Source organism: Tamandua tetradactyla, chromosome 14 (genome assembly GCF_023851605.1).
Source record: "Tamandua tetradactyla isolate mTamTet1 chromosome 14, mTamTet1.pri, whole genome shotgun sequence".
Taxonomy (NCBI): domain Eukaryota; kingdom Metazoa; phylum Chordata; class Mammalia; order Pilosa; family Myrmecophagidae; genus Tamandua; species Tamandua tetradactyla.
This window is the reverse complement of record NC_135340.1, coordinates 70,134,676-70,206,764: the sequence shown is the minus strand read 5'-3', so window position 1 is coordinate 70,206,764 and position 72,089 is coordinate 70,134,676. Positions and strand designations below refer to the sequence as shown.

The 72,089-nt window shown below is 39.6% G+C and overlaps 1 pseudogene; it reads right to left on the bottom strand.

Moving 5' to 3' along the window:
• Nucleotides 1-29,380: 29,380 nt before the first annotated feature.
• Nucleotides 29,381-59,569, bottom strand: LOC143655463 (ubiquitin carboxyl-terminal hydrolase 14 pseudogene; annotated as a pseudogene).
• Nucleotides 59,570-72,089: the final 12,520 nt, after the last annotated feature.

Below are 72,089 nucleotides of genomic sequence, written 5' to 3'. Positions count from 1 at the left end.
TCTCTCAATTTTCAATCTCTCTCTCTCCCTCTCTCCCTTCTTCCCAACCTCTCTCTTTCCATCCTTCAGTCTCTCAATTTCTCTCTCTCCCTCGCAACCTCCCCGACTCTCTCTCTCTCTTGCAATCTCCCCCCCTCTCAACCTCCCTCTCTCTCTTCCTCTCTCTCTCTCAAAATTTCTCTCTCTCTCTCTCAACCTCCCCCCCCCTCAATCCCTCGACCTCCCCCCCCTCAATCCCTCGACCTCCCCCCCTCAATCCCTCGACCTCCCCCCCCTCAATCCCTCGACCTCCCCCCCCTCAATCCCTCGACCTCCCCCCCTCAATCCCTCGACCTCCCCCCCTCAATCCCTCGACCTCCCCCCCCTCAATCCCTCGACCTCCCCCCCTCAATCCCTCGACCTCCCCCCCCTCAATCCCTCGACCTCCCCCCCTCAATCCCTCGACCTCCCCCCCTCAATCCCTCGACCTCCCCCCCCTCAATCCCTCGACCTCCCCCCCCTCAATCCCTCGACCCCCCCCCTCAATCCCTCGACCTCCCCCTCAATCCCTCGACCCCCCCTCAATCAATCCCTCGACCTCCCCCCCTCAATCGCTCGACCTCCCCCCTCAATCTCTCAACCTCCCCCCCTCTCAATCGCTCAACCTCCCCCCAATCTCTCAACCTCCCCCCTCTCAATCTCTCAACCTCCCCCCTCTCAATCTCTCAACCTCCCCCCCCCCAATCTCTCAACCTCCCCCCCCTCAATCTCTCAACCTCCCCCCCCTCAATCTCTCAACCTCCCCCCTCAATCTCTCAACCTCACCCTCTCTCAATCTCTCAACCTCCCCCCCTCAATCTCTCAACCTTCCCCTCTCTCAATCTCTCTCCTCCCCTATTCCCTCTCTCCTATCCTCTCCACCTCCATTCATCTCTCATTCTTTTTCTCTCTCAATCTCTTTTCCCTTCCTACCTATCTCTCTCAGTCTCTCTTTCTCTCTCAATCTCTATCTCTTCCCTTCCCTTCTTCCCTCCCTCTATCGTTCCATCTCTCCATTTCTCCCCATCCTTCTCTCTCTCTCTCAAAAAAAAATAATAAAAACACATTATGGGGGACAAAGAAGAGTACCATATATTGATAAAGGGCTCAGTTCAACAAGATAAAACAAAATATAAATATATATGCATCTAACAGCAGAGCCCCAAAATACATGAAACAAGAACTGAACGATTTGAAGAAATATTGACATATGGGAGAAATAGTTTTACATTAATGGTTGGTGGCTCTAATTGTCTGCTTTCAATAACTGACAGAACATCTATCAATAAGGAATCAATAAGGAAATAGAAAACTTGATCAAGTCCATAAACCAAATAGGCCACACACATATGGAAAACTTCACTCAATAGTGGCAGAACACATTCTTCTCTAGTGCACATGGATCATTCTATAGGATAGACCATGTAATAGTTCACAAAATAAGTATCAAATTTTAAAATATGAAAATCATATAAAGTATTTTTCTGACCAAATGGAATGAAGCAAGAAATCAATAACGGAAGAAAACAAGGAAATTCACAAATGCATGGAAATTAAACAATACTCTATTAAGCAACCAATGGGTCCAAAGAAGAAATCACATGGGAAATTACGAAATATCTTGAGATGAATGAAAATGAAAGTACAACATAGCAAAACTTATGGGATGTAGCAAAGGTAGTGCTGAGAAAGACATACAGCTCTAAATTCTAATGTCAAAAAATAAAAATCTCAAATCAGTGAGTCAAACTGGAACAAACAGAAAAAGAGGAAACTATACCCAAAGTGAAGGAAGGAAATAAAGATTAGAGTAGAGATAAATAAAATACAGAATAAAAGAAATAGAATCTATGAAAACAAAAGTTCTTTGAAAAGATCAATAGTATTGACAAACTCTTAGCTAGACTGACAAAAACTGAGACAGAATGTAAACTGCTAAAATCTAATGGCAAAGAAGGGGCATTACTACAGATCTTACAGAAATTAAAAAAACTATAAGAGAATATTATCAATAGTTGTAAACAAACCAATGAGAAAATCTAGAGGAAATGGACAAATTCCTAGAAACACACTAACTATGTACACTGACTCAGGAAGAAATAGAAAATATCAACAGATTTATAAGAAGAGATTGAATCAGTAAAAAAAAAAAAATCCCAACAACAAAAAGCCCAGGACCATATCCTTCACTAGTGAATTCTACCTCATCTTAAAAGAAAAATCAACACCAATCTTTCTCAAAGTCTTCTAAAAAAGTGGAGAGGAAGAAACTCTTCCTAATCCATTCTGTGATGCTAGCATTAATCTGTTATTAAAACCAGATAAAGACAACACAGAAAACTATAGACCAATATCCCTTATGAATATAGATGTAAAACTTGGAAACAAAGGAATAGTATATTCTCTTTGAATACCATGCATGTCCAAGGAGATTTATCTTCGCAAATTCAAGGGTGGTTCCACATAAGAAATGATTGTAATATGCCATGTTGTTATGGTTGGGTTCATTGTCAACTCAGCCAGGTGATAGAGCTCATTTCTATGGTCAACAAGCACTGGCCTAACCGTTTACTACTAGGACATTGGTGGCTGATTAATAAACCCGAATGTTGGTGTACTAAATCATCAGTAGTTTGATTGCTTCTATAACTGATTATATCTGCATTCAGCCAAGGGGAATGCCTTCCGCAATTAGTGATGTTTGATCTAGTCCACTGAAAGTTTTAAAGGAGAAGTCAGAAGATAAAATCGCTCTCCACTCAAGCCAGCCAGCCTTTCCTGTAGGGTTTATCGACGACTTTCATCTGAGCTGTCAGCTAGCAGCCTGTTCTATGGATTTGGACTTTTGCATCCCTGGCAATGCATGGGACGCTTTTATTAAATCTCATATTTACAGATATCTCCTGTTGGTTCTGTTTCCTAGAGAATCCTATTACTGTCAGTTTGCAAGCTGCCAGAGTACAATATGACAAGAAATAGAATGGCTTTTTAAAAGGGAATTTAATAAGTTACAAGTTTATACTTCTAAGGAAGTGAAAGTGTCCAAATTAAGACACCAATAAAAGGTTACCTTCACTCAAGAAAGGCCAATGGGTCAGGAACACCTCTGTCAGCTATGAGGTCATGAGGCTGGCATCTGCTGGTCCCTTTCTCCTAAGCTCCATTGCATTCAGCCTCTGTTCCTGTGGGGATTCTTTCCTTTGTTTCTTTGGGGCTGACCTTCATCTCTTGGCTTCCCTTGGCTCTCTCTAGGTTCTGGCTTGCTTAACATCTTGTGGTGATGTCTTCTGGGCTCCAAGAATCTTCAAGCATCTGTGTCTCTGTTCTCTGAAACAACTGTTTTCCAAGCATGTATATCTGCTCCCTCTGTTGGCTCTGAGGCCTCTCTCATTTTTTGGCTCTCTTCAAAATATTTCCTCTTTTAAAGGAGTCAAACTAATCAAGACCGAACTGGAATAGGTGGGGTCACATCTCCATTTAATCAAAAGGTCACACCCACAATTGGGTGTGTCATATCTCTGTGGAGATAGCCTGATCAAAATTCCAACCTACAGTATTGAATCAGGATTAAAAGAAGTAGCTGCTCCCACAAGATTATATCAGGATGAGAACATGGCTTTTCTGGGGTATGTAATACTTTCAAACTGGCGTTAACTGCACATTTTATCAGAATGAAGAAAAAAATCACTAGGTCATTTAAATTGCTACACAAAATGCATTTGAAAAGCTCCAACACCCTTTCATTATTAAAAAACACTCAGAAAACTTGGAAGATAATTTGCACCATGTGATAAACACATGAAAAACTCGCAACTCACATTATACTCAATGGTAAAAGACTGAAAGTCTTCTTGTGGGCAGGAATAAGACACAGATGCCTGCTTTTACCACTGCCATGCAATCTTGTACTGGAAGTACTAGCCAGAGATGTCTGGCAGGAAAAAAATAAAATGTGTCCAAATTAGAAAGGCAGAAATAAAATTCTTTATTCACATGACATGATAGTTTATATGGAAAATTACAAAGAATGCACAAGAAAATCAGTAGAGTTAATAGATGAATTCATCAAAGTTGCTGGCTACAAGATTAACCTAAAAAAAATCATTTGTATTTCTATATACCAGCAAAGATCATTATAAAAAGACAATGAAAAATAATTCCATTCATAGTAGTATTTAAAAGAATAATATATGGTGTGTTAGTTAGATTCAGTTGTCAACTTGGCCAGGGGAGCATACCTAGTCTTGTTGCTGTGAACATAAGCCAATGGTACATGAACCTCATCTATTGCTAATTACATCTGCAGTAGGCTAGGAGGCATATCTGCTGCAATGAGTGACGTTTGACTTAATTGGCTGGTGCTTAAATGAGAGAGTACAACGTAGCACAGCCTAGCAGCTCGGCATTCCTCATCTCAGCACTTGCAGCTCAGCCCAGGCCTTTGGAGATGCAGAAAGAAGTCACCCTGGGGAAAGTTGTTGGAACCCAGGGGCCTGGAGAGAAGACCAGCAGAGACCATCTTGTGCCTTCCACGTAAGAAAGAACCTCAGTGGAAAGTTAGCTGCTTTTCCTCTGAAGAACTAACAAAATAAATCCCCTTTTATTAAAAGCCAATCCGTCTCTGGTGTGTTGCATTCTGGCAGCTGGCAAACTAGAACATTTGGGAATAAATTTAATCAAGGAGGTGAATGAATTCTACACTGAAAACTACAAAACACCACTGAAAGATATTATGGTAAATCTAAATAAATGGCAAGATATCCTGTATTTGTGGATAGGAAGACAATGTTGTCAAGATGTTGACACTATCCAAAGTAATCTACTGATCTTATACATTTCCTACCAAAAATCTCAGCAGCCTATTTTTTCAGAAATGTAAAATCCAATCCTCAAATCCATAGGAAATTTCAAGGGGTCCCAAAGTCAATCAATATCATAAGAACAGAGGTCCTATACTTTCTGATCTCAAAACTTATTACAAATTCACAACAATCAAAACAGCATGGTACTGGCATAAAGGTTAACATATCAACAAGCAGAATAGATTTGAGAGTTCAGATATAAATCCACACATCTTTGGCCAACTGATTCTTGACAAGGGTGCCAAGTACATTAATTGGGGAAAGAATGGTCTCTTCAACAAGTAGTGCTGGGAAAACTAGATATCTACATGCAAAAAAATTGTAGTTGGATTCCTGTCTTATGCTATATACAAAAATTTACTCAAAAGGGATCTAAACATAACACCTAAAATCATAAAACCCTTAGAAAAAGACACAGGGGAAAACTTCATAACCTTTGACTTGGTCATAATTTCTTAGATATGACATCCAAAGCATGAGCAACAAAAGAAGAGAAAAAATAGGTAAAATGGACCTCATCAAAATGAAGTCTCATATGCCAAAAGACATAAGTAAGGAAAAAGACAATCTGCACAATGGGAGAAAATAATTGCTAACCATATATCTGATAAGGATTTAATTCCTAGAACATATAAAAGCTGCTCAGCAACTTAACAAAACAAATAGCCCAATTAAGAATAGGCAAAGGAGTTGAATAGACATTTTTTCCCAAGGAAGATATACAAATGGCCAATAAACATGTGAAAAGATGTTCAACATCACTGTTTTTCAGGAAAAGGCAAATCAAAACCACAAGGAGATACCACTTCACACTTACCAGACTGGTTATTATTATTATTTTTAAAATAACAGAAGATAAAGTGCTGGTGAGGATGTGGAGAAATTTCAACCCTTATACATTGTTGGTGGCATTGTAAAATGATGCAACTACTGTGGGATCAGTCTGGCAGTTCCTGAGAATGTTGAGCATAGAATTACCATATGACATAGTATGCTGGTTTGCAGCTCTATGTACCCCATGAAAACATGTTCTTAAACTTAATCCATTTCTGTGGGTATGAACACACATTCAATTAAGGTATGGTCTACCTCAATCAGGATGGGTCTTCATCCTATTAACAGGGTCCTTATTGGCAGAATGAAATTCATACAGACAGAGAGAAAGTCATGGAACCAAGAAGTTGAAGGTCAATGGAACATGGAAGAGAAGGGAGAGGGCAGCAGATGCCACTATGTGAATTGCTGTGCGAGAGAGGAGCTGAGAACCAGGGATCACTGGCAACCAAACCCAGAATGCCAGGCTTCAGTAAGAAAGAATCACCTTGACTTGGACTTTCCTTATCCTCAAAACAATGGGCTAATAAATTTCCATTGTTTAAGTCATCCTTTTCATAGTATTTACTCTTCAGCAGCCTATGAAACTACAACACCTGGCAATCCTACTTCTTGGTTATACACCCAAGAGAATTGAGAGCATGGACTCGAATGAATGCTTGTACACAAAAGTTCATAGTAGCATTATTCAAAATGCTACTATGGAGGCAACCCAAATGTCCATTTACAGATAGATGATCAAAATATGGTATATATACACAGTGGAATGTAATTCAACCATAAAAAGAATGAAGTTCTGATACACGTTATAACGTTGCTGAACTTAGAAGACAATATGCCAGTTTGAAAGGATGTATGTACCCTAGAAAAGCCATGTTTTAATCCAAATCCCGTTTTGTAAAGGCAGCCATTTCTTCTAATCCCTATTCAGTACTGTATGTTTGAAACTGTAATGAGATCATCTCCCTGGAGATGTGATTCAATCAAGAATGGTTGTTAAACTGGTTTAGGTGGAGACATGTCTCCACCCATTTGGGTGGGTCTTGATTTTATACTGAACTTGAAGTTCAGTATAAAATGTTTCCTATTTTATTAGTTTCTATAAAAGAGGAAACATTTTGGAGAATGAGGAGATTCAGAGAGAGCACAGAAGCTGCAGCACCATGAAGCAGAGAATCTACCAGGCAGCGACCTTTGGAGATGAAGAAGGGAAATGCTTTCCGGAGAGCTGCGTGAAACAGGAAGCCAGGAGAGAAAGCTAGCAGATGACTCCATGTTCTCCCTGTGCCCTTCCAGTTGAGAGAGAAACCCTGACTGTGTTCACCATGTGCCTTCTCACTTGAGAGAGAAACCCTCAACTTCATCAGCCTTCTTGAACCAAGATATCCTTCTCTGGATGCCTTAGATTGGACATTTCTATAGACTTGTTTTAACTGGGACATTTTCTCAGCCTTAAAACTGTTAACTAACAATTTATTAAATTGCCCTTTTAAAAAGCCATTCCATTTCCGGTATATCACATTCCAGCGGCTAGCAAACTAGAACAGACATCATGTAGAGTGAAATAAGCCAGACACTAAAAGATAAATATTGTATGATCTCACTTAAATGAAATACCTAGAGTCAGCAAATTCATAGAGACATGTAAATTACTGGTTAAGAGGGGATGGAAAGGTGAAGGAAAGGGGGAGTTATTGATTAATGGGATAGGGCTTCTGTTTAAAGTGATGTGGAAGTCTGGGTTATGGATGATGGTGATAGTAGTACAATATTGTGAATGTAATTAATACATTCATAGAATTGTACACTGGAAAGTGGCTAAAATGGCCAATTATGGGTTGTATATATGTTACTGCAATTCAACTTTTAAAGAGTGAGGGTATACATTTTCCCATCTGATGCCGAGGGACTTGTTTTGATAAACTATTTGTCTTAGAATCCAGTATATTGGAGTTTTCCCTACAAGAACACAAAGTGGTGACCTTTCCAGAATGCTATCATAACTTCTAATCTCTGAAGGTGTTATGGGTCATCAGGGTTCGCAAACACAAAACTGCATGCTCACCGATGACAGAACAATGGCACTGAAAGGACTGGCTAACTGCCAAGAGAATGCTCCTGTCACACTGATTTTGAGAGTAAAACAGACAAATGGAGTTGGTGACCTAAGGGCTAATTAGTGGCTACAACCAAAGTCACTTTGAACTTTTCATTAAAGACCATAAGGATTCCAGTGGGAAGATCAGGTATTTCTCAAGTCTGACCTACAGGACAGGAATTGTGTTTGAATGTGGGAGCTAATATTTGATTCACTGCTGGGGAAGAGCAAAAGACATACTTTAGCTTCTATGTGCTGGACAGGATATAAGGGTCTGTGACTCCAGACCCAGGCTGAGGAATGGTGGGCAGAGAAGGGCATGAAATAGGTCTCCTGCTGAATGTGCAGTGCAGTTGCTGTGCATCTCTCTGGCTGACCTTACAATGACAATTTGGATGGATGTGAAAGACAATACGAGCAGGTGGATGAGCCTGCTGAGGCTACTGATAAAGATGTGACCAAGCTGCCAGGTGGGTGATCTGTTCCAAGGCAGTGACAAAAATTGGAACAGGAAATATTTTCACCAATAAGAAAAGCTAAGAAGTTTAGGACAGATTCTGGGTAAGGACCCGAACAGAAATACCAAAATGGTATTACTCTTCTTCCCTCTTTCCTTGCATTTCTACTCTTCGCCAAGCAGAAGGCAATGGTTTTATACACATAGGTTGAATTACCCAGTACTCAGCTCTTGCTTTGAGGACAACAACTGTGTGTAAGAACAACAGTGAAATGAACTTTGCGGTAAGGATGCTTGGGATATTTTCCATTAAGAAGCTATTTCATATTATACATCTAGGAATGGGATGGAGGGCAAGTACAATCTAAGAAATCTTTGGAACCAAACACCAACACCCCAAATACCATGAGTTGTCACGCCATAGTGTTTGTGATCTAATATGTATACAGATTCTAAACTTTTCAAAGCATTTTCACACTTCTCTCATTTGAGATGCATAATAACCCTGCAAGGTTTGTAGGGAAAATATTGTTATCCCATGACAGATGAAGAAACATATTTACAGAGGCCAAGTATATTTGCTCAAGTTCACGTATGCAGTTTAAGGTTGAACTGGATTTAGAACCAGGTCTTTACACTCCTAGCTATGTCTATATGCCATCACACAATGTTACCTCTGTTAGCATAAGCATGAGATGATATCTGCTTTGATCTGGACAAGTTTTTAGATGATCCAGTCTTTCAGAGGAAAGTGCTGGAGCTTCCTTGCTGGATTATTTCTGGCATTTATGGATATTATGGCATTCAGAGGATCAGCCAGAAGGTAACAGTGATAAGATGCTTGACAAGATGTTCTTTCAAGAGGAAGAACAAGATAGTCTTGCAAGGTGAACATTTCCCCCTCCAAAAACTTGTTTTGAAATGATAGATAGGGACCATTTGGTAGCAGCCTCGTGCAGAGGTAATTAGAATGGCTCAAATCCATTGAGTTCTTGGTGCAGTTTTATTTCTACCAAATTATGCTTAGAGAGCTTTAAATGACCAATGTTTCTCAAAATATCAGTAAGTATGTAATGATACAAATAAAATTCCAATTAGTTTTATGGCCCTAACATTGCAATAATGCTTAAATAAATACACTTTCTTAGACCATAAATAAATATATAGGAGAATGGGCAAAGACAACTACATCATCAGAATTGATGTTTTACTTTTCCTTCATTGATGTTGAGCTTTCCTGCATCAGAAGATATTCACTAGTTACTATTTCCTGTGAATTACCTCTATGAGTAAATAAGTATTCCTACTTCTTGGAGGGCTCCATTTATAAGGCTAAGCAGAATTGAGGATTGATTTTTTTTCAATCAAGGGTCATTTGCCATAGGAACCAATGTCATGGGCCACTCACACCCAAGAGGGGGCATCTGTTTGAAGATTCACTTCTGTGGGACTTGGAGAGCTGTTTAGGATGAAATAGGTACATCAGTATCACACGTTGGTTCTCACTAAGTAGCCCAACAGTACAGACAGGAGACAGAACCCTGGTTGTCTTAGTCATTTGAACTGAACTAGTCCCTCACCAGGTTCATGCTTACCAGGCTAGATTCTGCTTATAAGAACTCACCATTTCTGGTCAGGTTGAATTGGACAGAGTATTTACTGAGAGCGTCAGGAAGAATCTTAACTAGGAGTTGAGTGCCAAGTCATGGTCCAGGGGTGAAGCTGGGTTTTGGAACTGGAAAAATGGTCTAAGGTCTGGGGGGTGAAGTTAAACGATAAATAGGAACAGAGTCAGAAACTGTAGTCTGGGCCTATGTTGATTAGATGAGTAGGCGGTTAGTTGGTTGTAGTTCAAGACAGTGGTCATGAATAACAAATGACTCTGGAAGTAAAAAATGAGACAGGGATTTAACTTGTTAGGCTTCAGGTTTCTTTAGACAGGGTAAGAACCAGATTGGAGTTGCTGGTCAATACAGCAAATGATGGAGTGACTTCAAACCTTCAGTGGGGGATGCAGCTGCCTCTCTCTAGGTCTTCTTAATAGCTCTTCATTTTCTGCTTTCTGCAGCAGAACTTCCTCAGCCCTGGCTGTTTAGCACGAGTTGTCCTAGTTTGCTAGCTGCAGGAATGCAATATATCAGAACAGAATGGCTTTTAAAAAGGGGAATTTAATAAGTTGCTAGTTTACAGTTCCAAGGCTGAGAAAATGTCCCAATTAAAACAAGTCTATAGAAATGTCCAATCTAAGGCATTCAGAGAAAGATACCTTGGTTCATGAGGGCCGATGAAGTTCAGGGTTTCTCTTTCATGTGAGAAGGCACATGGGGAATACAGTCAGGCTTCCTCTCTCATCTGGAAAGGCACGTGGCAAACATGGCATCATCTGCTAGCTTTCTCTCCTGACTTCCTGTTTCATGAAGCTCCCCGGGAGGCATTTTCCTTCATCTCCAAAGGTCACTGGTTGGTGGACTCTCTCCTTCTTGTGGCTACATTGTTCTTCTCTCTCAGAATCCTGTTTCTCCAAAATATCTCCTCTTTTATAGGATTCCAGTAAACTAATCAAGACCCACTTGGAATGGGTGGAGACACGTCTCTACCTAATCCAGCTAAACAATCACTCTTGATTGTGTCACATCTCCAGGAGATGATCTAATTAAAGTTTCAAACATACAGTAGTAAATAGGGATTAGAAGAAATGGCTGCCTTTACAAAATGGGATTAGTATTAAAACATGGCTTTTCTAGGGTACCTACATCCTTTCAAACTGGCATATGAATGCTTCTCTCTTCTCAACTTCTCCTAATCTGTTCGTTTCTTCATAAGTTTCTAATACAAAATATCTTAGCTCCTATTTTAGAGTTTTTATGCAAATAATTTATCAGAGTGTTAGAACTGCATGTAGCATTAGAAGTCATCTTGTGCAAAGATGCTATTTTATAGATTAGAAAACTGAGGCCCATGACATAGTGCTAGGTGGTGGAGATGTGATTAGAACTGAGATGTCCTCACTTCATAATTAACTTATTTCAAAGGTAAAGAAATATATAGCAAAGACGTGATGTTATCAGAAAGTAGAAAAGCTGATTCTTTTAAGTCTTTTGAATTTGGATTACTGATCTAGATGTGGGAATTAACTACTTATAGCAAGAGGTACAGTGTTAACAAAACCAAGAAGAAGCTCTTATGTTTTCCTTTATAACTGTACAGTTTACTGACTTGTAAAAATAAGTTATATTAAAAAAAGATTTAGAGGTCGAAGATCTGTGAACTGGTTTGACTTTAATATTTTAAACAGTTCAGCAAATTTCTACATTTTATAAAAGAAATTGTTTCCTCAGTCCCATTATAATTTTTCCAAATCCCTTGTTTACACCAAATTGCTGAGTCCAGCTTTGTGATTCCAGCACTGATGCCTATTTCTAGTTGTTTATTTGGTCTTTGTTTTTATGCAGTAGCTTGTGTAACAATAGGTATGTAGAAAGCAAGCAGAGTAATCCTCATCTGTGACTCTAGGGAGGGGGTGAAGAAGGAGCGTCAGGTATCCATGGAGAGCTGAAAATACTTTGGTACAATTAACCAGTGATTTTTTTTCTCTTGGAAATTTCCCCTTTGCTTCTCTATTGATGTGGCTAGATAGCAGTTCAAATTCATTCTCATAGGGAGGGATGGGGGCAATGTAGAAAGAAGAACACATCTGTACTTGCAATTCTTTCTGGATTTGGTTTTCAAAAGCCTTAGCCCATCCTCTAATAGCTCCGTGAAATAGGGAGCTTCAGAAGTAGACTTTGTAGCCTTTTCAATACTTAGAATTTTTTTCCTAAAAATCATATATACATATATAATACTTTATATAAATGTTTAGCTGTGATCACATCATACATTCTTGGAGGCTTTACACAAATTAAAAAGGTCTTTATTAGACTCTCACACTTGCTTGATAGTTCGGCCATATAATGAATTTTGGAGATGGCAAGAAAGGGGATGGGGTGTGGGGTTAATAATGTAGAGAATTTAAAGCAACCTTCCTATTTTCAGTAATCTCTGCAGTATCTGGTGCCTAATTTCTGACTCTTTCAAAAATTAAAATCATTTGGCTTCTCATCAATATCCTTTCTATACCCTGCCTCCTTGCTGCTGAGCCATTTACCATTTTTTCCATTAGTTTTCCAAATTCACACGAGTGGCACCTTGACACTTCATCAGGATTGAGCAGGTATGCCTTTGTTGTTCTAATTATTCTTAGATCTTAAATCCCTCATGAAGCCATGTCAGTCTTTGTACTTTAGGGGCCTTGACTAGAGCAGAGAAAATTACACTGGAAGGGACAATAGCAAACATCCGAGTCAGTCTTTCTCAAAGAGGTTGGATTATCTGTGGTGGTAGAGAAAAGAATCTTAGGCCATACATAGCCAAGCAGGTTTTATTTTAATTATGCATATATTTTAGAGTTGTTAGAAAAACTATAACCAGCACAATTGTGTTAATCAGGATCACATTTAGGTGCTTGTAACAGAAAAATCAAATGACAGTGGCCTAAAAGCATAGAGGTGAGTGTTTTCACTTCTGTAACAGGACAGTCTAGCAAAGGTGATTTGCTGGGAAGTTAATGAATCTTCAGCTTCAGGGCTTCTCATAAGCATGACCAGTATTGTTAGGGAGGAGCTAACAATATTGCTTTCATCATTTTGGTTTCTGTTCTTAGAACCCCCACCTTCAAATTGTGTAAACCTCAGAACCCACAAAACCTGGATCCAATCCTGTAGTCCAGTTCTGCAATGTCAGTGTCTTAGAAATAAAGAAAACAATTTAGTTTTCCAGGTTCAAGCTTGTGTCTGCCTCATACATGTTTTCACAGATACCATTGCTTAAAATGAGACTATGTAAAAAGAATATATAAAGAAAAATATTAAGCAAATAAGAATATAGAAAGTATGTGATATGGAAAAAAAAATCACAAAGGTGATATACAAGATTAGTAAGGTTTGGAAAATATTCACCTATTTTACAGGGGAAAGAAGACACTAGAAAAATCACGCCTGCAGGAGTATGGCATAATTATTAAGAACATTGACTCCAGAATCAGGTCTTGCCCTGAATTTGAACCCTGACTCCATTTTCTTCTTATTGAGTAATAAATTATATAACCTAAATCAGTTTCCTTATCTGTAAGATGGTGATGAGAATAACATTTATCTCATAGGGTTGTTTTGATAATTAAATAAAGTGTTGACGTTTGGTACATAAGTGCTTAATAATGGTAATTATTATGATTATTATAAGCAATGATGTGGTACTAAATCCTCTGGCCAGTTTCCCAGAAATATAGCATCAGACAAAGAAGTTGAAAAAATGCAGTAAGTTCAATAGGTTGTCAACGTTGAGAGTGAGTCTTACAGGTCAGAATTCCCTTGTTCTGAACTATTGACATTTTGGGCCAGATAATTCTCTATTGTGGGGACCTGTCCTGTACATTGCAGGATGTTTAGCAGCACCCCTGGCCTCTACCTACTAGATACCAGTCATGTCCCTCCCCTAACTGTGACAATCAATCAAAAATATCTCCAGATATTGCCAGACATCCTGGGGAGCAAAATTGCCCCCAAGTGAGGACCACTGTTTTGGATTAATATGACTGTAGTTGAAGACTAATAGACTGTGATACAATTAATCCTCTTTAAAGTACTCTTTAGATACTTCTGGGTAGCACAATGTAGTTGAAAGAACATGTGTTTGGAGAGAATCAAACTGGAGTTTGGATCCCAGGTCTGTCAATTATTTGTTGTGACCTTGGGTACATTAGTTAATGTCTGGTTCCTTACCTGTAGAAAGGAGTCACCAGTGCCCACCTACTTCCCTGGGCTGTGTGAGGACACCCTCACCCCCAGCATGGGGCCTCTTTCTCCTTCTTTCAAGATGGGCTGCGAAAGCAGGAGGATCAAAGATCTGAGGCAAATGGATGGCCTCTCTGTTCCAGGTTCTTAGTTCCTATCCTATACCCAATACCAGAGTTCTTGTGAGTTCCATAAACCTTGAGAAAGGGAACATTTCAGGCTTGGCCATAAGGAGTACATAAGAGTTTTGCAACTGGAGGCTTGTAGGAATAAAAATACGTAAATTATATAAATATTTGCAACACAATTTTGAAGTCATCAATCATAAAACATAGATACTGTCTCCAGAGAGGCAAGGGTGGAATTCACCATCAAACGTTGTCCTGGGTGCTTTTTGCACCATATTTTCCATGGCGTCCTGAAAAGTGATCTCTTTTGGGGAAATTGAGGCAACAGTAAACACACTTATCCTTAGACCGTTCTTCAGATCTGTGGAGCGATTGGGGTGATGATCACACTTTCGTATGGGGCAACATCTTGACAACTCTTATCACCTCTGACCACTATTGACAAACTACAGCAAGTACACAACTCTACCTAGACCCTGTATTCCAGCCTGGGCATGGTGATTTTGCTGCTCACCATCGGTGGAAGGACTTATGCACTGGATGTCTGAGGGGAAGATGACTTGTTAGATACCACACAGGGAGGGATAAGGCTGTCACTGTGAGACGTGTGGGAAAAGGAACATTGCTGCCCTTCTTAAAAAAATAACATCGCTGAGGGGCTTGCTGGGCAGAGACCAGTTAGAAAGAATCATGTTGCATATGGAAACCTGAGACAGGACCAGTAAATATGAGGTGGGGAGGCAGGAGAATGAGAACTGGATTCAGAGTCAGAGCTTTGCCTACTTGACCTTTCTTTGCTGCTTAGTAGCAGTCTGAAAGTCATTTCATCTCTTTGCACCTCAGCTTCTACCTCTATAACACAATAAGGCTTACTCTGCCAACCTCTCACAATATCAAAGAGCTCAAATGATGCAACATATGTGAATGGAAAATTTTGAAGCCCAGAGCATGTTAGGTGCTACCTTTCTGAGTAAGGCCTAATGTAGCTTTAGAGGTCAAGAAACAAAAGTTCAAGAAGCTGTAGACCATGCAAATGAAGAATAACAATTATAGTGATTTACATGCATCATTGATAATCTTTACAACTCTGTGAACTAGGTATTTTTATTCCCATTTTATCAAAAGTTAAGTGATTTATCCAAGTAAATGGTCTGCCTATGTTGGCAGTTTGTACTCTTTTTCACTATCTCACGTGCTTCCTCCGAACTCTTGGTTCATTACCAGGCAGTAAGTATGGACGGTCCCAAGCATGACTCTTAGTTTTTAGTTTTCCATTCTTCACAACTTAATCCTGAACCCTGTAATTCCTTACTTTAGAGATGTGTGCAGTTTCTGATCTAGCAAATCTGTTGTAGAAATATCCTCAACCTGGTAACTGGCTTTCCCACTGGCCTATCCAGACGAGGATTCATTTATCCTCATCACAGCCCAGGGGCAGCACTGGGAAGCCACTCACACACAGAATTTCCTTTATACACATGGAAAAACGCAGCAGCCAAAGCAAGTGAAAATGGGGGACCACCAGGGGAGGGAGACATTTTGAATCCCTGTATTAGTTTTCTATTGCTACTCCAACAAACTACTACAAATTTAGTGGCATAAAACAAAACAAATTTCTTATCTTACTTTTCTGTAGGTCAGACGTCTGACGTGGTCTCACTGGCAAAGCTGCATTCTTTTCTGGAGTCTCTAGGGGAGACCTGTTTCCTTTCGTTTTCCAGCTTCTAAAGACTGCATTCCTTTGTGACATCTTTAAAGCTGGCGAATCTCTGCCCCTTTTTCTGCATTACGTTTCCTTCTGAGTGACCACAGCTGGGGAATGCCTCTCTGCTGTTAAGGATTTGTGCAATTAGTTGGGTACACCTGGATAATAGAGGCTAGTTTTCCCCATCTTGAGGCCCTTAGCCACACTCACACCAGCAAAGTCTCTGTTGCCATGTAAGGTAACATATTCATAAGTTCTGGGAATGAAGATGAGGACATTTTGGGAGCCGGGAAGCATTAGTCTGCCTACCACAATCCCCATTCAGATAACAGCAGGCATGGACAGGTTTAGGAACAAACATCACTGGCTCTTGTTGGTCACAAAACTAACTCATCAGGGGAAGCAGAAGCGATTGAAGCACGGGGAGCTGCCTATCAGTTCTGACTGCTCAGTACGCAAAGGGCACCCTGTCAGTTTATTTCATAGAGTTGGTTAATCTGCAAAATGGAGGTCAGTTAAGATCATTTTTACTGGTGTGCTGCAGGGCAGATTTGGGAAGCTGAGTTTGATAGTGTTGCCAAGAACTTGAGTCCTGCTGTTTTAGCACCTAGGCACAAAACCACTGGAGAGTCTCCTAACTTCATCTAGCAGGGGAGTGAGAACACCTGATGGCTTCTTAGGCTGGGTTCCCATTGATTTTGAGATGAGAATCCAGGGTGCAATAGGATAGTTATTGAAGGCAGCTGACACCAGACTGGGAGGGCTAGGAAAAAACACATCTTAAAAAACTTGAATAGGGCTCAAGGACTTCTATTCTGTGAGGTTGTCTTTCCCTCCTTTCAACCAGAGATTTCAAACTTCCTCCTCCAAGTTCCAAATTGTGCCTTGCATTTGTGTCTCTCCTGTAGTCTCGTTACATGGAGCTCTAATTACCTGGTTTCACCTTCAAACTGAGAGCTCCTTGAGACAGAGCCTTCATATGATGGACTATTTCCCAGGTCTGGTTCAGTGTGTGTTACATAGTAAGGGCATGAAAGATTTGAAGGAACAAGCAAGGACTGTGCACTTCCCCTATCTCCTTCTTCCAGGAAGGAATCGCTCTTTAGCAAGATTTATACCCGTGGCTGTCAACTAGTGTCCTACAGCGCCCTCCTGAGGGAGTAGCAGTAACAGTGTCTCATGGGAGGCTAGAGGTGCTGCTTGGCAATGAAGGTTTATATTAAGAACCAGCTTTTCTTGCTGGTGGAGAAAGACTGGTTTCTAGATCAGTTCTGCAGGGGAGTGTATGTTTTTGATGTGCTGGCTGAATCCCATTTTCTCTTTGTTTGATTAAAAAACAGTTTCAATGTGACTAGTGCAGCAGAAACCTGGAGAGCTAAATGCCCCAGAGGCGGCCAGCAAGATTATTGCATGATGATGTGGTTGTGCGTCATTTCAGATATAGGATTTCTATTCGTGGTGATATTCAGTAATCAGATAAGCCAGGGAACCACGTAGTATTATGTTTTCCTTCAAATATATTTAATGAAGTATACACGGCATCACATAAGTAGAATTAAACAGAGTTGCCTTACAACGTGTGTTTACTGGTTCTTGCCAGGCATTTCAGCGTCATTGTTTCTGCTGGGTTATTTCGCCAATATTGCAAACCAACAAAGATGATAGTCACAGAGCAGGATGGACTATGGATGTGATGCATGGACAGTAATTTCTGTCACAATTGCAGGTTTGTCCCTAGACTTCAACAATTCTACCACTTTTTAATGTAAATTTGGAGGTGGTCTGAGTTCATTTTGGAACGAACAGTATTGGTGTGTTTGTGTGGCCATATAGGGTACACTCTGCTGATTAATGAAATAAATGCCAAGTACCACGTGATTTTATCACCTTTATTGGTCTGATTGCTGTTGTCCTCAATTATTTTGACTATTTCTATTAGAGAAGTTAATGCTATTTAACCTTGGCCTTGTGGTGTTGATCTGTATGCATTCACAGAACAATTTGTCATGGTAGTTCTGAGTCAAATGTATCCGGAAAAGCATGAAAAATAGCTTTACGTTTTGGATAATATATATATTTAAAAGGAACATAATATATTATAAATACTTTTTAATTTAAATATATGATTATTTATGAATAATTTTAATGAATTATTTATGAATCAACAAAAATTATTTATGAGTAATTATTTATGAATAAATGAAGTAGAAGAAACCATGCATGACGCCCTGGGATTTGTCTTGAGAATAAATCTGTTAATAAACCTTTTAATCATTTGGAGAGGGCTAAATCTGGGAATTAACTGCAGCAGCAAAATTCTACAAAAGGTGAGGTAGTTGGTATGCGAGAAAGTATTCCTGTACTGGTTCTACCAGATTCGGTTCAACAATGATTAAGAACCATGGGAGATCAGATTCTTTCTACAGGATGGAAAATAAACATTTTTAAAGTACTTACCAACCAATCAATAAGTATGTTTTAAGTACTTAACTACTTTCCAATTGACTTTTTTTTTTTTTTTTTTTTGGCATAGGCAGGCTCTGCGAATCGAACCCAGGTCTTTGGCATGGCAGGTGAGAATTCTGCCACTGAGCCACTGTTACACTGCCCCCAACTAGTCAATTTTAAATGGATGATGGCAAGTACATGATGTGAGGTAACCAGTCAAGAAAGCTAGAGGTTACCGTTTTTAGTAAAGATGCACGTAGAACAAATTTAAGTTTATTTTTATAGATAAGAAGGTAGCTGTCAGGTACACTTTCAGGATGGCAATGTGAGTTGCTCTACAGACCCACTCTCAGCTAAACAAGCATAACTGCTGAAACTACTAAAAACCCCAACTATTTAAAGTCTTGGACATTGCCCTAAGCAAACGAAGAAACACTTACTCAGGAAAATCTGCTAAAACTTGTTAAGAACAGTGAAAGTCTGTGGCATTTGAGCCTGACCCTCTCCTACCCTATCCCACCCACCCAGTTCAGCTTCAAAGAAGCTCTACTCCAGGTGAATGTGGCCTAGAAGATGGGGCTTACTCTCCCCTCAGCTCTTAACCGAGGGGTACAGTATTTAATCCAGAGGGGCAGTCATGAACATTTGGCATCCTCTCCAACTATGGGTTGAAGAGGACAAATTCCTGGTGAGTGTGGTGAGAGGTGAGAGGCTTCCTTCCTCAATCCAGCCCGCACTCATAGGACAAAGGCTGCACCCCAGCGAAGCAGGCTGAGAGTATAGGGGCTCCAACTGTCTTCACCATATTTCCTTCACAGGGCAAAAGTTCTGAGCTGGGAGAGAAAAGTTGAGAAAATTGGAGGCTCCCTCTCCATCAAGCATGTGGAGTTGTAGCTCAGAGATTTTGCCCAAGGGGAGAGGCAGTCCATAAGAAGAGATGACTCTAAGACTCTCCCCAAATGAACTGAATTTCCTTGAAACAGAGTGGGGGAAAGTTCAGGCCTGAGTGTTCTGGAGAACAATGGAGATTTTGGTGGAGTAGGTTAGGAGCTCCTTTAAATTAAGAGCAACAAGTTAAAGCACTGGGCAGCTAGTTCACCAGAGGGAACCGGAGGTAAAACAAACAAAGCAATAAAACAAAACAAAACAAAACAAATGCTTCTCACTGCAGGAAAAAGAGACTTCACTAAAATAGTCTAGCCAAGTCATTAAATAAACAACTAGGCAGACAACAAAACAAGCCCCAAGTTGGGAGGGGAATCAGTTTCCAGGGTTGCTATAATATATTACCTAAAATTTCTAGTTTTCAACAAGAAATTATGAGACAAGCAGAGAAATAGGAAAATGTGAGCCATACATAGCACTAAAAAAAGCACAGAAACCACCTGTGAGAGCAACCAGATGTCATATTTAAGGCTTCAAAATAGTCATTATAAATATGTTCAAAAAACAAAAGGAAATCATCTTAAAGAAGTAAAGAAAGGTATAAAGATAATGTCTCAGCAAATAGAGAATATCAATAAAGATATAGAAATTATAAAATGTAGCCAAATGGAAATTATGGAATTGAAAATACAATAATTGAATTCACCAGAGAGGCTCTACAGCAGATTTGAATGGGCAGAAGAAAGAATCAGTGAACTTGAAGATAGATTTGTAGAGATTATACAATATGAACAGCAGAGAAAAAAGAATGAATAAAAACGAACACCCTTAGAGAAATGTGGGACACTATGAAACACAGCAACAATATGCATAACAGGGGCATCAGAAGGAGGGGAATGAAAGAAAAGAGGAGAAAAAATATTCAAAGAAATAATAGCCAAAATTTCCCAAATTTGATGAAAAGAATTAATCATTGCAGAATTAACTAATCAGTCAAAACTCTTCTTCCCTTTGTAGTAGGACTTAGCTTCAGAATCCTCACAACCAGGCAGCCACTGCCAGTTGACTAAAGCTTGTGTGAGAGATGGGGATATTTAGTATCCTGCTGTCATTACACAGGTGAGGAAGTCAAGGACTAGAAGTCATACCAACCTAATAGCAGAAGCAGAAGTAGCCCCAAGTCTTCTGACAACTGGTCTACTGCTCCACACTGCATTTGTTCAGATCCAGCTAGCATCATAGATCTTTTTACATTTCTACTTTGGGAGGGTCTTGAATTTTAGGTATCCAGCTAACCTTGTTTGTTCTATTCCCTATGAATGGAGAGCTCTAGAATGGAGCATTGGGTCTTGAAAAGGAATGATTAATTAGCAGTGAGAGAGGTTGTTTTATATATATATTTTAAACTAATTTATTTTTATTGCAGTAATATATATAATATAGAGTTTGCTATTTTAACCAGTTTTTAAATTTTTTTCATTTTAACCATTTTTAAGTGTGCAATGGTATTAATGACATGTATGGTGTTGTACTAACATTTACCACTATCCATTATCAAATCTTTTGTTTAACTTTTTTTTAATTGTATAACACTGTACAAAGCAAAGAAATAAAAAGGCAATAGTTTTCAAAGCACTCTTCAACAAGTGGTTACAGGACAGATTGTTGTATATTTTAAAATAGCCTCCTCATATTTTTGCTCTTCCTGGCTGCCCTGATTAGTTTCTGGTGTTTAAAGTTATGTTCCTGGATGCCTGCCTCTCAGTCTTCCTACTGGATGGGAACTTAAATATGATGAGGAAGTGGTTTCCCGTCATTCTCCCCACCTGGCCCGTCCTCCGGGTGAGACTAAGCAATACCAGTACCTCAGAAAGAAGCTCTGAACTTCCATGGTAAAGCCTCTCATCTGTCTCAAATTTAAAAGATGGAACTAGCAGACCGACAGGTGCCTCAGGTTACTGAACTACATCAAATGTGTGTTTAGCTCATGCTTATTAATACAGCTGACAATGGGTAGTTGACAATTGAATGTACCTCATGCCTTGGGATTTTTATTTATTTAGTTAGCTTCCTCTCCCTAACCCCTTAGTTTGAAGAACCAACTCTGAGAGTCCAGCTGGCCTGATAGCAAAGAATCTCCTGCCTCTGCCCAAATAGATTGGAAAGCATCAGTGGTTGGGTTAATGTGAATCACAACTTCCAAGGAGAATTTCCGCTATCCCCACTTACCCTCTTTTTATGCAGTTATTTGCTGCTAGTAAATCCATCCCTGCATTCTGAAGTTTCCCTTCTATCACCGGCCTACTAGCTGAGGGGGGGGGGGGTGGAGTGGGGGGGCTGCTGTTGGTATACCAGAAGGCTCAGATTGCAAATATTTTCTCTGACTTCTTGACACTAATGTCAGTTGCTGTTGTCACCTTCTCTTCAAACTCTTACCATCTTAGCAATTTTGCTGAAACCACCTTACAGGGAGTACTGCTAGATAACGTGTATTTTGGAAGTGCTTCATAAATAGTTGTGCTCAGATTGTTCCTACAAACACATATGTAAGAAATTTGATAAGAATGTAAAGATCTGTCTTATATCTTTGTCTTCTTTCAGATGCCCTTCCTGCTTCTTTGCAGATCATAGCCCTTTGGACTGGGAGTGACTTGCAGTCTCAATCTGAGGAAGGTGGGAGACAGGCATCAGGGACTTCAAATGAAGCTTGAGTCTCTTGCACTGAGATCTGTTTGCCTCTTCCTGAAGTGTCACTGTCTTAGAGGCTGGAGGTTCTGCTAGCTCTCCTTGAGGGGTGAGGCCATCTGGCATTTGCATTTTGTACTACATTGTTTGGTGTGCTGTAACTTCAGCATCACTATTCATTCAGTGCATTACCCTCAGCTGCCTTTACTTTTTATTTTACTTATACATGAAAAGAAAACATACATCATTTATTACAATTCAGAGACTGGTTCTTTGCTGGCTTTGTGTTTGGACCAGTTGTGGAAATGTAACATAGGAGCAAGTGTTTGCTTTGTAAGAAATCTCTGAGAGTATTTTCAGAATTAAGTTAATTTCTGAGCCAATCGAGTCTTTCTAAAGTGAGGGGAGAAGGTCCAGATTTAGTGAGGCCTTTGTGAAGGCTGCAGAATACGAATATTACCCAGATATCTACCACAGGCTGGTTGTAGCATTTTCATGATCAAACTCTGGGCCAGTCTAAATGCAAAACTTGAAATCTCTTTAGAATCAGTAGAAACAAACCAACAAAAATATTTTTGTTTGTGTAAAATAACTAGTGACTGAAATAGAAGACTTTGAGGAAAGGTGGAGAAGGGATTAATGTCACTCGATCACAAACAATTTAAAACAATCACCTTTAGAAGTATTTGCTTTCCTACAAAGTACTTTCTTGGTAGCTTTGAGATTAAAATCACTCAAGTAAGTTCTTGCCCAGGTGCACAGAAGTCAATTCAGTGACACCAAGATTTTGAGAAAAGAAAGGGTTTATCAGTAAAAGGTAGCAAAACAGAGACAGAGGGAAGTCCTCAGATCTGTCTTTTGGAGTTGGAGAGGTGAGGGATTTTTATTAGATTAGACAAAGGGAGGTGGGATAAAGGTATTCAGGATGTTGGCAACATGGTGATTGGCTAATAAACATTTAAATTAAGAATTGCAAGTTGGCTATTGCCATTGGCTGTTTGAACATTCAATTTAGGAATTGCAAGTTGGCTATTACTGTTGATTGGTCCTCTATTTCGGGGAATGGGCTGGTGATATTGCTAGAACTTGTAATAGACCTCTTGCAGTTTTGGGTCCAGTATTTCTTTTTTCCTGTTGTTCCTGCTCCCTTTGATTCCACTTTCGGGGTACTTTTATGTTCTGGGGTGACTTTAAGTTCAGACTGCATGAACTTCATCAATTTTTACTGCATGCTTCATCAATTTTAGCCACTTCTGTAGGGAAAGAAGAAAACGGGAACTTGTCCTGGAATCAGGTAAATCCCTCATCAATCTTTAAAGAGGGAAGTGACAGCTTTAGCTAGTTAATAAAGAAAGGGCTATTCTAGCAAATTAGTAAGGGGCAGTTTCACCCTCAGGGTTTATTTTTTTCTCTCTTTTTGAGAAGCATTCAGTCTTCTTTCTTCCTCAGCTCCTTCAGATGTCCAGAGAAACAACACACCCCAGTAAACAGGGTTGACGCTTCCTAATGAGAAATTCATCATATTTGGTTATTTAAACTTGCCATTTGAGATCTTGTTCCCACCCCAAGTAATCAAAATATTTCTTTCAAAAACATATTCTGCTCTCCCAGGAGATATTCTGGTGAACAAAAAAGCTCCCCATCTTGTGACATTAATAAATTAAGACTTCAGAGGACAGATGCTATTGAGACTTGAGAGTGGTAAGGCAGAGTTTCTCAGCCTCAACACTATTGACATTTTGGACTGGATAATTCTTTGTTGTGGGGCGGTCCTGTGCATTGTTGGATATTTAGCAGTGTTTCTGCTCTCTACTTACTAGAGGACAGGAGCCTCACCCCTCCTAGTTGTAGAATGAAATATGTCTCCAGACATTGCCAAATGATCCCCTGCAGAGAAAAATTGCCACTGATTGAAAACCAGTCATCACAAGGAATTCTAATAGTTCAGGCAGGAGGACACATTTGAACTGCTGGAGATTGATGGTGGTGTGTTTGGCTTCTCTGAAGAGTGTATCAAGTTATATAACTGAATAATCGCACATTGACATAATGCATTTTCCGTAACTGCGTTTATTCCCAGATAATTGATTAGGTTATTTCTGTAATCACAAAAGTATTTCTGATGGGAACTAGCTCTATTGCTATGTAAAGGGAACATGGGATCTTCAAACCCCAGAGCTGAATTTATTGAATAGATGCTTTGCCATCTTGTTCCATCTGCCATTTTGATGGGAGAGGTCAGCAACTTGGAAAAGAATGGATATAATTGTAATATTTGGTCTTGTATAATATTTGTAAAAATTATTCTTTCTGCAGGACATACTGTTGGATTCTCAAGAGATAGTAAATAGCATATGGACAATAAAATCTCTTAAGATTCTCAATTTATTCATTCAAACATCATATGATTATTGAACGTTTAGTAGGCATATGAACTAAAACTCAAATAAAACAGTTGACAGAAAGGTACATGGTGGGTGGGTGTTTCTGATAGCCATAATAATGGGACTGCCCTTGAAGAGCATCCATTTAAGATATGTGTCCATCCTAAGGAGAACTTCTTACTCATCCTTGTCTTGGGAGGCTTTTGGTTCTTGCTTCTCAACTTCCCTAAATTGGCCTTAAAATGTGCTTGGAATTAGGATGAGTAAGCCCTGCAATGCTCTCCAGAAGTGGTTTCACTCACTGGATGAAATATTTTAAGTGATCCTGATTTGGGTACAGTTTTTGTTTGTTTTATTTTTTTTGCCTTAAGGTTGTTATTTTGTATATCTCTTATAGAGTAGACCAAGGTTTCTTAAACTTTTCCTTGTTCTGGCACATGTAGATAATAATAATATTAGTTTGGTACACTGGGGTAAATAAGCAAGGCCAATCATTACCTGAGGTAGGATTACTGAGTTGTCTTGGTTTGCTTGGGACAGTCGTGATTATAATGCTGAAAGTCCTGTGTCCCAGAATCTCCTAAGTCTGTGCAGACTGGAAAGTAGTTCACTCTAGCCAAAAGAGACTGGCCTGAGGGCACTGCCTGCCTCAGGCTCTGCCCTGCCACTTGGAGGGCTGAGGGGATTGGTAGAATGGCACCGATTTGCAGCAGATCAATGTGCCGTGGCATGTGGTTGGGAAGTTCCAGAACAAAGCAGCTGGAGCCCCCTCAAATCAGATAGGGAAGAAATAATTAACATTAGAAGACAGTGATAAAAATAGTCTTCATTCTGTTTTCCCTCATGGCATACCTGGTCTCCAAGGTGCCTGCTTCTCCTTGCCTGACTTGCAGGGTGCCTTACATGTTCTCAGCAGGGGTTCCCACTGTGATGCCAATGACCTTGATATCACGGTGAGAGTACAAGGATTCAGCTGTTGCCATTTCTTCTGATGATGTGGGATGACCAGGCCAAACCTTTTGCAGTTTGCTACCCTCCAATCTCCTTAGCCTGGCCACTGGAGGTAGGCCACTAATATTATTGTTATCTCTTTTCTCCTCTGTCTTTTCCACTGTACTCACAGTGCACTAAATAGGAAAGTGAATCTTCTCACCTCAACTCTTTATTTAACATTTCCTAAACCAAGAGCTTGCTTTAATTCTAATGTGTCAGTGTAGTCCCTGGACCTGTTACTCTTGTTGAACTTACTCTTCTAGTTTCCTGAGATGCTTTCTCTTGTGGAAACAGCCCAGAGTGCCTGAGGACCTGGATTAGAAGAAGTATGAGTGATGCCACACAGGGTAATCACTGTAAGATGCTCCTCTTCCCTAACAGTCAACCAGAAGCCATGAATTGAGATTGAACATTTGTACTCTATCCTCCTGTCTCACTCAGGATGGAAGTGCACGGGACATAATATTGAAAACCAAGTCATCTTTATAAAGTCAGAACATCAGGTTGTTTGAATATTCAGACTGCATCTCTTGTACACAGCTAGAAGTGTATTTGATCACTTTTCTCTTTTTTGTGAGCTGGAGATACTTCTGCAGCAAGTGTTGCTGCTGTCATTGCCATACAGTGTCAAAATGGACCAGAAAACCTGCTGATATGGCTGCACTGATGACAGCAGAGCTGTCATCAGGTTTTTAAAACATCTGCAGGAAGAAGCATCTCTATTAAGGGTTTTAATGTTGAAGTAAAATTTATAAGCTAAAAACTCTGTGATCCAGGGGTTAAAATTAAGCAGCTGCTGGTTATAGGTGTCATGGCACACATCCAAGGAAACTGTTCAGTGAAAACGGGAAAAGTCCAAGCTCATGCCCAGTGATACTGCTACTGTGATGAATGTGCATCTTGATCTTGGCACTGGTGAAATCTGACATATAGCTATAGGAAAATGGCCTTGAGGAATCTTAAAATTATTTAAAGAAGAGCCACTATTTAAAGGTCTTTAGTAAAATAAGTTTAAAGATAATATTTTTTTCTTGTATCAACAGCTCATTTATGTGCATAATACTAAAGTAGTAGATTGAACTATATGAAATTGCAATATTCAACTGACATGGCTTACAAAAAAAAGCAATTTCATGTGGTTCATAAGAACCTTCTTGCAGCTTGGAAGGGCTAAAGGGTGCCATGGAGGATGTCACTGTAGGAGTTGCTGAAGTCCTGCTTTTGGAGGCTCAGCCAGGCCCCAATCCCAGGCCTCTCTTGAGTTGGTATGGATAAACTCAGAACCTCATCTCCAATGCAGGCCTCCCGCGGAGCTATTGTGGGTTTGGTTCCAGACAATTGCGATACAGCAAATATTGCCATAAAGCAAGTCACATGAATTATTAAAGTTCTCAGTGCGCATAAAAGTTACGTTTACACTATTATAGTCTATTAAGTGTGCAAGAGTATTAGGTCCAAAAAAATGTACACCCTTAATTAAAAAAACTTAATTTTTTAAACAAATGCTAACCATCTGAGCCTTCAGCAAGTTGTAATCTTTTTGCTGGTAGAGGGTCTTTCCTTGATGTTGATGGCTGGTGAGTGAATGGGGTGGTGATTGCTAAAGACTGAGGTGGCTGTGGCAATTTCTTAAAAAAAGACACAGTGAAGTTGTCCCATCAGTTGTTTCTTCCTTTCATGAGATTTCTCTGTAATATGTGATGCTGTTTGATAGCATCTTACCCACAGTAGAACTTCTTTCAATATTGGAGTCAATCCTTTCAAACCCTGCCACTGCTTTATCAATTAAGTTTATGTAACATTCTAAATACTTTGTTGTCATTAACAGTGTTCAAAGCATCTTCATAGGGATAGGAGGCTTTAGGAGAGGAAAGAGACCAGGAACTGCCAGTTGATGGAGCAGTTGGAACACATGCAACATATATTGATTAATTTGGTCGCCTTATATGGGTGTAGTTTGTGGACCTCCAAAACAGTTACAATAGTAACATTAAAGAGCACAGATTACAGAAATAGTAATAATGAAAAAGTTTGAAATTTTGTGAGAAGTACCAAAATGTGACACAGAGACATGAAATGAACACATGCTATTAGAGAAATGGTGCCAATAGACCTGTCAGCCCCAGGGTTGCCACAAACCATCAATTTGTAAAAAATGTAATATCTTCAAAGTTCAATAAAGTGAAGTGCAATAAGTGAGGTATGTCTGTGCTAGTTGCTGCCGTAAAGTAGTTGGGAGACAATAAAAAAATAGTAAAAGTATGAATATGAATATTTTTAACACTATGTGCCAGATAATTCTAAGTCTTTTACCTTTATTAATTTACATTTAAGCCAAGCAAAAACTCTATGGGGATAGATAATATCACTCCCTTTTTATAGACAAGGAACCTGAGACACGGAGAGAATGAGTACTTTCCCCAATATTCCACAGATAGTGGGAGAGCCAAGATTTGAAGTCACCAGTGTGACTCTAGAGTCTAAGTTGTGTCACACTATAATATACTACTCTATACTATTCTATTTCTCCATTGCAAGAGTTTAGGGAAGGGCTAATGAGGACTTGAAACAAAGCAATAGCAGCTGGGACAGAGATAAGGGTATTTATCTGATGGGTATTAAGGAATTAGAACGGACAGGCTTTGGTTCCAGTTAGATGTAGAGGGTGAGGGAAGGAGAGATTGGAGGATGAGTCCCACATTCCTGGCTGGTGCTGGTGGGAGGATGTTTGTGCTCCTCTATCGTAAGAGAAGGATACAAAGCGATAACTGGTGCTAGATGAAGTATTCAGTTTTGGACATGTGCAGGTTTTGAGTTATCTGTGGGATATCAGGCTTGAATTTTCCCAGTAGACAATTGAATACATGGGTCTAAACCCAAAGAACCAGATACGACTTGAATCATCAACATATGGGTATTGTTACTGGATTTTGATTTCCAGGTTCTTGGCCATGCCATGAAGAAGAATTCAAGGGCATAGCACAGAGAATTTATTGCTCAGAGAACTGAGGAGAGAGAGCATGTTGCATGAGGACATAGGAGAAGATAGTAATGAGTTATGCGAGAAGAACAAGTAAAAGTGCATGGGCCAAGCTTCCCGGTCAATTGTTATGATTTACTAGTTCATAACGGTTTCTTGGCTGACTCGCCAAAAATGTTACCAGAGACACTGGCATACCAAGCCAATCCCTGTTCTGGATATGGAATTCAAGAACGAGAAAACACAGCAAAAGTAAACAGCAAGGTTTATTGAAGTGAAAGTATACATTAAAGGAATTAACACGTGTGAGCTCAAGAAAAAGATGCACCAGGGAGGGGTAGGCTTGGCTAGTCTATATAGGCTTTAGTTTAGAGTAATTGTTTTTATTTTTTCTCTGTGACTATCAGGGGTTCATGTAATTCCAAAAAGAGTTGTGTGCTTGTGGTCTTCTTGCTAGCACTGATTCCCTTGTTTCAAAAGAGGCGAGTACTTGTGTGCTTCGTTATGCACTGATTATGTTGTTTTGAAGGAGTTACACTGTTGGCCCAATGGGAGATTAGCCTGCAAGCTTCACAGCCTTGGGCTGGTAGTGTTTCAATTACTGGGGCTTTGGTGGTGAAACTTTGAACCCTTTCAGGTTTAGGTGGAGGACCAGTGATGATAGAGATGAAGTTGTGAACAAGAATATAATCACCCAAAGAGACTCAGCAGCATGAGAGAAGAAGGTGTCCAGTAGTTGTCTTATTAGGTTGGATTCTCCAAGAATAAACAGTCCCTGTGATGAGGATTCATATCAAAATATTTCAATAGGCAACACAAATAGGGAAGGAGAACACAAATGCGGCAGGAAATGGAAAGAAGCTAAACAAAGGTGTGCCATTAAGCGAAGACCATAGAGAATGGCTTTGCCTCAAACCCAAGGGAATCTCTGGTAACAGGGCAGGTTCCACCTTAGAGTTGCCCCGATGGGGGCAAAGGGTTTGGAGTATTTATCCTCCTGCCTGCTCTACCTATCAGCAAGGTCTAACAACTGCCCTTTGAGGGAATGTGAATTACCAAGCACTTCCGGGTCTCAGTGCAGACAGGCAAAGTGGACTCCAGCAGCCTGAGGCAGGCGTCTGTCAAACAGAATCAGGAGCAGGTTGTTGCATGTGTGTATTAAAATGGCAAAGGGAATCTGGTGGATCACTGGCATCATTGGCTGTAATGATAGAACCCCACAATATATTAGAGGCAGAACTGAGTGGCTAAATAAAACTGGAGCAATCAGGGAGATGAAAGTTGCCTGTGATAGAGGAGTCAAGAAATAAGAGTTTCTAGGAGAGTGAGCTGGCTGGAGGTGTCACATTCAGCAGAGAAGTCTGTAATTCTAGCAAGGTCAGGAGTGTGCATAGTTGGATGTGACAATGGAGGTCACCAGGACTTTGTTACAGCAGCAAGGGAGTGGTGGGGATGGAGTGTGTGAAGCTTTACCACAGCAAGTTGGAGAGTGCACTGGCCTACAAAAGTAGAGTTAGTTTCATTCTCTTGACAATGTTGGCAGTGATAGGAAAGAGCCATGGGGAGTTAGTTTGAGCAGGCTACATGGCTGAAAGAGTTCTTAGTTTTTAAAGATCTTGCAGGAGGTAAGCAGAAGGGGAAATAGGGATATAGGGATAGTAAAGTCAGGTTGTAGTCTTGATGAAAAGCAAGATATAAGAACAGAGAAAATTCTCCCATTGAGAATGGAGGGAAATATGGTGAGGTGAGTTCATGCACTGATATATATGCAGTTCATGTCTCATGGTTTCAATTTTCTCTGTGTCTTATTGCTACCATTTAAGTTATAATGTTTACAGCTTTGTTTTTCACGCCATTGATTTCTATTGCACTTGAGTTGGGATTATGATATAGGAAACACAGTGTTTCCAAATTTTTATTTTGTATAAAAATCTTCTGGTAAAAAAGTCAATAAATGTCAAAGAGGCAGAGTATTGAAATGTTCAATTATTATCAATGGCTTTCATTATGCAGTGCAAGATTGTGTTGCCAATAAAAAGATTCTTATTTTAATTGGAGTAAAGGTTTTCATTCATACCTGAAAATAAATGACAATCCACAATATTATTTCAAAATAAATTTTAATTGTGAATCCTTGGTTTTAGAAAATGTTATAAACCAATGACACTGGTACCCTTTGATCACAGAGCATGTGCTGTGCTAGGTGAGGTATTCAGTGCCTTATCTTTAATACTCTCCATGAGGAGGCAGATCCTGCCATCCTCATTGGGGTGAAAACCAGCAAAAGTCACATGTTGGTAAGGTACAGGGAAGATGTTTCTTTTCTTTTTTTTTTTTTTTTGTAGTATTATTGATAACAATTTATTTCAAAGTCATAAAAAGCCAGCAACAGAACAGAGTGGGTCAGCTGGTCAGGCTGGATAAATACTTGATCGTAACCATGTTCCCATGGGATGTGGAAGCAGCACGGAGTTTACACAAGGAGAGCAACGTTTTTTCCTTTTCCACTTTCCTGGCAAATTTTCTATTAGATAAGGCAAAGGATGGTAGCTATGAATGGTGGTTTGAACCACGCGAGAACAACAACACACAATAGGGTGACAGGCGTGCAATCAGCACATCCGGGCTGAATTGGGCTGAGAAAGGTAGGGAGAAAAATCAGAGAAGGTAATGGTTAAAAGGCATTTCAACCCAGAATTAAAAAATAATTATGGGGTAAGGGGTATGGTATGTATAATCTTTTTTTTTCCCTCTATTATCGTTTCATTTCTTTTTCTGTTGTCTTTTTCTTTTTCTAAATCAATGCAAATGTTCTAAGAAATGATGAATATACAACTATGTGATGATATTAAGAATTACTGATTGTATATGTAGAATGGAATGATATCTTAATGTTTTGTTTGTTAATTTTTTTAATTAATAAAAAAGTTAAAAAAAATAATTATGCAAGAAATAAGCCTCTTAAGGATGTCTTCCTGACACCTATGATACAGGGCAGCACAGTCCAAAGATAATTTTATCTTTTCTGTAATTTTTTAGGTTGATTCATGGAGTGGCTTTCAAGTCTGCTTCTGCTCTCTTTTGTTCCACATGGGGGGAAACATCAAACCACCTAAATATCTTCCTCTAAAGCTCTGGATTATGGAAATTATCAACGAGTAACATTTGTTTCACACCTGTGCATAAATAGCTAAAATGAAGATTGCTGTTCACTTTCTTTTTTCTTTCGTATGCTGTATGGCTGGGGTCACATTTCATTCTTTTTCCAGGTGAGTACCTCCTTATTGCAGCACCGGTTGCTGAATTTTTGTTTATTTGGTTTTTCATTTGCGTCTTTGTTTGGGAAGTGCATGGGCCGGGAATCGAACCCGGGTCTTCTACGTGGTAGGCGAGAATTCTGGCACTGAACTACCCATGCATCCCTGTTCACTTTTAGTATTTCATCTCTGCGAGGCCCACTGGGTAGAACATAAGCTGTATGACAGTCTCTACCATCAGAAAGCCGCGAAGCATCTTCTAGAGTAACGATGCTGACCATATCATCATCAAACTTAATCCATTCATCTTGTTTCCTTTTCACCCACGATACCTAGTGATCTGAAGAACCAGGCCTTCCCTGATGTGTTAGCACTGCTTGTAAGTCACAGTATCTACAGTTATTGGAGCCAATATCATCAGCAAAAGAAAAGGGTTCATACTTAACTTCCTTCTGGGGACTACTCTTTTTGTCACCTGTCTTTGGCTGCCGATTCACTTTTTATCTTCTAGATCCTTGAACTTTGCTCGAAAAGAGATAATTTTCTCTTGAAGTTCTGGTGTACATAGTTCATACACATGCAGCATAAGAGGGAATTTAACATCCTTAAGAACTTTGCAATTCACAGATTCCTTCTCTTTATAAAAAAATCGAACCATCAAGCAGGCAGGTAGCCAGCTGATTTTGGAAGCTCTGCTATACAAAGCATTTCTTTGCAATGTTGGAGATTGTTTAGTGATTTCTTCCTGAGGTTGCAATTTAAGTCCCTGTAGAAAGATACTTGACTTCTGGATTGATAAAGCAGCTAAGCTGGAGCTGATTTTCCTTTCCTTTTGTGACGTCTTCCTCTTCAGATTCTGTACATTGCATGACAGTTTCAAACTCAATACTGAAGAACTGATCAATTAAACTTTTCTTTTTAGAAGGTGTCAGTGCTGATGCGGATGAAGAATCTGTTTCTTTAATCATCCTCTAAGGCTTCCAATTTCTGTTGTGTTTGCATCATTTGTAGCCAACATTCGTTTGCATCCTGTTGAAGATATTGTCCTCGTTCACCCTTCTCTGCAAGCCGTGGGAAAGGCATGTGCAAAAACTGCAGGGAAATAATAGGTGGAATACTAAAAGTTTTATCCATGGGGTCAAACAAATCTCTAAGGGTTGCAGTTAATATACTGTGCTGAAGCCATTTCCCCTGAAGCTCTCAAAGCACCTGCACACCTTTTAAGGGCATCTTTAAGTTCAGCAGATGCTACCTGTTTTTCTGTCATGTCTTCAACAAAGACAGTTTAGCTGAACCCCATCACTAATAGAGTAATTTCATTTTTAATTTTGATGTTCTCCCAATCATCATCCTTCAGAGTTCCTCCTTTCACCACAACTTCCTATCTGGCCAGCTGGACTCCAGTCAGCACAAAAAGCTGAGCCTTGACTACCACTGGAGTTTCCTCAGTATTCAGCTCTACACCTTCGAAGTTCTCCTTTTCCGCATTTCGCAGCAGAGAGGCATGGCGGGGAGCAGGGGGAGGCGGTGGCACGGGGAGGCTGGCCTGGCAGGGTCTGTGGAGGGAAGGAAGCAAAGGGAGGCTGTTGTGCCTGGGAGGTGGTGGCAGCTTTGGATGTTTGTTTAAAAGTATTTTCACTCATATAAACTTTTTTTTTCCCCTTGGGCAGGCACTTGGAATCGAACCCGGGTTTCTGGCTTGTTAGGCAAGAACTCTGCCTGCTGAGCCACCATGGCCCGCCCTGATATAAACATTTTAAAAAATAAATGACTGCCTGTGGACACAAAACAACACAAAATCCAAACATGCCAAAGTATATCACACCAGGGGTGACCTTTATTAAGGATTTAATAAGTATCCTTTCAGGCCATTATCAGAGTCTCCCCAGCCTTCTCTTTCTCTCCCTGTATAACTATTATAGCTCCTTAAAATAGTAGTCATGCTATATATCCAACTCTGCAATGTGTTTTCCCACTCGATACTCATCATTTTGAATATGAAAATATAAAATAATTTTACCCATTACCATTCTCTCCAGTCCTTCACTTCTGAAACTTTGGTGCATGGGCTTCCACCCGCAGGACTCAGAGAAACTAATCAGCTGAGCCAAGGATCAATTTCCCAAAAATGTTTTAAAAATATACCAGTGGTCAGGTGATTCAGGGGTAGAATGCTCGCCTTCCATGCGGGAGACCTGGGTTCAATTCCCGGACCATGCACACCACCCGCCCCCGCAACAAAACAAAACAAAACATCAGTGGTTTGATAAATAATATTTTTTATTGGGAGCAAATGGAGTTTTTTTCCCGCTTTGTTGAGTTTTGTATTAAAGATGCACTTTAGCTTTAAGTAACCAAATGTGCCGAATTTGCCTTTCCCTAAATTCAAACTATAATGGTGAAGTTGCTGGCAGATGACCTAAAAATAAAATAGTACATATAGACGTAGCAACTTGACTTTGCTTAGAAGGCTCTATATTTTCATAACACTGTGCCTTTCATGGATCATATCTCCCTGGCCTGTGATTTATGCTAAGAGACAAGGTTAGGGTAGCCAGATGTCTTGGATTTAGAGGCAGATAAATGGTGAGGTTTTGCCCATCACGATAACAAAGAGTCACTCCATGATTTGCAAAATAATTATTGGGATCATGGTATTAGAGAATTTTCCATAGCGGACTTCGGTGCATGTCTCCTTTCTCACCCTTTGAGGTCAGCCTAACAGCTGAGAGCTAACTTTTCCTCACGTGGGCGTTTTGAATGAATAAAGAGCAGCGGGCTCTATCACTTAATTAGGGTATCAAAAAGAAATGATAAGACGCATTTGGAAGCTTCATAGAGTGTCACAGTAGTTTCCTAGAATTCATTGTCTATTTCTTAAAAAAGAAAAAGTCTCTGCCTTTATTTCGATCTTATTTTTTCCTCTTCCACTTCAAATCCTAAAGCTAATCGATATTTTTTACATCTATCATTTTGATTCTGATTTCCCCTTTCCCTTCTCACCAATCCTCTGTCATCTGTCATCTCTACTTTTCCCTCTGATTTTGTGCCCTGTGAGAATTTTTTCCCTTGACTTTTTTTTCTTAGAATTTTGGTCTTGAAACCTCAAGTCCTGGGGAAATGCCCTAACATGTGATCATCTGCCATGAGAGAACATTTGAGAATTTTCTGATTGTCCTCAATTTGAGGGCAGAAGAGGAATAAAGGAATAGGTTCTTTTCTGGGGCCTTTCCCTATGACTCACACACCTGTTGAAGTGACAAAAGGAGAGAAAAACACCTTTTTAAAAAAATCATCATCTGCAAATTGATTTGGTCTTCTGCCACTCCTTGTGTTGTTCTCCAAATCGTGAAGTAAATTTTTGAGAGCACCATCGAAGCAGACAAGTGGCAGCTGAAATATCTTTTTTTAATGGTTTTTTTTTTTTAACATGGGCAGGTACCGGGTATCGAACCCTGGTCCTCTGGCATCGCAGGCAAGCATTCCTGCCTGCTGAGCCACCGTGGCCCACCCTGAAATACCTTTTAACGGTTGAAATTAAAGTGAGATTTGGAAATGAAAGGCTTTTTAGCAGCAGCCATTTCTCTAGCCCTGAGAATCTGGGGAGACTGCTGATGTGCATTTTGTAGGTTAGTTGGTACATAAACTTTTAAGTTCAATTAGCATGATGTGTGGGATGTGACCTGTGGTTGAGATGCTTTATTTTTGTCTCCCTTCTTCCTTATAACATTTATTCAGGGAGCATGAACCTGCAGCAGACCCTGCCCTGCTTTTCCTTCCCTTCCCTGCCCCTCACTACCCCCCGACCACCTTCCTAAGCAGCTCGCTCCCCGACTAGCCTGCAGAAGTTTTCATTTTTCTTTTCTGTGATCTCTGAAATCCCCACCCACACACTCAAAGATAAGTTCTTGATTTTAACAGCTCCAGCTAGACCAGCCTTAACTGGCTTTAACCGCCAAGATACGTGCAATTAAAAAGAGGAGAAAACTTTGCTTACTTATAATAGCAAAACTCACATGCACTGAACCGTAACACAGATACCTTGTTTTGCTAGTGCTATGTTTTGAAACTTCACCCTGTAACTGGACAATAATAAGACAACTTGTGACTGGCCCCGTCTGTATCCCTTGTCTTGTTTTGCATCCCTGAAGTTGGGTGCTCTAGCATGTAGCCCCCTGAAGTTGGAGGCTCTCACACACACAGCACCTTATTGATTAATATGTCAGCCCAGAACTAAACACCCCGAATTCCTAGACTATCTTCCTGAAGCAAGCCAGTTCTAATCAAGTTTAGCACACCTGACATGTACAGTAGCCTAAGCATGTAATCACTCTGTGCATGCTCAGTAATTAGATGATCTCTCATCTCGTCAACTTAAACCATCTTGCTTGTTATCCTAAGCCTGTGTGTCTTTGAATGCTATAAAACACTAAACGTTTCTTGAGTTCAGGAGACAGGTTTGATTTTGCAAGGCTAGCCTTTGTTAAATCAACTTTTCCTCTTCTCAAAATACTGGTGTCTGTCTTCTAATGAACTCTGTGTGCATTGGATAAGGACTCATCTTTGAGTCATGACAATTCTCACCTGCAACTGGATGAAAAATCGAGTTCACCCATGACTCTTGCGATTGTTCTCAGGTACTAACAGAGATTTTGCAGTCAGGATGCTTAGGCCTAGGGAATAAATCAGGATTCAGACAATTGAAATTGTAAAACAATAGTATCATTAAATTATTATAGCACTGCCTTTTCTCCCTCAAGGTGGCTGCTTGTAGGGAGAAATGGGGACATAGCCAAACATTTTTTCTCTGCGTATATAAGCAGAATTTTTATCTCTAACCTCAGCTTGCAAAAGCAAAATTTTTGACACTCCTTGGTTTGGGTCTGGGGGTGGGGTTGGATTAGGCAGGAAGAAAGTCAGGTAATGCTGTCATCTAGGTGGCAGGTGTTTAAACCTGCCTTTTTCTCTCATTGACTCTTGCAAGGTACCCTTCATTGGCCTCACAGCTTGTGCTTGTCTTCAGCTCTCTGGATCTGCCAATGCATCTCTTGGCTGGGTGTCACCTGTACCTCCTTCCCCAACCCCCGAGAAGTCAGTGTGCAAGCTCAGCTTCTCCCTGCACACATTCTCTCTGGCCCATGGTTTACTTCTGCTCCACAGGAAACAGTCACTCATTTTGTTTGCATCCAAAAAATTCCAAAGACAAGGAAAAATCAGCCTGCCCCTTATCCATTAGATTTCCTGGGGTTGGAATCAGGCCCCTCTTTATTTAGGATACCAGCAGGGAACATATATTAAGTCTTCAAGGGGTTCTGTTAACTTCCTGCTTAAACACGCTTGAGGTGAATGGGTTAGGTCACCCCCAGCTTCCCCTCACCCCAATCCCGGGTGTGGGTTGGGGGGGCGCTTCATAGTACAGCTTTCTTAGAGAAAATCTTCTTTATCAAATCTTTACACATTTTTATGCTGTCCTTATAGTTCTTTAGAACATTTGAATTGACTTTATATACTATTTTATTTTAAAAACCTACCTTTTAGTGCTGACTTCTCCTTTTTTTTTGGCATGGACAGGCACCAGGAAGTGAACCAGAGTCTCCGGCATAGCAGGTGAGAACTCTGCCTGCTGAGCCATGGTGGCCTGCCCTAGCATTGCCTTCTCTTTTGCACTTAGTATCTGTTGCATGTTGGTACCTCAATAGAAACATCAGTATAAACTCAGCCGGCCCATGCACTTGCCCCCAAAAACAAACAAACAAACAAACAAACAAGCAAGCAAACGAAAAACCAAACAAACAAAAATTCAACAAATGGTGCTGCAATAATGGGATACTCACATGGAAAAAAAATGAAACGTGACCCTGCCATACAGCATATGAAATATATTTATATATGTATGTTATATATGTATATATAATAAAAAAGTATGTATAAACTCAGGTTACAAGTACCGTGGGAAAGACTGGTGGCTGTAAATGGATCAATCCCCAAGGTTCCTAGCTTATTTGTCATGCTAATTGCATGAATTAATGTCAAATATCTAAGTACTCCTGAATGGCTGCATGCTTTGAAGTAAGTGCTGGGATGTTATTGAGTGATCTACTTTAATTTTCTTAGTGGAGAAGACTCAAAGCAAAAACTAATAAACACAACAGTAATAACTGCTCAGCCTTACAAAAATGAATGATGTTTAGCTTTGTGGGTGGTGCCTCTGCATCCAAGACTCATTAAAGATGTCCCTAGTCTGTGAAATCTACTTCTTGTTCCTATAGAGGTGGAGTAGTGTAGTCTGGGTAAAAATAATGGACTAACTCGGGGAAGCTTCTCCTCCTCTAAACTTCAGTTTCCCATCCATTAAATAGGAATAACTATTTAATAGAATTGTGAAGAGTAAATGAGTTAATGAATGAGAAGGGCCATGTAGAGCATCTGGCAGATATTTTTCACCCAATAACTATTTGCTAAATGGCTACTCATTGTGTCCCAGGGCCCTTCCTGATTACGGTAGATGTTTCTGGTGTTCTCCCATATCTGTTTCTCCTCTCTTTTTGGGTATGTGCATCATTAGTCTGGGATGATGATTCTTCTCAGGCCTAAACTGGAGCAGGTGGCTAGAGGTAGACCTTCAGGGCCCACCCACATCCCATGGGCACTTCTCAATTTCCATGCCCTCCAGCTCAACCTCCAACCATCAACCCCATGACTCTTTTCCTGAATTTTTTTTTTTTTCTGGCTATTTCAGCTTTGTCAGGGAATTAAAGCCCTCAACCAATGGGAATACTGATGCACGTGTTCTAGACTGGTTCTCAAAGTTTTCTGGTGGTTTGAGCTCCAGTTACCCAGAGAGGTAAAGTGCTTGGTAAGGCACGCTTTATTGGCCTCCTTCCATTCTCTGTTATTGCAGGTTGGAGTCACCAGAAAGCAAACTCCTTAGTACGCAGGCTGTTGATTGAGAAGTTCTCTTGGGATTACACCTGTTAAAGGAAGGGGGATGAGTGCAATGGCAGAAGGAAAAGTTGGCTGCAATGCAGTCCAACCAGAAACCTCACCTGACTCCTTGGGGAACTCTGGTGCTGGAATGGCTGATCAGAATTATTCCAATTTGGGGTTAGGAGGGCTGGACCTTTCTAACCTAACAATGATTAGTTACTGGAAGGAAGCATGGCCTTGGGAGAAGCAATTTCCAAAAAGAGTGAGAGCTGAGGTCTCTCTTCTGGTAACTCTCCCAGCCTTCCTTGCTGGGGGTATTGGGGCAGGGAGTCACAGCATTCACCACACTTGAGTCCTGCAATGGTGTTCCCTAAGATCATCTCCGAAATAAACAACTTGATCTTGAATCTTCAACTCAGGGTGTGTTTTGGTGGGAACCCAAACTAAGGCAGAGCTTTAACAGAGCTGCTTGGAGAGCTTATTTTAGGTCCCCTGCTGCTGCTGGGCATAGGAAATAGTTGTGTGACTCTTGGCCAGGAAATCCACAAGGAAAGAGACCTGGTGCTGATAGAGGAAGCAGAGGAGTTACTGCTTCGAGATTAGTCTGCATTCCAGAGTTTGCCGGTACAAAGGAGAGTGAGAAAGAGTGTTTTCTGTAAAGCAGAGATGGGCCTTGGGTCAGAGAGAGGCTGCAAGGGAATGGTTTGAGCTCTTTCCAGCAGGCAAAAAGACCTCTGCAGCTGTGGAAGAAGGTACATGCAGCCACTTAGTATAATAAACCCAAGATTTAAAAAATGTCAAATCCCATCTCTTCTATCTATTTTAATGATAAAAAACCCAATTTATTTGCACTATAAATAAATGTCCAGGGTTTTATCCAAACTGCTAATCTTTTCATATCCATTACACTGCTGTTTGCATTTTGGTAGCCAACCCAGCCTCTTTATGTGGAGGATTCACTATTCCGTTTCAGGGTTATGCTTCCTAATTTTACATGCGTTTCTTAATTGAATCCTCTATATAGAATAATAGGATAATCAAAGCAGTGCCACCTGTGGTTATGATCATACCATTATCCTCAATCAGGTCATCAAAAAAAGTCCATATTAATGATTTATGTTTTTTAAAGTAGATATAGCTTCAAACAAATTTCCTAACAATCCAGTATTTCTAATTACATGATGTTCAATTAAGTATTTGGCAGCCTAATGTTTACCTAGGTAGTCAGGCAAGGTTAATTGGGACCCCGAAGTGTTCAATCCTTGTACACGATATATGCCATCTGGCTGGGACTCCATTTGGTCAGCAGTACGTATGTTATGTCAATTTAGAACATCATGTAAAAACCAAAGTTAATAATACCTCAGAAGAGAATTTTTTTATTTTTAATAGAAATCTCTCTCTCCCCCCAACCTCCAACTTTGGTGTTAACATTGTTTGTGATTTCCAAAGATTTTAATTTCCATGCACAGTTATAGCAATCCCCCCAAAGCATCATAAATCTTGAAAGGTTTTAAAGCATCAGCTTTATCCCAATTTTGCCATTCATTCATCATAAAAGTTGTAGGTTTAGAGAAAAATCATGCATGAAAAACAGAGCTCCCATATATCACCCGGTTGTTAACACCTTGCATTAGTATGGTACATTTGTTACAATTGATGGAAGAACATTTTTATAATTGTACTATTAACTATAGTCCATGGTTTACATTAATGCCATTATATTTTTAATGAAGGGATAAATCTAAATTTGGTGAGTAGTTAAGGAAAGGAATCCAAGTATATAAATAATTACATTGATATCTCCAACCCTAAAGCAAACAGCTAGAAGAGTACTTCATGAACATAACTGCACAGAAATGACTTATGGATCTTGTTAAAATGAGAATTCAGATGTGATTGTTCTGGGGTAGCATCTGAGATTTTGTATTTCTAACAGGCTCCCAAATGCTGTTGCTGCTGCTGTTTCATGGATTACACTTTGAGTAGCAAGGATGCAATAGACTTTTTTTTTTTTAACCTCTTATAAATTTAAGCAAACCGTTCACTTTAGCGTTTCTTTGTTAGCCAATTTGCATAAAACTAGGCCAGTCACTCAGCTGCTCTAGAGTTAGGGACTAACGCTCTCATTAAATCTAAGATGCCATTTGTTGTAAGCTGAATCATTATTTTATGTGCTGCTAAGAGGGGAAAAATGCAGAAAATAAAATTATGACACATCCCAATTTCAGAAATGTGAAAACATGGGTTTTAGAATTGAAGACGTTTTGACACGCCATTCCACTTTCCACACGGAGTGCTTACTTGGTATTAAGTATTTTTTCTATGAGGTAAGTGCTATGATTATCCCATTTTACAGAGGCCTACAATGGTTGAATTACCTTCAGTGGCACAGCTGGAATTTGAACCCAGGTCTCTATGTTTGGAGAGCCCACGCTGTCAACCTCTTAGTCCAAACAAAGCGCTATTACCCCAGAGAATAAAATCCCGAGTGCTGTCCTCCTCGGCCCTCACTTAAGGTAATTACACACATAATAGTGCCCTAGAATGTGATTTGTGCCTGCTGTGTTTATTTCCTTTTTTACCCACATCTTCTTTGCGTCTGGCTTCTTGTCTGCATCACTCTTTTGAAGTCGCTGTCTTGAAACTCAACAATGACCTTTTTACTGACAAATCCAGCAATCCTTTCAGTCTGAATTTTCCTTGACCTTGTCTGTCTCTGACACAGCCTACAATCCTCTCCTTTTAGAGTAAACCTCTTCTTTTAGAGTGAATATATTTAGATAATATATTTATCACTAGCTCTTTCTGAAGTGTGTTAGAGGAATCCAGTGGTCCCCAAATCTTCACTGAATGAAAGAGTGATGAATTTTGGGATGTAATAAAAACAATTGTTTTGAAACCATGGATCTGGCTAGAATCTTTTCTTCTTTACTCCCACTCCGTGCATATTTTTATCACTGAATTTACAATGTTATATTCGAATTATGTACACTTGTCTGTGTACCCTACTTGAGTGAAATCCTTGTGGGCAGGGGATTGTGTTTTATTTATTTTTGTTCCTCCAACTCCTGTCCACTGCTTGGCATATAAATGACTCAACATTGTTCAGGAGGGACCGCAATTCATTATTTTTGTGCCAAAAGAAGCCATTTGCTGATATCCGTCTTGTGTTGCAAGGGAATATCAATTTGAGGTCTCCAGCCCCAGATCAAACAGGAATGGAAGTTGGGGGGATGGGCTTTATCTATTTTGCGGGGGGATCTCACTGGTCCCAGATGAAATTACTCCTGGATTATTTGCTTTTTTTTTTTCAGTGAATTTGGAAGTTCTGATTTTCACATACAGGGGTAAAATTAGTCCTTTTATGAAGGACAAAGTCTTCTATTGGTAATGAAATACAAAACACCCACAAGGACCACCCTATGTCATTTGGAAAACAATTGGATCGAGGATATAGGGTTAAAAAGTTCCTGTCAAAAATGGTTCTCTAGGAGTTTGAATTGGTTGATCTCTGAAAATGCCCGATTTGTCCTCCATAAGGAGCTTCTTTTTTACCTCATAACATCTGATTCCCTAAGCCCGTTTCCAGCTATGTCTTAAAATGATATCAGCCAGAAAAAATTTGTTTTTTCCTTTCTGGGCTAGAATGATAATTTCTCATCATTTCATCTGCTTGTTGGGCCGCTTTGATTAGATTTGATTTGGTTCATTGTTTGCTTCATGGAAAGCCACAATTATTGGTAATTTGACTGTGTAAACAAGCGGTTTTAAAGAAAAATCAAATCTTTTTTGAAAGAGGAAAAGGACATAATCGCTGACCCTGCCGTAAATACTTTTACTGCTTGATTTTAGAGTCCATTATACCTATTTTCCATTTTGTTTGTCAAATGGTTTGTATTTCATCCGAACCACACTTTTCTTAAGCCACTAATTTAAAAGTTGTGGTGGAGCTGTGGCCGCAGAATGTTTTAAAGAGATCCCGGTTTCCGCAGAGGCTGTGGAGAGGCAATGCAGCAGGGAGGCCGGTAGAGGGCACTGGGCTCTTTGAGATAACTTTTGAAGTATTGGAGATTTCAAATGTTTACCAGCTTTCAGGTTGAAAAAAAAAATTGTAAAAGAACACAGTGCTTTTCATCTCACTAATTCTGTTAGAGCCACAATAAAACTTTAAAAAATGAAAATAGGAAAATTCCTCAGCTATCTCTTTAGGTCTGAATTCTATGCAAGATAAGTTTTCAAAACTGGCTTACACAACCTAATGCACATGCAATCTCTTCCTCTTTTTCTGATGTATTTCTCTTTGCCCGGGGTGGGGTGGGGTGGTGGTGATGGTAAAAGAGCTTCAATTATCCAAAGATCTTTACTTTGAAAGTGGTATGCCTCTCAACTTTGTTCTACAATAAAGGAAATGCTGGTTACACAATATCTGGTTTCTAATGAACATTTTCCCCCTTCTCTGGTTTTCTCATATCCTCCCTCCTGCCCCCCACCCCCTTCTCCCTCCTCTCAACTCTTCTTTCCTTTGGGAGTTGACCCTTCCTACGAGGGTTGATGGATAAGCTGATGCTCTGCCATCTGCCCTTGGTATCTGTCATGGTTAGGGACAGGTGTCAACTTGGCCAAGTTGTGGTACCTGTTCATCTGATTGGGCAAGCCTGTCTGTTGCAATGAGGACACTTCATAGGATTAGGTGATGATCACATCAGCTACATCCACATCTGATTCCATTTGTAATCAGCCAAAGGGGAGTGTCTTCTGCAATTAGTGATGCTAAATGCAATCATGGGAAGCCTTTTAAGGAGGACTCAGAGGAGACAGATTCCATTCCTGCTTTGGCTGGTGAGCCTCTCCTGTGGAGTTCATCCAGGCCATCCATTGGAGTCATTGGCTTCGCAGCCTGCCCTGTGGATTTTGGACTCTGCGTTCCTACGGTCACGTGAGACACTTCCATAAATTTTATATTTGCAAGTGTTCCCTGTTGATTCTGTTTCTCTAGAGAACCCTAACTAATACAGTATCCTTGGATACCAGGATGAAAATGGTCACTTTCACTGTCTTTTCTCCTTTCTCCAGAGACCTCTTTGGGAAAAGTTAGGAGTAATGGGGGGAAGGAGGAAGCTGAGGCAGTGGGAGTTTACTGAGCTTGGAGGTCATCTTCAGTGGCCTTCTGATGGCTTCTGGGTCTCCCTCTCAGCTCCCTCCCCTCCTCTCCCAGGGTAGCAGCTTGGGCTTGTGACCAAGCCTTATACCTTTATTGGAGCCCAGAGAGTTCTCTGGTTTCTTTCTCCACATGCCTCTCCCCAGTAGATTTTCAGGTCTCTGGTATTTGTTATCTCCTGAAATTATTGCAGATTCATCCCTTCAGCTAATGGGTAACTAGGTGATTTTCACTTCCATAGGTCTAAGACATCTCATAAAAACAACTTACAGATAAATAATCAAAGAAGGGCAAAAATTAGTAATAACGTCATAACAGTCAAATTTATTAGCAACATACACGTGCTTTTAAGCAGGGAATGTTGCAGCTCTTTCCTCTAATTTGTTTGCACTTCTTTTTCTTAAAAATTAGAACAAACTCACCTGCTGTGAAACAGCTACATATTCATAAAACCGCATTCAAATGATTACTTCATGGATTCTTGAAATCAGTTTATTTTGGGACAATAATTTATCTGTGTTTTTGAAGAGTTGTCTTATGGTTTAAAACAGGGAGCTGACAAGCAGTTTCTGCAGGTGAGACTAGTGGCAGGTTTATTGGCTGGGGCAAACCAGTTGAGACATAGGCAGAGGATACCTGTGAAGGAGAAGGTTAAGTAAAGGTAAAGGAGAACCCAGAGGAAGCTTCAGGAAGAAGGATGAGAATGGGGAAATGTAAATAAGAGATGCACAGAAGAGTTTGCTTGTTTGCTTTTAAGAATTTGCCTTGGGTGTGCCTATGAAATAATTATAAGAAAGATAATTTATGGAACATGTAAATGAATATAAAAGGCCAAGCAAAAAATCACACTTGTTTAATTCTCTGCTGTCAGTAAGAAATGTTTAAAGGGGATAATGTAGTGTTAAAGTTAGGACTCTTTATAAATCTCTCCCACTCCTAAAGCATGCCTACACTTTGCTCTGAAAACCTAACATATTTCAGCTCTATATATCTATAAACATTGGAAACTAGATTGTTTATAATGAATTTCCAGAGGCATAATTTATTGCACTTTACACAGCGTGCTGGATTCCACCAGCAAACCATCGTTGGTCAGATGACATACAGAGACACTCTCTCTGTGGATTACATGTGATTGAGGCTTGATGTAAGTTCCTTAAGTCTGGATTCTCATCCCAGGTAGAATGTCGTTACGGACGCACCCTTTCCTTTTACTAATAATTGCTGTGTCATGACTCCTGGGTGAGTCTGGATTGAGAAAGCCTTCTTGACCAAAAGGGGGAAGATGAATGAAACAAAATGAAGTTTTAGTGGCTGAGAGATTTCAGATAGAGTTGAGAAGTCATTGTGGAAGTTGTTCTTATGCATTATATGGATATCCCTTTTCAGTTTTTAGTGTATTAGAATGACTAGAAGGAGATACCTGAAACCAGTGTTGATTGATACCAATCAATCCAGTAGCCTTGCTTCCTGAATTTGATTGTATAACTGTATAGCGTTCATGGACTGATTGTGTGATTGTGAAACCTTGTGACTGACACTCCCTTTATCCAGTGTATGGACAGATGAATAAGAACATGAAGACAAAAAATAAATAAATAATGGGGGGGAGGAGGGGTAATGGGGTATGGGATGTTATAGATGTTCTTTTTCTTGTTATTTTAAATTTTTTTGAAGTAATGCAAATGTTCAAAAATTGATTGTAGTGATGAATGCACAACTATATGATGATATTGTGAGCCACTGATTGTACACTTTGGGCGATTATATAGTGCATGAATATATCTCAGTAAAATTGCATGAAAAATAATCACTGGGCGCCAGTCATGTCAGAGTTTGATGTACAGTCTGGCCTCCATGGTAGAAGGGCGGCTATAGAAGGATTGTGTGGCTCGAACTTTGGTTGTAGACAAGCAAGCCTCAGACATCTCCCTGCTGCATGATCAGCAGGACCCTAATCCCGTCTCAGCTCTGGTTGTTGCAGATGTCAATCCCTTACAGGGGGAGTGGGAGGAGTTTTGCCTATACACAGAGGGCACAGAAGAGCTGTGTCCAGGGTGGTGTGCGGGTCAGTGATGGGGTAGGTAAGCCAGTGTCCTCGAGGCACTCATGACCTTAGGAAGCCCTAGTGTTTAGAGACTTAAGCTTAGACTTAAGCCTCTAAACACTAGGCACTTTTGTAGAGGTGTTTAGAGAAAAGCACGTCAGTAGCACTAATACCTTCCTTCTTTGGCCCCTTTCTTCTCCCTTGGGAAGGGCTGCCCTGATAGCGTAGTGCACCAAAATGAGTAGAACCAAGAGTTCTCCTAAATTTAGGAAAGACGAAATCTTGTTGAGGAGTTCTCATTCTTTCCAAGAAAGTCACAAGTGGCAGAATGATAGTGAAATATGTGAGATCATAGGATCTGCATGAGAAGATGCAGAAAAATAAGGTGATGAATGTCTTTGGAAGGTACTGGTAGTGTTCATCTCCTACCTTTTGGCAAAGTGTGTTTGACTTTGGCTGGATGTACCATAAACTAGTTGGCAGTAAAGAAGCATTAGGAGCCTGCTGGGAAGCTATAGTAGCAATAAGTGATTTCTATTTTTTGTGCCAAAGACTCTGAGCTTCAATTACTTGTTGGGTTCCTGCTTCAACCCAGATGGCTGAAAACTTATTATGATCTTTTGATAAATACAGTACTGTTGTGCATATTTCAAGGATTTTTTAAGGGATTTGGTTACTAAAATAAATAAATCTATTTCTATTTGCTAGGTACTCAAACTTATTACTTTGGTATATGGGTTGAAAGATAAAAGTTGGCAAATCAAAAGAAATGCATATTTGATTTCAGATTAATTGAATGGAAAGTAGAAAATTGAAAATGCTTTAACTCTAACAGTAGCTTTAAACAGAATAAACTATAGAATTTTCAAAGGATTATGATTATCCTTAATCGTGCTAAAATGAAGCTTGAAGCAGTTATGAGTAATACAGATGTATTATTAATATCAGCTCTACTCAGGTTTTGATTATATAAGAAAACAGGCTTAAACTTTTGGCAGATGGTAAACACAAAAGTTCAAGTGAATCCACATTTTTAAATATTGAAGACGTGGGAAGCTCTCAGTTTGGAAAAGCCAGATTTTACCTCTATAGAGAATAGACTAAAACTGAAATTATCCCAGTGAACTCCAGTTGTGACCCTGTTTTTTAGAAATTGATTTCCACCCCCGAATCCTCAAATTCATCATTTTTTCATTACTTTGTGTTTGTAAAGTTATGGCCTGAGGGCCTTCTTTTTTGAACATGTACAGATTTCCATTAGCCTTTCTTATGCTTTCTCAGCTTCACTAGATACTTCTTCTACGGGCAGTTCCTGAAGTGCATAGCACAAAAGGACATGATGGTAGGTGAGAGATTCCTGTGCGCAGTATGACCCTTTTCCAAATGATTCCTAGGGCACAGAAATGGGACAAAAAATGGGCTGAAGTTGGTGGAGCTGATAGGACCATTCCTTATAGCTTCAGCTAGGGGCAAGAAAAAACTTTGCTTTAATAGATGTTCTAGTTTGCTAGCTGCCAGCATGCAATATACCAGACATGGAATGGCTTTTAAAAGGGGGAATTTAATGAGTTGCTAGTTTACAGTTCTAAGGCTGAGAAAATGTCCCAATTAAAATAAGTCTATAGAAATGTCCAATTTAAGGCATCCAGGGAAAGATACCTTGGTTCAAGAAGACCGATGAAGTTCAGGGTTTCTCTTTCAAGTGAGAAGGCATATGGCGAACACAGTCAAGGCTTCACTCTTGGCTGGAAGGGCACATGGGGAACACAGTGTCATCTGCTAGATTTCTCTTTTGGCTTCCAGTTTCATGAAACTCCCTGAGAGGCATTTTCCTTTTTCATCTCCAAAGGTCGCTGGCTCATGGACTCTGCTTCGTGGTGCTGCAGCATTCTCTGCTCTCTCTGAATCTCCCATTCTCCAAAATGTTTCCTCTTTTATAGGACTCCAGTAAACCAATCAAGACCCACCCAAATGGGTGGAGACATATTGTCACCTAATCCAGTTTAACAACCACTCTTGACTAAATCACATCATCTAGGGAGTTGATTGATTACAGTTTCAAACATACAGTATTGAATAGGGATTATTCAATACCTTTATGACATGGGATTTTGATTAAAACATGGCTTTTCTAGGGGGCATACAACCTTTCAAACCAGCACAGTAGAGTCACTCAGGAGGACCACAGACAAGGATAAAGGATGTGAGCACGGCTGTCTTCAGTATTCTAGAGCAGGGTGTCTGCCATGCTTGTGTCCATTCTCGTTGATAAAAGGAACAATGTTTTAACACTCTAGAAGTAGGAGTGGTGGAGAAACTAGGGGCCTGACCTTGGGAGGTCAAATTATCTTTCAGTAACTGGCATTTGTGTTTTATGGGATAGTGAGATTTGAATTTCATCTGATTACACAGCAAGCTATTGATAGCAGATTGGTTGCAAATATCCAATGTATCTTTTTGCGTAATGGAAGGAAGTCAAACAAGATGGAGAAAAGGAGGAAAATATGAAAATAAATGATATGGATTGACTGTTATCTGAAAATAATGTGCAGGTGCATACTAACCACCTGCAAACCCATGAGGTCTTTCTAATGGCTTCACAACTGGGTGCAATCCTTAGGAAGATGTAAGTGGAGATTACTGATTGGGGGTGGATGGAATCATCTAAAGTACACACTTTGTTCAGAACAGTTTATTAACGTTTTCATGTTAAAATCAGTAAGTATCAAGGAAAGAGAAGGCATGGTTTCTTCCCTTAAGAAATTTATCTTGTCAAAGGAGAAAAAAAGTACAAATGTAAGTAAGTCAGAAGATAAATCTTGCATGCAGTAAACGTTAGTTGCTAGGAACTACATTAAATACTACATATATACAACAATATTCATCACAACATTATGAGATAGATATTATCATTATCCATATTTTACTGATAAAATATCAGGGCAGAGGGCAAATCATGCAGCAACTAAATTATATATCCAAGAGTTGAATCCAGGAATCTGACTTCAAAGCCTGAAATCTTAGCCACTGACTTTACTATCTCATGGGCAGTTCACTGGCTTTCTCTTGTTTATAAGGGAATAAACTCATCTTCACATGCTCCTAAAGCATGAACATGTGGACTACGAAGGCTGGTCAGTATGGCTTGGTCAATAAGAGTCAGATGGGCTGAAGAGGAGTGAGAGTGACACTATGACCAAAAACACTTGAAGAGGCAGGCAATATTTTTAATATATAAAGAAATATTATTTCTTTATATAATATTTCTTATATAAAGAAAATATAAATTAATTGATCTTATATAAAGGCATTTGAGTAATTTCCTGGACAGACTCCCCTTCCTCATTTCCTCTTTTTTTGGTAAAACTAATTTTCTTAATTTGCTAGACCATTCTCTAATTATGGATCCCACAGACATTTATTCATTATATTAAAAATGCAAGCTTTAATGCTGCAATTATAAGATGCTCGAACAACAAGTAACAATTAGCTCTGTGGTTCTTGGCCAAGCTGTGCTAATGCCTAAATTCATTTAATATTTCACTTAGCCAGATGGGAGGATGGAGTCTTACAGGAATTTTCCTTGCATCTTGACTCTCAGTAGTATATCACTCGACCAAGGAAATGAACAGATATCTGGTCTCTCTTCTTCCTTGCAGTTGATTTAAATGACATCTGTAGTCTTTCCCATAATTTCCCAAGGTGATGTGTTGCTTATGTAGAGCCTGTTCATTTATTCATCATTTAGCCGTTTAGTCCTTTCTTCCTCCCTCCTCTCTCCCCTTTCATTCACTGCACCATTTCTTTCCTTCCTCTCTTCAACAAACAATAATAGGTGCTCAAAAATGTTAGGTCCTGCACTAACATTGGGGGATGGATAAATAGATAAATATATATATAGAGAGAGATAGATGAGTGCACAGAATGATTCATGTGTCAGGGTCTGTTATGTAAGCTAGGAATGGGGCCGGATATAAAATAAAGTCTATTTTCTCATGGAACTTGTATTCCATTGTGGGTCTTGGGAGACTGAAAAAAATCAAGTCAATATATCATATATCAAATAATTTTAAGAATGAATAAAAATGTAGCAGAGAATGGGGAGAGGTGATAGAGACAGAGGTTGTGTTATCTATGATAGGATGGTCAGGGAAGGCCTCTCTGATAAAATAACAGAGACTGAATGAAGTGAGAAAGTAAGCTACACATTTACCTGAGATAAGAGCAAGTGCCAAAGCTCAGAGAACTTACTTCTAACAGGGGAGAAAAGGTGTAAAGGTAAGTGACTGTAACAGAGGGTGGAAAGTGGGTAAGTGCTATAAGAGAAGTGTAGACAAAGAGATTCCAGGAGAGTTCAGAAGAAGGGGATGTGACCGACTCCTGGGGAGGGGCCGTGTCAGAAGAGCAATCGTCCTTCCTGGAGGGTAACTCATACACCCTGACTCCTCTTGGCAAAGTTTTATGCCAGGCCCACTCCTTAGAGTGACCAGTCTCTTTGGTTATAGGACAACTGGGCCACACATTTGAAACTAGGTGCCCTTTGGTTAAAGTGCTGAGACTTTAATAGAGAGGGCAACAAGTTACAACTGTCTGTCCACTTTTTCTTCTCATTTTAGACTTCTCTAAATCACATGTATTATTCACAAGAAACCCAGCTTCCCATGTTATGCCCAATGCTGGTCCCTAAAGGCACGAAGGCAAAGGGAGTGCTCTGATTTTAGGTAACTGCACCTCGTGCTCAAGGTTGGAATGTTTCCATTTTTACTTTCTTTGGTCAACTTGCAAACGCCCTAGCTTTTGTACTAGAATGCAAATACCCGAGTGAGAGGGGAAACACCTTATGCAGCATTAGCTCACTTTTAGCTATTAATCAGAGATAGTGAAATAAGCCACCATGAAAATGAGATGTAGAAAGTTATACGATTTTTTTTTTTTTTAAAACGAGATGGTGGCATTACTAAATGAAGAGGTAATAAATTGAAAGAGTTCTGGGGGAAGGATGAAAGAACGAGAAAAAAGGAATATTAATTTCACAGATGAATCCAAATCTTAAAATTGATCCACCTGAGACCTCTTGAGATGTGGCTACAAGTATATTTAGAAGAGTCAAAATATTATCTTGATGTTTGGCACTGGAAATCTTCCAACGGAAGTTAGGAAAATACCTTGATAAGCTACTTGAAGCAAAGGTGAGGCCCTGGGGTGTCAGATAGGAGGATGCAACAGCTAAGGCAGACGAGTGATAACTGAAGTACATATCTTGGAAACGAATAGGAGTTTAGAGAGGGCTGAGGGTGGAGGGAAGACAAAAGAGAAAGGGGAAGGAGAAGGGAGGACATGCAACAACACTGAGAGAATTTCGAGGCCCAAGTCAAGGAAATGGCCAAGGGACCTTTAGCAACAATGCAAATATTTATTACTGGATTTTAAATTATGTTGCTGCAAAGTAAATTTTTCTTTCTTTCCAAAACCTTCCATAAAAGGCCTCAGTTGGAGGGAGCATTGGGCAGAAATTAAGGACAAGGACAGCACAGTATAGAGTGAAGTTGAACGATGAGGGCAGAGGGCAAGAGGACCTCTGATCTCACTCATTCTCTCAGCAGAGTGCAGAGGCAGAGACAGCTGCTCTGGAGTCAGCCCCCATCTCGCCTCTCCCCCCCCACCCCCCCACCCCCGCCAAATTGGCAGAAATCCTGCGGATGTCAATGTATTTTTCTGCAATCCATAAAATGAAGGTTTTGATCTATTTTTATCTAGATATTAAGAAATAGGTCAATGCTAGCAGATATCAGACATTTATTTTAAAATATATTATCACTTTTCATTAGGTTGTTCATGAATGAGAATTTGAGAAGTGAGGATGAAAGCCGGAATCCAGTGTTCAACATGAAGGGTGAGGGAATGTTTGAAGTGAAGCACTAAAGTGGCTCTTCCTTTGAACAGATGGCAAGAAAACTATCTTTAGTCAAGAATGATCCTATTTGTTTGTCTTTCAGGAGGATCTTTCACAGAAGGTGGGTCCTTGCTGGGGGGCCCTAGAAGTGAAGCTGCTCTGCTCTGTTATGTCTTTTCATAGCACTGAGTGCACATTTGGTACCTCTGAATATCCTACCCAATTTCCCTGCTTTTGAACCTACGGAAAAACCCAGCTATCCAAAGAGGGAAGACTCGCGTAAGACTGAGTAGGGAGATACTGACTTATTAAATTTTAATACTGGCTTACCAAGGACAGTGCATGTTAAAAAATTCCCCAGTCCTCTTTGGTGACTTTTGATTTCTGACAAGATGATTAAGTTAGCAGAAGTTGTTGGCCCCCTTCCCCAACCCTGATGGAATGAGTGAATCTGGCAGACTAATAAAAACAAGCAAGCAAGCAGGCAAGCAAGCAAGCAAACAAATCCTGAGAAACCCTGAGGCCAAGACATGACTGGGTTTAGTGTGTGGGAAAGAGCAGCTTAGCATGGCATAGTGTTGAAATTTAGATCTGGGTCTTCAATAAGGTAGCTACTAGCCTCAGTGGGTACTGAGTATCAGCAATGTGGATAGTCTGAATTGAGAGGTACTGTAAGGGTAAGATTCACATTATGTATATATATATATAAAATGTGATTTAAACCAATTGATTTAAACCAATATTTTTTAATTAGAGAAATTGCAGGTTTACAGAAAAATCGTGTAAAAAATACAGCATTCCCAATTACCCCACTTCCCATTATTAGCGTTTTGCATTTGTGTGGTACCTTTGTTACAAATGATGAAAGAATATATTATAATTGTAGTAGTAACTGTATGTAGTGCACAGTTTATGTTAGGCTTATTCCCCTCCCTGCCCCCGCTATACCACCCTATTGTTAGCACCATACATTAGAGTGGTACATTCGTTGTAATTCATGAAAGAACATTTTTATAATTGTACTATTACTTATAGTCCATTGCTTACAATAGAGTTCATTGTGTTGTACAGTTCTGTTTTACCTTTTAATTTTTATTCTAGAACCATATATATGACTTAAAAATTTCCCTTTTTACCACATTCACACATATAATTCAGCGCTGTTAATTGCACTTACAATGTTGTGCTACCATCACTATCATCTATTTCTAAAGTTTTACAATCGACCAAACAGAAATTACATACAAAGTAAATATTAAGTCCCCATTCCCTATCCCCAACCCAGCCTGTGGTAACCTATATTCTACATTTTAACTCTAGAGTTCGCTTATTCTAATTATTTCATATCTGTGAGATCATATGATATTTTTCCTTTTGTGAAAAATTTTCTGTATTATTTTTCTGGCGTATTTCACTCAACATAATGTCTTCAAGGTTCATCCATGTTGTCTCATGAACCAGAAACTTCATTCCTTTTTACAGCTGAATAATATTCCATTGTGTCTATATACCCCATTTTGTTTACCTATTCATATGTTGATAGACACTTGAGTTGTTTTCATCTTTTGGCAATTGTGAATAATGCCTCTATGAACATAAGTGTGCAAATCTGTTGGAGTTCCTGCTTTCAGTTCTTTTGGGAATATACCTAGTAGATGGTTGCTGGGTCATATGATAATTCTGTATTTAACTTTCTGAGGAACTACCAAACTATCTTCCACAGTGGCTGTACCATTTAACTCTCCCACCAACAATGAATGAGTGTTCCTATTTCTCCACATCCACGCCACTTGTAATTTTATGGTTTTTTTTTTTTAAATATATATAGCCATTCTCGGGGGTGTGGATTGGTATCATTGTGGTTTTGATTTGCATTTCCCTAATAGCCAATGATGTTGAGCATCTTTTCATGTGCTTTTTAGCCATCTGTATCTCTCCTTTGGAGATGTCTATTTTGCCCATTTTTTTTTTAATTAAAAAAAATTAACTAACACAACATTTAGAAATCATTCCATTCTATACATGCAATCAGTGATTCTTAATATCATCACATAGATGTATGATAATCATTTCTTAGTACATTTTCATCGATTTAGAAAAAGAAATAGCAAGACAACAGAAAAAGAAATAAAATGATAATATACAGAAAAATAAAAATAAAAAATACAAAAAATATATAAAAAAACAAAAAACAAAAACAAACAAACAAACAAAAAACAAAAAAAACCTATAGCTCAGATGCAGCTTCATTCAGTGTTTTAACATAATTACATTACAATTAGGTAGTATTGTGCTGTCCATTTTGAGTTTTTGTATCTAGTCCTGTTGCACAGTCTGTATCCCTTCAGCTCCAATTACCCATTAACTTACCCTATTTCTAACTCCTGATTGTCTCTGTTACCAATGACATATTCCAAGTTTATTCTCGAATGTCGGTTCACATCAGTGGGACCATACAGTATTTGTCCTTTAGTTTTTGGCTAGTCTCACTCAGCATGATGTTCTCTAGGTCCATCCATGTTATCACATGCTTCATAAGTTTATTCTGTCTTAAAGCTGCATAATATTCCATCGTATGTATATACCACAGTTTGTTTAGCCAATCGTCTGTTGATGGACATTTTGGCTGTTTCCATCTCTTTGCAATTGTAAATAATGCTGCTATAAACATTGGTGTGCAAATGTCCGTTTGTGTCTTTGCCCTTAAGTCCTCTGAGTAGATACCTAGCAATGGTGTTGCTGGGTCATATGGCAATTCTATATTCAGCTTTTTGAGGAACCAACAAACTGCCTTCCACAGTGGTTGCACCATTTGACATTCCCACCAACAGTGGATAAGTGTGCCTCTTTCTCCACATCCTCTCCAGCACTTGTCATTTTCTGTTTTGTTGATAATGGCCATTCTGGTGGGTGTGAGATGATATCTCATTGTGGTTTTGATTTGCATTTCTCTAATGGCCAGGGACATTGAGCATCTCTTCATGTGCCTTTTGGCCTTTGTATTTCCTCTTCTGAGAGGTGTCTGTTCAAGTCTTTTTCCCATTTTGTAATTGGGTTGGCTCTCTTTTTGTTGTTGAGTTGAACAATCTCTTTATAAATTCTGGATACTAGACCTTTATCTGATATGTCGTTTCCAAATATTGTCTCCCATTGGGTAGGCTGTCTTTCTACTTTCTTGATGAAGTTCTTTGATGCACAAAAGTGTTTAATTTTGAGGAGCTCCCATTTATTTCTTTCTTTCTTCAGTGCTCTTGCTTTAGGTTTAAGGTCCATAAAACTGCCTCCAACTGTAAGATTCATAAGATATCTCCCTACATTTTCCTCTGTTTTATGGTCTTAGATCTAATGTTTAGATCTTTGATCCATTTTGAGTTAACTTTTGTATAGGGTGTGAGATACGGGTCCTCTTTCATTCTTTTGCATATGGATATCCAGTTCTCTAGGCACCATTTATTGAAGAGACTGTTCTGTCCCAGGTGAGTTGGCTTGACTGCCTTATCAAAGATCAAATGTCCATAGATGAGAGGGTCTATATCTGAGCACTCTATTCGATTCCATTGGTTGATATATCTATCTTTATGCCAGTACCATGGTGTTTTGACCACTGTGGCTTCATAATATGCCTTAAAGTCAGGCAGCATGAGACCTCCAGCTCGTTTTTTTTCCTCAAGATACTTTTAGCAATTCGGGGCACCCTGTCCTTCCAGATAAATTTGCTTATTGGTAAGTTGTTGGGATTTTGATTGGTATTGCATTGAATCTGTAAATCAATTTAGGTAGAATTGAATTGACATCTTAACTGTATTTAGTCTTCCAATCCATGAACACGGTATGCCCTTCCATCTGTTTAGGTCTTCAGTGATTTCTTTTAACAGTTTTTTGTAGTTTTCTTTGTATAGGTCTTTTTCTCTTTAGTTAAATTTATTCCTAAGTATTTTATTCTTTTAGTTGCAATTGTAAATGGAATTCATTTCTTGATTTCCCCCTCAGCTTGTTCATTGCTAGTGTATAGAAACACTACAGATTTTTGAGTGTTGATCTTGTAACCTGCTACTTTGCTGTACTCATTTATTAGCTCTAGTAGTTTTGTTGTGGATTTTTCCGGGTTTTCGATGTATATTATCATATCGTCTGCAAACAGGGATAGTTTTACTTCTTCCTTTCCAATTTTGATGCCTTGTATTTCTTTTTCTTGTCTAATTGCTCTGGCTAGAACCTCCAACACGATGTTGAATAATAGTGGTGATAATGGACATCCTTGTCTTGTTCCTGATCTTAGGGGGAAAGTTTTCAATTTTTCCCCATTGAGGATGATATTAGCTGTGGGTTTTTCATATATTCCCTCTATCATTTTAAGGAAGTTCCCTTGTATTTCTATCTTTTGAAGTGTTTTCAACAGGAAAGGATGTTGAATCTTGTCAAATGCCTTCTCTGCATCAATTGAGATGATCATGTGATTTTTCTGCTTTGATTTGTTGATGTGGTGTATTACATTAATTGATTTTCTTATGTTGAACCATCCTTGCATACCTGGGATGAATCCTACTTGGTCATGATGTATTCTTTTAATGTGTTGCTGGATTCGATTTGCTAGAATTTTGTTGAGGATTTTTGCATCTATATTCATTAGAGAGATTGGTCTGTGGTTTTCTTTTTTTGTAATATCTTTGCCTGGTTTTGGTATGAGGGTGATGTTGGCTTCATAGAATGAATTAGGTAGCTTTCCCTCCACTTCAATTTTTTTGAAGAGGTTGAGGAGAGTTGGTACTAATTCTTTCTGGAATGTTTGTTAGAATTCACATGTGAAGCCGTCTGGTCCTGGACTTTTCTTTTTGGGAAGCTTTTGAATGACTGATTCAATTTCTTTACTTGTGATTGGTTTGTTGAGGTCATCTATTTCTTCTTGAGTCAAAGTTGGTTGTTTGTGCCTTTCTATGAACTTGTTCATTTCATCTACATTGTTGTATTTATTAGCGTAAAGTTGTTCATAGTATCCTGTTATTACCTCCTTTATTTCTGTGAGGGCAGTAGTTATGTCTCCTCTTCCATTTCTGATCCTATTTATTTGCGTCCTCTCTCTTCTTCTTTTTGTCAATCTTGCTAAGTGCCCATCAATGTTGTTGATTTTCTCATAGAACCAACTTCTGGTATTACTGATTTTCTCTATTGTTTTCATGTTCTCAATTTCATTTATTTCTGCCCTAATCTTTGTTATTTCTTTCCTTTTGCTTGCTTTGGGGTTAGTTTGCTGTTCTTTCTCCAGTTCTTCCAAGTGGACAGTTAATTCCTGCATTTTTGCCTTTTCTTCTTTTCTGATATAGGCATTTAGGGCAATAAATTTCCCTCTTAGCACTGCCTTTGCTGTGTCCCATAGGTTTGATATGTTGTGTTTTCATTTTCATTCACCTCGAGATATTTACTAATTTCTCTTGTAATTTCTTCCTTGACCCACTCGTTGTTTAAGAGTGTGTTGTTGAGCCTCCAGGTATTTGTGAATTTTCTGGCACTCTGCCTATTATTGATTTCCAACTTCATTCCTTTATGATCTGAGAAAGTGTTGTGTATGATTTCAATCTTTTTAAATTTGTTGAGACTTTCTTTGTGACCCAGCATATGGTCTATCTTTGAGAATGATCCATGAGCTCTTGAGAAAAAGGTGTATCCTGCTGTTGTGGGGTGTAATGTCCTATAAATGTCTGTTAAGTCTAGCTCATTTATTGTAATATTCAAATTCTCTGTTTCTTTATTGATCCTCTGTCTAGATGTTCTGTCCATTGATGAGAGTGGGGAATTGAAGTCTCCAACTATTATGGTAGATGTGTCTATTTCCCTTTTCAGTATTTGCAGTGTATTCCTCACGTATTTTGGGGCATTCTGAATGGTGCATAAATACTTATGATTGTTATGTCTTCTTGTTTAATTGTTCCTTTTATTAGTAGATAGTATCCTTCTTTGTCTCTTTTAACTGATTTACATTTGAAGTCTAATTTATTGGATATTGGTGTAGCTACTCCTGCTCTTTTCTGGTTGTTATTTGCATGAAATATCTTTTCCCAACCTTTCACTTTCAACCTATATTTATCTTTGGGTCTAAGATGTGTTTCCTGTAGACAGCATATAGAAGGATCCTGTTTTTTAATCCATTCTGCTAATCTATGTCTTTTGATTGGGGAATTCAGTCCATTAACATTTAGTGTTATTACTGTTTGGGTAATACTTTCCTCTACCATTTTGCCTTTTGTATTATATATTTCATATCTGATTTTCCTTCTTTGTACACTCTTCTCCATACCTCTCTCTTCTGTCTTTTTGTATCTGACTCTAGTGCTCCCTTTAGTATTTCTTGCAGAGCTGGTCTCTTGGTCACAAATTCTCTCAGTGACTTTTGTCTGAGAATGTTTTAATTTCTCCCTCATTTTTGAAGGACAATTTTGCTGGATATAGAAGTCTTGGTTGGCAGTTTTTCTCTTTTAGTAATTTAAATATATCATCCCATTGTCTTCTTGCTTCCATGGTTTCTGCTGAGAAATCTGCACATAGTCTTATTGGGTTTCCCTTGTATGTGATGGATTGTTTTTCTCTTGCTGCTTTCAAGATCCTCTCTTTCTCTTTGACCTCTGACATTCTAACTAGTAAGCGTCTTGGAGAACATCTATTTGGATCTATTCTGTTTTGGGTGCGCTACACTTCTTGGATCAGTAATTTTAGGTCTTTCATAAGAGTTGGGAAATTTTCAGTGATAATTTTTTCCATTAGTTTTTTCTCCTCCTTTTCCCTTCTCTTCTCCTTCTGGGACATCCACAACACGTATATTTGTGTGCTTCATATTATCATTCAATTCCTTGAGCCCCTGCTCAAGTTTTTCCATTCTTTTCCCTATAGTTTCTGTTTCTTTTTGGATTTCAGATGTTTCATCCTCCAGTTCACTAATTCTAACCTCTGTCTCTTGAAATCTACCATTATAGGTTTCCATTGTTTTTTTCATCCCTTCTACTTTGTCTTTCATTCCCATAAGTTCTGTGATTTGTTTTTTTCAGACTTTCCATTTCTGCTTTTTGTTCATCCCATGCCTTCTTCATGTCCTCCCTCAATTTATTGATTTGGTTTTTGAAGAGGTTTTCCATTTCTGTTCGTATATTCAGAATTAGTTGTCTCAGCTCATGTATCTCCTTTGAGCTATTGGTTTGTTCCTTTGACTGGGCCATATCTTCAATTTTCCTGGTGTAATTTGTTATTTTTTGCTGGCGTCTGGGCATTTAATCAGATTTCCCTGAGTGTGGGACCCAGCAGGTTGAAAGACTTTCCTGTGAAGTCTCTGGGCTCTTTTTTTCTTATCCTGCCCAGTATGTGGTGCTTGTCTGTCTGCAGGTCCCACCAGCAAAAGATGTTGTGGCTCCTTTAACTTTGGAAGTCTCTCGCCGCTGGGTGTATGGTGGAGACAGAAGAAAGGTTGTAGGCTGAAATTAATGGCTTCAAATTGTTAAGTCCTGGGATCTGAATTCCTTGAGAGAGGGATTCCACCTGAGTTGCATTTCATCCCTCCCGTGGGAAGGTTCAGGTGGTAGAGAGCCCTGAAAGCAGCTTGTTTCTGCGTTTGGGGCAGTTGAAACCTGTGTAATCCCAGTGCTGAGCCCAGAGGCAACCAAGCCTCCGTAGAAACAGCCGCAGAAGGCTCTGTTTTGCCCCCTTTCCTCTTTTTCAGTTAACCCAATAGGCGACTTCCACCTTGATCAGTTTCGCCTGAGCTGAGGGCCTATTTTTAGTAGTCAGAAGTTGTTCATTAATGCCACTATTGGTGTTAGGTTGGACTCAGTCTCTACTACTGTTGGAGACTCTTTCCTTTCGCTCCGGGAAGCCGCGTGTGTGGGAGGGGCTCTGGTCGCTGGCCTCCGCGACCTGGGGAACCGCCGATCCGAGGCTCCCAGCCGACCTGGGAAGCTGTGCATGTGGGATGGGCTCCGGCCGCCGGCCGCCATGGCCTTGGGAACTGCCGATCTGAGGCTCCCAGCCGGCCCAGGAAGCCGCGTGTGTGGGAGGGGCTCCAGTTGCCGACCGCCGCGGCCTTGGGAACCACCAATCCGAGGCTCCCAGCCGGCCCGGGAAGCCGTGTGTGTGTGAGGGGCTCTGGCCGCTGGCCGCCGTGGCCTGGGGAACTGCCGATCGGAGGCTCCCAGCCGGCCCGGGAAGCCGTGTGTGTGGGAGGGGCTCTGGCCGCCGGCCACTGCGGCCTGGGGAAGCGCGCACCACTCGGGGACCTCACCGCAGCAGAGTCTCGTAGCTGGTCCAGCCGTTCCCGACTGGGGTACACTGTGTGTCTGGTCTCTGTCGTGGCTCCGGGAGCTGTTCTGTACTGTTTCTAGTTATTTAGTAGTTGTTCTGGAGGAGGAACTAAGACGCGCGCACCTTACTAAGCCGCCATCTTCTCCGGAAGTCTATTTTGCCCATTTTTAAAATGGGTTATCTTTTTATTGTTAAGCTGTAGGTTTTCTTTATATATTCTAGATATTAAACCCTTTTTGGATATGTGGCTTGCAAATATTTTCTCCCATTGAGTAGGGTTTTCTTCACTTTCATACACCCCATACTTTGATTGAGTAGGTTTTTCTTCACTTTCATATACCCCATACTTTGAAGACTTAATGCAAATAAAAAGGGACTGTAAAATGTCTCATTAAAGTGTTTTTTTATTGATTACACATTTTACCTGATGAGATGATATTTTGTATGTATTGGATTAAATACATATAAAATTGGATTAAATAAGTTATTAAAATTAAATTCATAGTTTTGATATACTTTTTAAAATGTGGCTACTAGGAAATTTGAAATTATACAAGTGGCTCTCATTATATTTCTGTTGGGCTGTGCTAGACTTTAACTCTAAGAGGTCAGGTTCTTTGTATGTTGGCCACTACCATATTTCCTGGTACCTTAAACAGAGCTTGCCCCAAATTCATGTTTAATAATATTTGTTGGGTGTTGAATGAATAGACATCATGGGTAGGAGATATGATGGAAGCAGGGTTCGTGTGCTCTTTTTGCACTGGTATTTCCCTGAAAGCTCATGGTAGGCCACATTGCCATCATGAGGCAGAAAAACAGTAGCCATCCTGGAAACTGGATAACACTAAGGTGGAGGTGAGTCTGTCTGAGGCGGTGGGAATTAACAACTGGTGGGGGTAGGTCTATTGGCCTTCAAACCCTCCATCTTTCTCAGCACCTATCTCCTCCTCCAGGGCTGTGTGATAGGTTGGAGAGAGGCAGCTCTTGAAGAAGATGGGTGCCAGATTGTACAGACTGTAATATCTCTGAAGTTCCTTAAAAGGCCACAGACTAGTCTTTTTCCTACTAGATTCTTAGGTCTAACAGCCCTAAGGGAAAATGAGCTCAAATGTTGGAATCTGCCATACAAGTAAAGTACAAGAGAAAAAGACCAAATGGAATTATTTGTGCCACATGAAGCATAGATAATAGATCAGATCGAATAAGAATTCAAAAGAAAAAGACTAAATATCCTTGAAGAGGTAATGGGGTATTTTAGAAATATGAGTGGGGAACAAGTAGTCTAGAACCAACTAGACATGCGAGGTATGAAAAATGTAAGAGTTTACATAAGAAATTTAATATATGGTTGAAAGTAGAGTGAATATAGCTGAAAATGAACTATGGACCCAGAAGATCAACTGAAGAACTCTACCAGAAAGCATTAAGGAAGTTTAAGAGGAAAAATTCAAAAGAAAAGTCACACAATATGGGTTCATAGGTCAAACAAGATAGGAGAAAAATCCATGTTATAGTGAAATATAAACACATTTAATACAAAGCAAAAATGTTAAAACATCTTAGAAAAAACAAGTAATCTACAAAGAAGAAAGAATTAGACTAATATCAGTTTGTTGATAATGCCATTAATTGCTAGAAGACAATAGAGAAACTTTTCAAAGTGTTGAAGGAAGAGAATTTTGACAATGATCCTATATCCAGCAAGGATAAAATCAAGAAAATACACAAAAATTTATTAGGCCACAAAGAAAGTCTCATTATATTAAAAAAATAAGATGATGAAACTATATTCTCTGACAATAATACAATAAAATTAGGAATATATATTAAAGGATAGCTTTAAAAATATTCATAGGTCTGGACTTGGATTAAAGAGAAAATAATCAGAGAAATTAGGAAACCTGAGAACTGAAGGAAATGAAAGCACAACAATTATTTTTGGACACAGCTAATGTGCGGCTTACAGGGAAATTTAAATACAATTATCTGAAAACAAGAAATATTGATCTCAAATGTGCAAAATGATCAATTTAGGAGGGCAGAAAAATAGGAAAAAATAAACCAAAGGAGATAAGAAGGAGGTAATAAAAATGAGGACAGAAATTGGAAAACAGAAAACTAACAAAGAACAAATTAGTTCTTTGATAGGATTAATAAAGAACAAATTAGTTCTTTGATAGGATTAATAATGGAGTCTGGCCAGCCTCATCAAATTAAAAATAAATCAGAGGCAAAATATGTAAAGAACAAGGAGAAGCTTCTGTGACAAAATAGATTTTAACAGAGAATATTACAAAACTTCTTTTAAAATTGGACAAAATGTATTTCTTTAATATGTAAAATTGCAAGATTAGTGAGGAAGAAAGAGAACATTCAAATTTGAACAGGCAAAATCTTTACACCCCAAACACCCCCAAAACTGTAGAAAAAAGATGGCTCTGAAGGAGTGTTCCACCAAACTTTCAAGGAAAGAGAATTGCCATCTTATACAAGTTTTAGAAAGTAAAGGAGGAAAAGCTCCCCCATTCATTTGAAAGGGTAGTATGAACTTAAAATCAGGTAAAGATGTTGAAAGGAGAGATCATTCTGGCCCATTTTATTTATAAACTGGATAGGAAAAAAATCCCAAATAATATATTATAAAGCTAAACCCATTAGTGTATTAAAAAGATCATGGTCAATTATGAATTATCCCAGGAAAGTTCAAATGGTGCAGCTTCAGAAATTCTACCAATGAAATTCACTATATTAATGTGACTAAACAAGAACTATCCCTTGGTTATCTTTTTTTTTATTTTTAATTTAATTTTATTTTTTTAAATACCAAAAAACACAAAGCAAATGCAAACATTTCTATGTTGATCATTCCGTTTTACATATATAATCAGTAATTCACAGTATCATCACATAGTTGCATATTCATCATCATCATCATTTCTTGGAACATTTGCATCTATTCAGAAAAAGAAATAAAACAAAAACAGAAAAAAAATTTATACATACCATACCCTTTACCCCTCCCTTTCATTGATCACTAGCATTTCAAACTAAATTTATTTTAGCATTTGTTCCCCCTATTATTTATTTTTATTCCATATGTTCTACTTGTCTGTTGACAAGGTAGATAAAAGGAGCATCAGACACAAGGTTTTCACAATCACACAGTCACATTGTGAAAGCTATATCATTATTCAATCATCTTCAAGAAACATGGCTACTGGAACACAGCTCTACATTTTCAAGGCAGTTCCCTCCAGCCTCTACATTACATCTGAATAACAGGGTGATATCTACTTAATGCGTAAGAATAACCTCCAGGATAACCTCGCAACTCTGTTTGGAATCTCACAGCCATTGACACTTAGTCTCATTTCACTCTTCCCCCTTTTGGTTGAGAAGGTTTTCTCAATCCCTTGATGCTGAGTCTCAGCTCATTCTAGGATTTCTGTCCCACGTTGCCAGGAAGGTCCACACCCCTGGGAGTCAGGTCCCATGTAAACAGAGGGAGGGTGGTGAGTTTGCTTGTTGTATTGGCTGGAGAGAGAGGCCACATCTGACAACAAAAGAGGTTCTGTTGGGGGTGACTCTTAGGCCTAATTTTAAGTAGACTTGATCTATCCTTTGTGGGGTTAAGTTTCATATGAACAAACCCCAAGACTGGGGGCTCAGCCGATAGCTTTGGTTGTCCACACTGCTTGTGAGAATATTAAGAATTCAACTTGGGGAAGTTGAATTTCTCTCCATTCTCACCATTCCCCAAAGGGGACTTCGTGAATGCTTTTCTACTCACTGATCAAATCACTCTGGGATTCATCAGGGGATCACTCTGGACAAACCAACAAAATCTCATGTCCTATCCAAGATTCCAAGTACTTATGGTGTTCAATCATCCCTTGGTTATCTTGATAAATGTAGCAAAAGCTTTTGATAAATTTCCACATCTACTAATGATTTTATTAAAAACTGCATACTTATATTCCTGCCAGTGGCGTTCTATGCTTCCCAGGAGTCAGTTGTGTTTGTTCCCAGAGTTCTTTCTACCCGTTGTATTTGCTATTGTAATTATGTAATTTAGTTCAATATTATGTAAACCAAAGACTACACATGTGGAAAGAGACTTATTTCTCTGAAAGTTCAGTTCAGTTGAATGATTTGGAAAGAATTTCTAAAGGCAAGTTGCTGATACATGTTGCTATCAGATGAGTAATAATTTCAGTTTTATTAAAAGCAAAGACCTTGGTCCTACATCGAAAGAGTGGTGAGTGAATATAGATTTATATGTTTTAAGGTAAAATAAAAAGTTTAGTGAGTGCATCCCTTTATATGATTCCCTGTTTTTACTGATTTTTAAAAAGTTCTTCTACCAGTTGGTCTCAGTTGTATCAGGTAACAGAACTCCTACTGTATTCTTTTGTAAAACGACATTGTCTGGATTCCCAATAGCTCCCCTTCCATTCTTTTAACCTCTTGTTTGATTGTTAAGAGGGCTTGTAAATGAATTAAATGCTTTCATCTGATCAAGGTGGTGGGGTGAGACACGCCGGGACTACACCTCCACAGAAGCTTTAAAAAACAAACAAGAACAGGCAGGACCACCTTTCTCCAGGCTCTGGGAAACAGTTAAAGGGTTGCAGTAATGGGGTGAGTGCCAAATCAAGAAAAAGGAAACCTTAAAACGCTAAGATCTTGTAGTATCCTTGCTGCTCTCTCCCCCAACCCTTCACCAATTCAGTGCAGAGCCAGCTGGTACATCCCATGTGGGCCCCTGGTCCTGATTCGAGAGACAAGTAACCATCAAGTACATGTAGTATACTTGTTTTATTGAACTTTGCTTTGCAGATATTGCTTTTTTTTTTACAAATTGAAGGCTTGTGGCACCCTGTGTTAAACAAGTTTACTGCACCATTTTTCCAACAGCAGGTGCTCACTTTGTCTCTGTAACACATTTTGTTAATTCTTGGAATATTTCAAACTTTTCATTATTAATATATCTGTTGTGGTGATCTGTGACCTGTGATGTTACTATTGTAATCATTTTGGGCTCCATGAACTGCACCCATATAAGAGAAAACTTAATTGATAAATGTTGTGTGTGTTCTAACTGCTCCACCAACCAGCTGTTCCCCCATCTCTCTCCGTTTCCTTGGGCCTCCCTATTCCCTGAGACACAACAGCATTGAAATTAGGCCAATTAATAACCCTATGATGGCCTCTAAGTGTTCAAGTGAAAGGAAGAGTTGCATGTATCTCAGTTTAAATCAAAAGAAATAATTAAGTGAGAAAGGCATGTTAAAAACTGAGGTAGGCTTGAAAGCTAGGCTTGTTGGGTCACTTAGCTAAGTTGTAAATGCAAAGGAAAAGTTCTTCAAAGAAATGAAAAATGCTACTCTAGTGAACACATGAATGATAAGAAAGTGAAAAAGACATATTGCTGATATGGAGAAAGTTTGAATTGTCTGGATAAAAGATCAAGTCATCTTAAGGGACAACAGTCCCTTAATCTAAAGCCTAATCCAAGGCAAGGGCCAACTCTTCAGTTATATGAAGCAGTCTGTACATGTGGACTCCCATAATGTTATGGGTGAGAGGCAATTTCCAGCAGGAGCTTAGCATGAACACTAAATCCTCATTGGTACTTGCAGGAGAGGGTCAAACCTGAAAAACAGCGCCTTCCCCATGTTAGTCCCTTGCCCATGGATCCTGAGACATTGCTGATGATGCCAGCATAGCCCCTTCCTCTAGCCAAGTTGGGAGCCCCTCGGGACCCAAATGTCTGACATGGAAGCTGTGCTGGTTTGAAAGGATGTATGTCCCCTAGAAAAGCCATGTTTTAATCTAAATCCCATTTTATAAAGGCAGAATAATCCTTATTCAATACTGTATGTTTGAAACTGTAATCAGATCATCTCCCTGGAGATGTGATTTAATCAAGAGTGGTTGTTAAGCTGGATTAGGTGATGACATGTCTCCACCCATTTGGGTGGGTCTTGATAAGTTACTGGAGTCCAACAAAAGAGGAAACATTTTGGAGAATGAAGGAGAGAGAGAGAGCAGAGCAGAATGACATAGCCACAAGAAGCAGAGTCCACCAGACAGTGACCTTTGGAGATGAAGAAGGAACATGTCTCTTGGGGAGCTTCAGGAAACAGGAAGCCAGGAGAAGAAGCGAGCAGATGACGCCGGGTTCACCATGTGCCTTTCCAGATGAGAGAGAAACTCTGACTGTGTTTGCCATGTGCCCTTCCACGTAAGAAAGAACCCAGAACTTCATCGGCCTTCTTGAACCTAGGTGTCTTTCCCTGGATGCCTTTGATTGGACATTTCTATAGACTTGTTTAATTGGGACATTTTCTCAGCCTTAGAACTGTAAACTAGCAACTTAATAAATTCCCCTTTTTAAAAGCCACTCTGTTTCTGGTACATTGCATTCCAGCAGCTAGCAAACTAGAACAGAAGCAGAGTTGGTATTCATCACCAAGGATAATAGTATCATTGAATACAATATAGCTTTCTGGGAGGGCAATGGTATATTACCTGGCCTAAAACACCACACTTACCCATGATGGTTGCTTGGGATCACAGCTGGCAGAGCTGGAAGCTGTCCAGTTAGCACTCCATGATGCTCTGAGCCGCTGGTTGCCCAGTCTCTAAGTCTTCACTGATTCTTGGACAGTGGTCAAAGGGCTGACAGAGGGGTCAGGACAATGAAAACAAAATAATTTTCTCATACAAGAAAGGACCTTGTGGAGGGCTTCACATTTGGAAACAACTTGCAGCCTCACCCATTTCCACACATATTTGACTCACCACACTGGAGTACATTGTGGATAACTACCTAAAACTCATTCCTACACAGCATCCCCAGAAGATCCCTTGGTGACTGCCCACTCAGGACTCCTCAATCTTCTGCCACCAACTAGTGGTCTGGGTCCATAGCATCTCTGGCCTCAGAGACATCTCTGCCTTGGTGTAGAGGACATAAAAAGGGAGTACCTCTAAGCCCATAACTGGCCAAAATAGTCACTAAAGGCTGTGACTTGTGCTTCAAAACCAAACTTTGGCTTCCTATTGATGGGGTCGCATTCTATGCAGGAGGTAGGGATAATCTTTCTCTGGTGGCTCTATTAATTACTTAGGATGACTTTCTGTCACTGTCAGAGCCACTAGGAAGTGAATATTCTAGCTTCCAAACCAAGCAATGGAACAGTCTGGGTCACCTTTAAAGATAAAAAAAAAAGCTACAGCTGGTATATCTGGTAGATGCCAACCGCATTAAAGAACGACTGCCTTTGACCCTGTTGTGAGTGCCCATTACCACAAAAGACTCAACACTGGGGCTGGCAAACATGACAAGAGCATTATGCATTCTCTCATCAAGGAAGCAAAAACCCAAGAGAGGCTGTCATGATACAAGCAGCAACCCCAGAAGCCAGCCCGTGACATCTGGTACAATTGTCAACGTTCACCCTGCCTTCGCGTTATAGTGTTTTTGCTGGCTGCATGGATCATAGGCTTACTTATGGGCCCATAAAGCCTCACCATGCAAGCCCAGGAATGCTCAAACAATGTTCAGCTAATCCTAAAATTATACCCAGGGATGGGACAGAGAAGATTGTTGGATATCATTCTTCAGGCACCTGTGCCCAGCATGTCATCAAGCATAACTGATGACCCAAAGCCATCCAACTATATATCAAATGGTTCTGCTGGCACTAAGGCATTAGCAATTTTTGATCCAGGCCTAAACTACATAAGGTTCACATACAGCAGCAATGGCCTCATGAGAATAATCAAATCAAACCTGCGTGGCTAATTGTCCTATACCCTAGACTGCCAGACATACTATTCTAAGACAAGAGCATAAATTGCAAAGAAGGCCTAAAAATAGTAACATCCAATTGGTATATACGTGTGTGCAAAACATATTCTCCCTGTAGAGGGAAGTGCAGGGGCCCATGTGGGAACACATAGCCAAAGGCTTTGCTAGGTGCGTCCTAGATAACCCCTAAAAGTAACGGAGGTTTGTGATGACAACCATTTTAAAAAACCTACAGAGCTGCCCAAAGGTATTTAAAATCCCACGACAAAATTCTCCATCCTTTATGAATTGCAACTTGAGGAGGGGGCTGCCCACCCCCAGGTTGGTCCCTGGCAATTAACACCTGGCCTCAGATGACATCTCTGCAGCCCATGAGTTTGCTGATAGAGAGGACCCCATCCAAGACTACTAGTGAAAGTCACGTACCACTGCCACTGTCACCCCAATGACCAGAGCCACTCCACACTCGAGCCAGCTGATAAACCCAAATGCTGCTCTGAGAAGTGGAAAACAACAACAACAACAAAAAGATCAGGCTGCTACCTGACTAAAACGACAGACTGCCGAACATGGACCCCTCTTCCTGATGCAATGCTTGTAGCTGTGAGTTGTGGCCCCAACAATTGTAAAGCTGATTTGCACTCTGCCATTTCCCTCCTGGCATGCTAAATGGGGAATCTTAAATATCGCACAGCAGAGACAGGCTTTAAACATCAAGAGGCCCACATGTTTGCTCTCAGTTCCTTTGCCTAGGCTTTTGGCCCTCCATATACAAGGATTAATACAACAACAAATAAATTCCCTAGCTCAGGTAGTCTTAGATAACCACCTAGCCCTACACTAGCTCTTGGCCAAAAAAGGTGGTGTCTGTGCCATAAGAAACACATCCTGCTGCATATATATATTAGTAAATCATGGCCAGTCAAAATTTACTTCCAGAAAACAATTCAAGACATCAAGGCATATGTGCTGGTTTGAAGCTATTATGTACCCCAGAAAAGCCATGTTTTAATCCTGATACAATCTTGTGCGTGTGGAGGGCATTTCTTTTAATCTTGATTCAATACTCAGGGCAGAAACTTTTGATCAGATTATCTCCACGGAGATGTGAGATGCTCAATTGTGGGTATGACTTTTTGATTCAATGGAGATGTGACTCTCTCTATTCCAGGTGGGTCTTGATTAGTTTACTGGAATTCTTTAAAAGAGGAAACATTTTAGAGAGAGCTCAGAGCAGAGCCAATGCAGACATTTGGAGATCAGAACAGAAACAGCCCAGGTGCTAAGCAAGGAGTCACAGAAATAACCAGAACCTGAAGAGAAGAAATCACCGGACATAGTAGAAATTAAGCTAAAAGATGAAACTCAGGGTTTTGTCCCAGAGCAGCTAAGTAAAGGTCCACAGATGTTTAGAGAGAAAACCACAGGAAACAGAGGCAGAAAGCAACAGAGCCCAGGAGCATGGGACTAGCAGATGTCAGCCGCATGCCCTCCCAGCTGACAGAGGTATTCCAGACGGAATCAGCCTTTCTTGAGGGAAGGTAACCTCTTATTGGTGTCTTAATTTGGATATTTTCTTGGCCTTAGAACTGTAAACTTGTAACTTATTAAATTCCTTTTTAAAAAGCCAGTTCATTTCTGGTATATTGCTTTCTGGCAGCTTAACAAAATAATAAAGCACATCACAATATAACCAAGATTATTTCAACAAGTGTCTCAGACCATAAAAATATCTGACAGTTTCTTCTAGTTATACTCTGAAGGGTAAGGGGAATTGCTGTGCAAAGACTTCCAGCTTTTAGTTTTACTATTTTTTGAAATTTTTATATAACCAATATCCACTAGTTTTTTGTGCATCGGCTCAATAATGCTATGCCCCATGCAGTGACTATATTAGCTACCCAAACTGTCACAACCTCCAATTGAATGATGCCAAGACATCAAGGGATGGATTGTTATAACTATCAATTTTTTTTTTGTGCTGCCTTGGCAGCCATCTTACCTTGGCTGAGCCACTTCCCTCAACACTCATCTCTGGCCTAGTTAATAAGCAGCTTTCCAGCCCTTGGATGTAAACTCCCCCAAAGCCCAAATTCACATTTGTGGCCACTACTTACACCATCCATGCACCTGAACCAAAACACACAGCTGGTCCCAAATGATAAATTAACCATGCCCACAGCCCTTGGACCCTCCAGTCCCTTTCCTTTTTCATGCATGTTTGCTTTAAACTAACCAGTCCTTGACTCCCATAGGAAATCTACTAACATCCACCCCTGGCCCACAATAAAGGTACATGCCTACTAGCCCCTCTTGCTATGCTTGTGTGCTTCCCACCTGCTGGTTGAATCACCCAACTCAGTTACACTTCCTGTCAACCCCTCATGGCACCCCTCTCTCCCTGGGACCTGTAAGTAACAAACTATCTTTTCTTATGCATTATGACCTCAGTTTCCCATTGTGTCACACCTAACCTCGACCCAGACCCAAATTTTAAATTCAACATAACTAATTTGGAACAAAGATCAATATGCAAAGACCAGTTGTATTTTTATAAACAAGTAATGAACACTCTGAAGAGGAAATCAAGAAAGAAAATTTCATTTACAATAGCAACTAAAATAATCGAAAATCTAGCAATGAATTTTAAAAAAGATGTAAAAAATTTGTACATACTTATATATGGAAAACTAAAAATATTGCTGAAAAAAATCAAAGAAGACCCATATAAATTCTGCATCCATGGATAGAAAGACTAAATATTAAGATGTCAGTTCTGTCCAAAGCAATTTGCAGATTCAATACAATCCCAATCAAAAGTCCAACAGTCTTCTTTGCAGAAATGGAAAAGCCAATCATCAAATTCATATGGCAGGCTAAGGAGCTCTGAATAGTCAAAACCATCTTGAAAGAGAACAAGGTTGGAGGACTCACACTTTACAATCTTAAAACTTATTACAAAGCTATAGTAATAAAAACAGCATGATAATGGCACAAGGGCAGGCACATAGACCAATAGCATTTAATTGAGAGTTCACACCTATGGCCAATTGATTTCAACAAGGGTACCAAAGACTGTGGCGAGAGTCTTTTACCAATGACAACTTTTTAATCAATGGTTTTAGCATCCATTGATGATCCTTGATTAAATCAATTTTTACATTAGGGTTAGCAACGTGCTAATTTTCTAATATCAATTATTGTTTTTGCATTTATTATGAAAAAAGAGGTTTCTTTCTTTTTTATCTCCTACTTTATCTCTCTGTCTTGACTTTCATCATGGATTCGTGGATGTTTGTTTATTAGTGTATTACAACCATTACGATCAATAAATCTACTGAGTGAAGTTTAAGATTAATTTTCTTTACAGTTTCTTTAGACTATAACCCATTTTTAACTAATTTTTCTGGGTAGAGATTTTATCAATTTGAAATATAATTTGGAGTATGTGTTTCTACTTGTATTCTGTCCCTGCCACCCCAGAGAATACCAAGTAGTTTATTGATTATACATGATGATGGTGTGAAGCTGTATGTACCCCAGAAAAGATGATGTTCAGAAGAGAGGAGCTAATTCATTCCTGTGGTTGTGAACCTATTGTGGGTGGGACCTTTTGATTAGGTTGTTTCAGTTAAGGAGTGATTCAGATGAGTCTTAATCATTGTACTGAAGTCCCTTATAAGAGAGGAAATTCAGAGGACACACAGAAAAAAGCCACAGAGAAGTTGAGAGAGAAAAGAAGTGTAACAAATGAGGTATCAGTGGCTGAGAGAGTTCAAATAGAGTTGAGAGGCTACTCTGGAGGTCACTTTTATGCAAGCTTCAGTTAGACTTTGCTACCTATCATAGCTTGCCAAACCCCAACCAAAACCATTCCTGCTAATCCTAAAGAATGCCTACGGCATTATATGAGATTCTACGAAGGTTCCATGCACTAGGGTAACTCTCCAAAACCTACAACCTTCAGATGGGTCCCTGGACTGGTTAAGTCCTGAAATGCAGAGGGACCAATCTCTCCAGAACATCAACTAGTTCCATTCCCCTATCCCATATTATCAACAGCCCCTTCCCACATGAAAATGTTAGAATGGGCATAGCCCAAATATCTCTAAAGAGTGGGAGAATGATCAAAGGTGATGGTGGAGTTATAGAGAGAAGGTCAGTTTTTTTTTTTATTCTTATTTTTATGTTTATTGCAACTTTTTTTTTATAGCTCAGATGCAGCTTCATTCAGTGTTTTAACATAATTACATTACAATTAGGTAGTATTGTGATGTCCATTTTTGAGTTTTTGTATCTAGTCCTGTTGCACAGTCTGTATCCCTTCAGCTCCAATTACCCATTATCTTACCCTGTTTCTAACTCCTGCTGGTCTCTGTTACCAGGACGTATTC